This window comes from Esox lucius, chromosome 1 (assembly GCF_011004845.1).
Source record: "Esox lucius isolate fEsoLuc1 chromosome 1, fEsoLuc1.pri, whole genome shotgun sequence".
NCBI classification, from domain to species: Eukaryota; Metazoa; Chordata; class Actinopteri; order Esociformes; family Esocidae; genus Esox; species Esox lucius.
The window spans coordinates 36,004,664-36,063,108 of NC_047569.1; the positions used below are offsets into that span (position 1 = coordinate 36,004,664).

The following is a 58,445-nucleotide window of genomic DNA, read 5'->3' on the forward strand; positions in this document are numbered from 1 at the left end:
CAATCATGTTACTGACCTGTTGCCAATTAACCTAATTAGTTGTGATGTTCCACCAGGTTTTTTTTTTAGCTTTTTTGAAACGTGTTGCTGGCATCAAATCAAAAGTGGGCATATATTTTTCCAGAAACAATAACATATCTCAGTTTTAACATTTGACATGTTGTCTTTAAACTATTTTCTAAATGAAAATAGTTCAAATGATTTGCACATCATTGGTTTAAATGATGTACAAATGTGGTTTAAGTTCCAGGGCAATAAACAGGCCTTTGGTTCCATACATTTTTATGTGTACGGGTGTCATATGTGTACGGGTGTCAATTTCTGCCAGGGTATGCAAACTTAAAAGCACAAGTGTACTAGTCTTATGCCATATTTACTATAGATAGTATGCGATCTGAGATTCAGCCACGATCTTGTCAGTGGCGGCCTGATAATGATGGGAAGTTCGGCTCACCTGGCTTAGTAGCTAGCTAACGTTACTACAGGCTGGAGATTTTTTTCAGATCGGTTTTTCTTTGCTTTTTAGTCCAAAATCTTAGTTCCCCCTTTTCATTAATACTAATTAAAAAGTACAACTAATACATTTAGCGGCTGAAAATTATTACCCCACTACTTTTGGTTTGGACTCTGGTCTAAGCCCTGGCTGAATGTATGTATTCCTACTCTGGACTGTTTTAAAAGCATTTCTCTGCTTCTGGTTTTTAGCTATTTGAAATGTAGCGCGTTAGGCTAGCTAAGCTAGAACTACATAGAGTAGCAGTACATAAATAGCATGTGCTCAGGCAGTGGGCAAAGGGTGGAAGTAGGCCTGTTCAGATTAGAGACAAAATGTGTTTCGAATGTTGCAGAGAAAATTACAGTGGTGAACTGGTTAGTTACATGCTATCGCAGTTTTGTGTTTATAATAATAATAATAATAAAAAGGTGTTATTTTCCCTGAAGCTGACATTTTTCTTTTGGCGGGGGGCAACATTAGAGATCTCGCGTAGGGCCAGTTAGGCCAGAAACGCCACTGCCTGTGGAACCCAGGTTCGTTACTTGACCGTAAACACTTAATTACAGGTAAGCTACGTCAGTGTATACATTGAATTGGATAGAACTGTGTTGGGATAATCGTTTTTTTCCGGTAACAACACTGTTTCCCGTATTATTTCATTCAACATTAACCAGCAATACCGTACCCTCTTAGCTCGCTGACTGGTACCAGTGCCAGCACCCTAAAGTTGCTCGCTAGTCCAAGCGAAAGGATAAATTGAACTTCACCATACGTTACCGTAGTTAACTCAAGTCTGACGTTGTAATCGGTTATAAACAATAGTTTGGGGTGAAACAGTTAACCTGCGTTATTTTTCTGAAACATACAGTACAGCTAATGTCACAAACGTTGGCTGGCTAATGTGTTTAGTTAGTACTGTACAGCCACACTAGATCGCTGATTAGAAGCTGGCAATTAATCTAAAAACGTGTTTTCTATAAATTAACAATGAATACACTAAATTAACTGGAGATTCAGATGGTGGAGTTTTTCAATTGGGGGCGTGGGCAACACGTCGATTCCTCTATAAACGGTGTCGTCATAATAGCCTATTGACAGAACCGTATGATCGTGGTCACATTTCATTATGCATTCATTTTTGGTATGAGACACGGACAGCTTGGACACATAAGTAACTTGTAATGTTTTCTGTGTGGGTTTTCAGCCAATATTCACTCCCAAGACCAATGGGATTATGAGTATGGACTCCCAAGACCAATAGGATGATGAGTATGGACTCCCAAGACCAATGGGATGGTGAGTATGGACTCCAGGGTCAATTGGCCTAAGCTTGATCCTGCCGGGATACATTTCCCCTGGAGTCCCGCAGAGGTAGGTTAAATGTGTTCTTCCAACCGATCTGTACAGTATTGGGGGAGGACATTGTGTAAAATGTTATGTTACTACGTGCCATTGTTCCCTCCAAGTTTTACAGCTTTCCCAGACAGGTGTTTGGCCTAGTAAGTGGTACCTAGGGAAATTCTAGGGTCACCTCCGTGCCCATGGGATGACCTTGAACTAGGTCAGTTTAGAGGTTGGAGAGCCACACTGGTCTGGACCACCACCCTGGATCTAGTTTCAGACGTTGTCAAACCATCCGTTGACAGTCGCTGAATCATCAGACTTGCAGATGAGTGGTGTCAGGAACAGAGGGCAAAGGAGAAGCAGTAGGGATGAGTCGATGTAATGAGTAATCCGAGGCCTGTCAACACCATTGTATGGTAAGAGGTCCCCAAAACTTTCTCTTACACACACACACACACACACACACAAACACCTGCAAACAAGTGAAGTGGCACGGTAAGCACTTCAGCACACAGCATTCATATTTCTATCTTTGTGTGTGCAAACTGGAGGAAACAGATTTTTTAAGGGTCAGTTTGTCCTGTCTAAGTCCCTGTATTATTATTATATATCTTTTTTTTTTAAACTTTGTCAGTCAGATTATATGCTTAGGTATCCTTGGATCTCAGAGATGCTCCCTCTAATTTCTCTGGTGTCTTGTTGCATCATAGGTGGGGACATCAGCCCTTGAACTGCATCTCAGGACTACCTGGCTGAACTACTCCTAGTTGTCCAAAGTCCACCTGACAACTGCTGCTGTCACTGCCCACAGCCCACCTGATCGTCTCTCATCTGGATTCTGCATAGATTCTGCCAGAAGAGGACTGGCCACCCCTCAGAGCCTGGCTCCTCTCTAGGTTTCTTCCTAAGATACAAGACTACCAGGGAGTTTTTCCTAGCCACTGTTACTTGCTCTTTGGGGTTTTAGGATGGATACCTGCATAAGCACTTTGTGACATATACTAATGTCTGGGGCTTCATAAAATCGATTTGAGTAAATAAATGCAAACAAACGGCTCCATCCTTGTCCTCTGTTCTTTATTTACAATATGATTACATATATAATAATATACATTATTTACTTAATAAATTATGTGTATTTTTGGTTGAAATGATGTGCAAATGTGGTTTAAATTATTTCAATATCCTTGCGTTCTGTTTTTCACATTTTACACAGTCCCAACATTTCTGTAAACAAGGTTGTACCAGAGCACCATAATAGCAGATGTTGTTCAGTGAGCTGACCCTGAACAACATCTGCTACAGATGTTGTTCAGTGAGAGGGCAATTCACTCAGAGGCACTGGTAAATAAGGTGGTACAGTATATATTACATCAAGGTATTGAGGAATATTTTATTGGTAACCCTGTTACCTACAATGCCACATAAACCTGGATTATCAGGATGGTCATTTTACAATAGTATATGCATACTTCCTTACTGTGGAACAGAAAAACAATTCCTTATTCTAAATTTCAGACTGAAGGTGGGTGATCTCTGTACCACTAACTAATGCAACCGGCCCTTGAAGCCTGACTGCACCAAAGAGAGAACCCTGTGGGACTTCGTATATCTTACTACATGGATCCCTTGGCGAGAATGTGTTTAATCTGTTGTTGGTCATGCTTTCTGGCTGGTAGCCTTTAGTACCTGGGGAGTCCTGGGCAGTCTGAGGACCGCTTAGGTCAGGGCTGGCCAACCCTGTTCCTGGAGATCCACTGTCCTGTAGGTTTTCTCTCCAACTCTTATTCAGCACACCTGATTCTAATTAGTAGTTGGATGAAAAGCAGACTCAGGTTAGTCACAAATGAGGCTGAAGAGAGAACCTGGTTGGCCAGCCCTGGCTTAGGTGAATCACAAAACAAATCTTCAACTTTCCTGACTCCAGAATTTGCTGCGACAAGACAGGATTGTAGGTGCCTTTGTTGTTGTGGGTTGTGTCTGTGAACATTAACAGTGGTCAAAATCTTACTTCCTACTTACTCTTTGAGAGGAATTGAAATAAAAAAATGATTAACGAAGTAGGGATTTGAAAGCTTGTAATGTTTTCAGACAGCTGTGATGTCAGAAAAAAATAATGTAAACAGATTTGTGGGGGTTTACTCCATTGTAGTAGCGTCATGCTGTGTTGACCAAATAGCAGAGGTATGGAGCGATGACCCAGACAATGCAGGGGGCAGCTTGGCGGCACAAATTTACAAATGGCACTCCATGAATGCCTTTAACCTTTCCCATTCCAGAATACACTGTGTTTTATTCAGGCCATGTGGAACAGTAGCCGAGTTATGTTAATTCTTTCTACAGGCCCCCTCGCCAGACATGGGTTCAAATAAAACAAAAGTATTTCAAATGCTTTGAGTGTTTATTTTGGTCTGTCTGAAAGTAATGCCAAGTAGGAGGGGTTTGCCATAATAGGACATTTCCATTGGTACCATTGTAAGAGGCAAGCTCAGTCAAGCACAGCTACAGTATGTGAAATTCTTTCAAACAGTAATTGAACCCAGTCTGACCAGACAATTTTTTTACCCCAAGTACAAGCAAGAATACTTGGAAACCAACTGTATGAACTGGAAAACTGTTTTATTGTATTAACCAATAATCAGACAAATGTTTTGCTTCACAAATATTAGAGTTCACACGGATAAAGCTTAAAACACTAACCTATGAACAACAACCTAGAAATATATTTCAATATGCATAGTGCTGCCAGACAGAATCTAGGCCAATGAATTGTTATTGTCCCAGAACTCCACAATGGTGTGACAACCATAAAAAGTGGAGCTGCTGTGACTTCTGTAATCCAATTAAAGCCAACATTTGTTAGAGACATATTACATGTTCATAGGAAATGTATGCTTTCCTCCACAGGCACTTCTCCCTTGTTAGCAAGTACTAACAATCTTTTAAGGTACGCTATGGTAGTCATAGTGCTTTCTGATAGAAACTTGTTCTCATATCAGGTAGAAGATTCAGACTTCAGGGATTAGGTCTCCTGTAGTCATGTCAGGTTAGAATCGCAAAGCACAGCATCTGCACAGGGAAGACAAGTGGTTAGAGTATCAGGATAAAATAGACTGGTTAGAGTTGCATGACATTCATATTTTTTAGAGTAACAGGATAAAATAAACAAGTTAGATTTGCATGACATATTCATATTTTTTAGAGTAGCAGGATAAAATAGACTGGTTAGAGTTGCATGACATTCATATTTTTTTGACTAGCGGGATAAAGGAGACTGGTTGAAGGAGTTGAAGGATACAGCACGTCGCATCATCACAGACCGATAGTACCTTAGTCTGCGTGGGCAGCCGTGGTAACCAACAATGTACTCCTGGGCATAGCAGTACTTGCGGCAAGCCCCTCTGTTGCCACAGGTCCAGCCCTGAACCTCCGTGTCATCAGCTGTGAGCAAAAGAGTACAGCGGTGCATGCAAACAAAACCCTCTCTGAATGAAAGGGCCTCCAACTGAGACACATTGGTCCTTGGTATTTAGCAGTGCCATTCTGTTAAATTAAATATACAGTACCTTGGACCGCTGTCAGCAGCATCAGAAAGAGCACGGCCACGCCCAGTCTCCTCATACTGTTTCCTCAATAAACCTCTGACTCTTCAGGCACTGTCACTGCCTCAGCTCAGGATGCATTTTTATACAGTACATTTCTCCCACCCAGGGGGAGGAGTTGTGGGCGTTAACCAACTATTCAGTAATCACCAAAAACGCACAGCTGGGGGGTCAGGGGTGCCTGATCCAGCTTAACCCATGTCTACTGTTTCAGGTACTCAGAGCAGTGGAACCAGGACAAATTATGCCAGCAATTAACCCATCTCTACTGTTTCAGGTACTCAGAGCAGTGGAACCAGGACAAATTATGCCAGCAATTAACCCATGTCTACTGTTTCAGGTACTCAGAGCAGTGGAACCAGGACAAATTATGCCAGCAATTAACCCATCTCTACTGTTTCAGGTACTCAGAGCAGTGGAACCAGGACAAATTATGCCAGCAATTAACCCATCTCTACTGTTTCAGGTACTCAGAGCAGTGGAAATAGGACAAATTATGCCAGCAATTAACCCATGTCTACTGTTTCAGGTACTCAGAGCAGTGGAACCAGGACAAATTATGCCAGCAATTAACCCATCTCTACTGTTTCAGGTACTCAGAGCAGTGGAACCAGGACAAATTATGCCAGCAATTAACCCATCTCTACTGTTTCAGGTACTCAGAGCAGTGGAACCAGGACAAATTATGCCAGCAATTAACCCATCTCTACTGTTTCAGGTACTCAGAGCAGTGGAAATAGGACAAATTATGCCAGCAATTAACCCATGTCTACTGTTTCAGGTACTCAGAGCAGTGGAACCAGGACAAATTATGCCAGCAATTAACCCATCTCTACTGTTTCAGGTACTCAGAGCAGTGGAACCAGGACAAATTATGCCAGCAATTAACCCATCTCTACTGCTTCATGTTTTCTGAGCAGTGGAACCAGGGCAAATTATGTCTGCAATTAACCCATCTCTACTGCTTCATGTTTTCTGAGCAGTGGAATCAGGGCAAATTATGTCAGCAATTAAGGCATCCATTACGTTAATTGTCTGATTGCTGGTGCTGGGAATCCTTTTGTGCATAAATTAAATGAAAGCAGTACACCAAATTATTTATCTCTAGAGCTCTTTACTTGGTCAATTGTACAGTCATACAGTATTCCCTCAGTAAATAATGGAGAGCTCAATGTGGGCGCGGACTTGCTGTCCCGGGGAGGTCCCTAGTGGCGTCTTCATCCCGACATTGTGGCCGAGGTCTGGAGACGCTTCGGGAAGGCACAGGTGGATCTGATCGCATACCGGGAGGACGCGCACTGCCCCCTGTGGTATTTTCTTCGAGCACAGGACACGACCCAATTGGGCATGGACGTGTTGGCTCCCCGGCCGTGGCCGAGAGTACTGTTGTACGCGTTTCCCCCTCTACAGTGCATTCTCCCTGTCATGTCTCGGGTGCGATCGGAAGGGGCTGTCACTCATACTGATTGCCCCTTTTCCCCCGTTGGTGTATCTTTGCCCGCTGGTGTGAGGACGCGGGGGTTGACCCCCTCTGTTGTGACGTGGGCAGTGTCCTGTCGTTACTGCAGAGTCTATTTGAGCAGCAAAGGTCCCCTGGCTCGCTCAAGGTGTACGCATGTGTGATCTCAGCGTGTCATGAGGGGTTCAATGGAGTGTCAGTGTTTAGTTGGAGAGGTTCAATGGAGTGTCAGTGTTTAGTTGGAGAGGTTCAATGGAGTGTCAGTGTTTAGTTGGAGAGGTTCAATGGAGTGTCAGTGTTTAGTTGGAGAGGTTCAATGGAGTGTCAGTGTTTAGTTGGAGGGGTTCAATGGAGTGTCAGTGTTTAGTTGGAGAGGTTCAATGGAGTGTCAGGTTTCTGGCTGGGTCCCTCCATTTCTGGTCGGTGTCCCGGCGGACGTTGCTGCAGTGGGATTTGGCTTTGGTTCTGGAGGCGCTGTGTGACGCGCTGTTCAAACCGGTTGATCAGATACCGTCGAAGATGCTGTCCCTTAAAACTGCGGGTCAGTGACCTTTGTGCGCTGTCGACGCAGCCTGGCTGTCTCGCCATCAACGGCGATGCCAGCAAGGCTGTGTTGCTGCCTAACCCGGCCTTTCTGCCCAAGGTGATCTAGGCGTTGTTTCGTTCCATGAAGATGGTGTTGTGGGCGTTTTTTCCCCCTCCCCATGCAGGAGAGAGGGAGGAGAGGTTGCATCGTTTGTGTCCGGTGCGTGCTTTTGGCACGGCCGCGGTGCTGACCGTGCCCCAGCTCTTTGTGTGTCACGGTGGCCCCAAGGCGGGGTCAGCCGTTGTCTCGTGGGGGTGGAGGACATTTGTGCTGGCGCGTCTTGGGGGACGCCGTCGCCTTTTGTCCGGTTTTATTTGCGTGACATGGCTGCAGGCACGTTGGCTCACTCTATGCTCAGTGTGGCTTAGTCTGGGGTGTGAGTAGGGTCCGTTGAGCTACTGGGACGGCGCATTTGACAAGGCTGATTGAGGAGGTACCGGTTGGGTAAACCAATAGGAGCGAAGCCCCTATGGGCGATGCTCCATTCATAGAACTGGAGTTATGAAATTAACCATCGGAATGTTAGCTGCTGCTGAGGCCCATGCATTGCTTTGTGATTGGCTGCCATTGGCCCATGCAGTGCCTTGTGATTGGCTGCCATTGGCCCATGCAGTGCCTTGTGATTGGCTGCCATTACCCCATGCAAAGTTAAGGGTTGAGCACTACTAGAATAGGCTACCACATGTCTTTTTACTGAGTTGTTATAACTGCCAATCATTTATATTCCCTGACATTGTGGTCATTCAGAATAGTTGTTGCTGAATCTTTATGTTGTATATTAAAATCTACATTTAACTGTCTTCATTAAATACAAAGACCTCTTTGTAAACAAATTCTAGTCACTAAGTTACGGCTATTTTTATTCTTTTTCAGCTCCATACTATCAGCATCAAGTATTTTGAGCTAAAGTGGTTACAATCACGGATACAAATTACAACTGAGATGGTTATTTGCAAAAACATCCTCTAGAGGGAGTGTTAACATCACTGCATTGTCTGTTATCAGAAACCTGTGGACTGACCTGGGAACCTTGATCAATTATTTCCTTGATTAAAACGTTCGTCTTCATTAAAGGGGTATTTAACCATAGCACAACTAATTAATATACTAATTACTACTACCAGCAATGTTACATGTGTGTCATAAAAACACTCAACACAATTTTAAATTTTCAAATTTGAATTTCACGGTAGAATCTACTTCTATATTGGTCAGTTTATAAAATACCACTGAGTTCCAGAATAAAGAAATAACATAGATACGACCTTAGTACCAAAATGGTGACTGGAGAATATTATAAGTAGCCTCAACAGATCTGTCACAGCTTGGTGGGTGTGGGAGTAAGTGCAGGCCGGACGGCAGCTCCAACAGGTGAGTTTAACAGAACCAACCAGAAAACAAACAAAAGGCCAGCAGACCATAAAACCAAACCACATCTCCTCAGGACAAACAATGACCAACAACACAAGGAAAGAAAACAGCAACCTAAATAGGATCCCTAATCAGAGGCAACAGAGGCCAGCTACCTCTAATTGGGGACACCTGAAACTCAACACACAGAGATGCCTAGTGACATCTGTCTCTGGCAGGTCTTGACTATGGTCCCTAGACCAGTGCAAAAATTGCTAGGGGCATCCTCATAGCAAGGATCTGACAATATTTCACTAATAAACACCACGTTTGCTTTTACTCTGATTATATAACGACAACAAACAATCATTTTAACACACATTTACCAGTGGAAAGAAATCATTTCATTTTGACATGTAAATTCTACACCTCTGCAGTTTTTTGGCAAAAACTATGTCATTATTGCACAGTCAGTGACTGTAATTATACATGCCCCATTAAATGTGTGCATTCTGGGCATGTGACCAACACATGAATATAGAAGGAAATGACTTATCTTAATATAATAATTGGTTATTATGTCGCAATTTAATAATTGATCAAAAATCCCTAGGAGAAACAGTTCAACATCTTAAAGCTTTTACATGTTGTCTTGGCACACTGCCATCAGACTTTTTAATAACAATTCTTAACTCTATAACAATGGATCTACAGCAAATAGTTCATAGTTCTCTGCAATCAGGCATTTTACCAGTGTCTCTGAAAACGCTGCCAACACTGGATGCATCTATATTGAACAACTATAGACCTGTATCAAATCTCCCTTTTATAGCCAAGATCATTGAGAAGGTTGTCTTCAATCAACTCAGCAATTTTGTGAACTCAAATGGTCTCTTAGACAAATTTCAGTCAGGCTTCCGATCTCACCACAGTACTGAAACGGCGCTGATAAAAGTTTTAAATGATATACGGCTGAATACTGATTCAGATAAAATAACAGTTCTGGTTCTATTGGATCTCAGTGCAGAATTTGACACTGTGGATCATAGAACACTTCTAGATAGGCTGGAAAATTGGGTAGGACTCTCCGGGACAGTCCTTGATTGGTTCAGATCTTATCTAGATGGCTTGAGTTACTTTGTCACCATTGGTAATCATGAATCTGATAGGGTGGCTTTTACATGCAGAGTTCCACAGGGATCTGTTCTCTGACCGCTTCTGTTCAATATCTATATGCTACCTCTGGGCCAAATTCTACAGAAAAACAACATTAACTACAATTGCTATGCAGATAATACTCAAATATATATGGCTCTCAAACCGTATTTCAGCAGCTCAATAGACTCACTGTGTCACTGTATATAGCACATAAATACATGGAAGAACCAAAATTGTATACAATTAAACCAAGATAAAACAGAGATTATTGTGTTTAGCAACAAAAATAAAAGAACTAGTATTAGTAAAGAGCTGGATTATCTTGCCTTAAAAACCAGGGACCAAGTGCGTAATCTCAGACCTCACATTTAACAGTCATATCAAAGCAGTCACCAAAAGAGCATTTTATCATCTTAAAACTACACTCAGAAACAAGAGCTTGATGTCCCAAAAAGACGAAGAGAAGCTCATCCATGCTTTTATCTCTAGTAGGGTTGACTACTGTAATGGCCTTTTAACTGGGCTCCCCCAAAAGACTGTAAAACAGCTGCAGCTCATTCAGAAGGCTGCTGCTAAAATGTTAACCAGGACCAAGAGAACAGAGCACATCCCTCCGATTCTTAAATCTTTGCACTGGCTTCCAGTCAGTTACAGAATAGATTTTGAAGTGGTGCTTTTAGTTTATAGATCACTGAATGGTTTAGGCCCTGAATACATTCACTGGATACACAACTGGAATACACAACTGGAATAAACTACCAGAAGATCTTAGATGTGCCCCAAATGTATACATTTTTAAATCCAGGTTAAAAACACTTCTCTTTTCACGTGCCTATGACGGAGCACTTAACCACACCTTTTAGCCTTATAGCTTCCTATGTTTTTATCCCGTTTTTAATGTTTTTATATTTTCTTATTCTATTTTTCATTATCATGATGTTGTTTCGATGTTTTCATTAGAGTTTTTGTTTTTATGTTATTGTATTTTTATATTTTACATTTTTCTTGGTAAAGCACATTGAATTGCTTCGATGTATGAATTGTGCTATATAAATAAACTTGCTTGCTTAAAGTTACAGCAAGTAACTAAGTAATGTAATCAGTTACTTTATGGGAACTCTAACTACTTATTATAATGAATTACTTGTAAAATTAACGTTCCCCAACACTGTTGGCAATATACCAAAAACCCAGAGATGCCCTATTGCATAAACTTGTTAACAACACAATTAGAGCAGTAAAAAGTGGTGTGATGTAATACCTGTGATATATGGTCTCTTATAAACAGGATGATTTTAATATTGAACACTGACTGGTTGATAGCCATGATATTTGTAAGTAATAATGTAAGATGGGATGTGGTATATGGCCTATACAACATGGCTAAGAGCAGTTCTTTGACACAACCCATCGATAAGTTCCTGGACACGGTGCTTAGCTGTGGTATATTGGCAATATATTACAAATTCACAAGATGCAGGTTACCAGCACAATTATAGCCCTAAGTGTGATGTGATGTTATACCCATAGTATATGATCTCATATACCAAGGCTTGATCAGCCAATCAGCATTCAGGACTGAAACAAGCGCACGTGTTCACCGGGTCCTCTAACCAGCTCTATGTTCCACCAGCATAAACCTTAAGTAATGATGGACATTCCGAGTCTTTTTGGTGAGCCGGCTCTTCTGTGTCCGTCCCCCTTTAATTGATCTATTCGTCTAATTAATCTCTCGAACGGATGCTCGTTTAAAATGCATAAATTAATGCCAAAACAATAAAGATAAGTTCAAAACTCCAAAAAAAACTAGAATTATATGTTAAAGTTACTGGATAAATACACGTGGAACCCAAATACGTTTTCTCCCGAATATTTATACATTCTTCATTGTGGGTAGGCCTATACAATCCAGTGAATACGTTAACAATTATAGAATACGTTTTTGCCTAACCTGGGACAAATCGTTGACTTCAAAAAAATTTCAAATTAAGGAGCCTAATGAACGACTCATTTCACTCGGTTCCCAACGTTGACCGAAAAGAGCCGGTCATTCGCGAACGACCCGATCATTAGGCTACTTCAGACGCGGTGTGTTCTGGCAGGAATGTCACGTTCTAAACATCATTGCCAGTTGTGGTCTTTTAAAAAATAATACAATTTTGACCTGGGTGCGGGGCAGGTACGACACGCGGGAGAGGACAGACCTAGGAAGAGTAAACACATTTCCTAGCAAGCGCGCACAGAAAGCTGAGCGGAGCAGATGTGTGAAGGTTGTTAGATTGGACATTTTTGATTTTTTTAAAACATTTTTTGGAAAGGGAATGGCATGTCTTATGGCAGCATTTTCTGTTAATAACGCAATTGTCACCAACTCCATCATAATGGTAAGCTCTTACATTTATTCAAAATGTGAATTTGACATTAGCCTATATAGATGGTATTTTCCACGACTTTTTATACATTAATTTAACCTTTATTCAACCAATTCTGTTAGATACACATCTTCTTCAATGTATGTATATAACTAAGCCTGCCTGATCATCATCTTTCTAAATTGTTAATTTCGGAATTGGCGGCAAATTCATATTATTTACAATAACGTTATAACCATCCGCTTATAATTTGGTTTTTTTCAGGCTGTTTTGTGTAACCTAAAGCTCATGAGATACACAATTCATTGACTGCCCTTATTTATAGTAATCGATATTGGATTACTCAAGTTTCATATTTAATTAACAAATACCATTGTTCATTGGTAGGATATCCACATAATTACTGCATGTATATTGTTATTCTTTATGCTCAGAGTAAACTAAGCTTTGTCCGATAGTAACCCCTGCACTCCGCGTATAGATAGAAACAGATTAAGCGACTCCAACAGTAGCCTATTTCCAATTTGCCCGTTGCCTTAATCGTATTGAACTGTTCAGAAATGTTATTTTCAAAAGTGCTTCATTTCAATTAATTGTGAAAAGGCATCCTCATTATATTTAATTATGGAACAATATGACTTCTTCTAGTGTAACTGTTCCACATCAAAAAAGAAAATGTTTCTTGTTTTACACCAGCTTTTGGAAACGTGAGAGGTTTCATTTCTCTAGTAACATTTATCAGCCTTTTACCCCCCCCCCCCCCCCCCCCCACACACACACTCCTAAAATACACTATTCTAGGGCTCACTGTGTGCTGCTGTAATGAAAATGTAAGTCAGTCACTTCATACCCAAACCACCTGTTTGTTTCAACTTTATCTCCATCCTCACCAGAACACCAATGGTCCTCCTGATCTGATGCTGGACCCCAGGGTAGTGTGTGTATCTATCAATGAGGTGGGATCCAGTAATGTAAGCAGTCAACAGACTCCTTTGTTACATGGGCATCTCAAGAAAGTGGAGAACAGTCTCACTGAAGCTCAGCGCTTTTCCTACCTGCCACGTCGACCAGCAGTTAACATTGAATTCAAAGATGTCTGCTATTCAGTTCCAGAGGGACCATGGTGGAGAAAGAAAGGTGAGTGCTTTATAGGAATTTCAGAAGAAACGTCACTAGCCTTGTTCCAGCGTTATGGACTTACAGATGTTTCACAGGCTATCTACAGACTATCAGAAAATATAACGATGACATAAAACTGATAAATACTGGGTGCAAAGGACCGGAGGACAACTATCAATATCAATAGGGTTTAACAACAACAGATTCATACAGAACGCATACAGGAGACTGATATGACAGGTGACAAAAGCAGCAAGTCAGAACGATCTGCTCTACTCTGGTTAGCCTATAGTAACCTCCCTATCTCCCAGTCCTCCTCGAGCCCTGTGGCCCTGAGTCGATCATAAACATGGGCATTTACTAAGCAGGTGTTTGACCGAGCCACGGATGACGCCAGACCTTACAGCTGGTGACCAAAAAAGACCAGATAATTTAAGAACGTAGTTCTTAGTTCTCACAGCTGTATGCCAGTATTAGTTACAAAGAATACAGAACAATGAACTACTGTATGTTGTTATAAAGTTACAGGAGGCTGTGAAACTGTTGAACTATTGAAACATAACTGACTGAAATAGTTTATGGTAGATGTGGCTATTTAGGTCGACTCAGTGGCATACATGTATGCGCTTTCAAAGGTCAGCACTGGAAAATATAGATTATAAGGATAATATGGAAGACGTTTTCATTTGTAAATGATGTATATTGTTTTAGGACGCTCAGGTGTTCTGCGTGGAAAATCACCTATTTCTATGCATTGTTATATTTCCATACTAACAGTCCCACCTGAAAGAGTAATTCATTATCATATCATATTACAGTCTAATATTCAGAATCTTCTACAATCAAATATTCAAATAGTGTCACAATTTACTGCAAAATGTAAAAAGGATCATTTTAGTCATTAAGTCAGACTTGTTAGGTTCTGTTTTTGTTCTGTTTGAGTTTGCCTTACCTTTTGAGCATACTGTAGCCTGTTCTGTTTGGTTTTTGTCCTTTGATTTCGAACATAGATTGGCCTCTTTAGTATTGTTTTCACCTGTGTCTTGTTTGCCCCCTCTTTATGTCCCTATTTATGTTTCTCCTGCCCTCGTGTTTCTTGTTGGTCATTGTCGCTGTCCTTGTAGAGGATATTTTGCATTTGGGAAGAAATGGCATATTTGGCCCATAGTGATTTTGAAATATATGGTTTTAACTCTTAGCTCCAGTTCCAATGTCATCTTTTAATACATGGAACCAGAATTTAATCAAGCATCTGACCACTTATGTAATATTTTATTTTAGGTTAACCAAGATTATAAAACTCCTTTCATAGTAAAATGTTCTAAGCGTGACCATCATCCACATACTAAATGTGGACCAAATGCCAGCAAGTTAGACCTTGTTCTTAGGAGGCTAGGTACTCAACCTTGCTCTAGTAGTTTTGAACGTTTATTGAAATCTGATTTCATGGTGAAAAGGAAGGCTTTTGTGTCAAGAACCTGTTATCAATCAAAGCTCTGAAAAGAAAGTAAGCTATTATGTGTTAGCCTTTTGAATAGACATGTCTCTACTCTCCTGGGTGATTGCACCTACACATGATTCCAGAGGCAGGGTTGTTCGTGAGTTTGCTTCATGCCTTTCATTGGGTTCTTGTGGTAGTCTTTCTCTGAATCTATGTTGGCGTAACTGCTTAGCTGGTTAGTTACTCCGTTATGTCTTTACTAAAAGGGCATTCCTACCATCACAGCAAAGCACTGTGTTCTTCATTAGTCCTCGCCTTCTGGATGTTCACTCGCAGTCAGTCCTGCAACTCCTTCCCTCCTGTCTGTCTTTCTGTCCATCAGACTATGCTTGGTCAGTCAGCCTACAGTAACACACAACAGTTCAGCCTTCAGTGAAATTAAGTGATGTAGTGACTCATGTTGTTTCTAATGTGAATTTAATGTCAATCTATTGTGAATTCTAATGTGACATTTGTCTTAAATGTTTAACCTCATGGACTTGACTGGATGTTTTTCCCTAGCTGTAGAGCTTGGCAACCTTACAGCCTATATTGTATCTGACTGACTGGGTGGTTAAGCTTTCTGGCAATTTATTTTAGTAAATATTTAAAAAATTGTTTCAATCTCGATGATTACGGCTTACAGCTCTTGGAAATCAAAAATCCAGTATCTCAAAATATTAGAATACAATTATAATACAGAAATATCGACCTGAGAAGAGCTCTAATCAGCTAATTAACTCAAAACACCTGCCAAGGTTTCCTAAGTATGTTAATTTATGCACTCAATACTTGGTCGGGGCTCCGTTTGCACAGATTACTGCAACAATGCGGCGTGGCATGGAGGCAATCAGCCTGTGGCACTGCTGAGGTGTTATGGAAGCCCAGGTTGCTTTGATAGCAGCCTTTAGCTCGTCTGTGTTGTTGGGTCTGGTGTATCTCATTTTCCTCTTTGACAATAGCCCATAAATTCTCTTTGGGGTTCAGAACAGGCGAGTTGGCTGGCCAATTAAGCACAGTAATACCATGGGCAGCAACCCAGTTACCAGTTGTTTTGGCACTGTGGGCAGGTGCCAAGACCTGCTGGAAAAGGAAATCAGCATCTCCATAAAGCTTGTCAGCAGATGGATGCATGAATTGCTATAAAAAAAAACCCTGGTAGATGGCTGCATTGACTCTGGACTTGATAAAACACAGTGGACCAACACCAGCAGATGACATGGCACCCCATTTATCACTGACTGTGGAAACGTCATACTGGACTTCAAGCAACTTGGATTTTGTGCCCCTCCACTCCTTAAATTTAGAAATTAAATGCAAAATGTACTTTCATCTGAAGAGAGGACAATGGTCCAGTTATTTTTCTCCTTTGTCCAGGTAAGACGCTTCTGACGTGATCTCTGGTTCAGGAGTGGCTTGACACTAGGTATGTGATACTTGTAGCCCATTTCCTGGACACGTCTGTGCATGGTGGCTCTTGATGCACTGACTCCAGCCTCAGTCCACTCTTTGTGAAGCTCCCCCAAGTTCTTGAATCGGCTTTGCTTGACAATCCTCTCAAGGATGCGGTCATCCCTGTTGCTTGTGCACCTTTTCCTACCACACTTATCCCTTCCAGTCAACTTTCCATTCCAATTCCAATATGCTTTGATACAGCACTGCGAACAGCCAGCCCTTTCAGCAATGACCTGCTTATGAATGTGTCAATGAATGTCTTATGGACAACTGTCATGTCAGCAGTCTTCCCCATGATTGTGGGTGTGTATACTGAAAGCTCAGGGAGTTAATTAGCTGAATAGAGCTCTTCTCAGGTCGACATTTATGTATAATACATTTGATTTCCATGAAATTAAACAAAAAAAGGCTTGAAATGTTTCACTTTATGTGCAATTAATCTAGAATATATGAAAGTGTCACTTTTTTGTTTGTATTACGAGATAAAAAAAAAACTTTTCCGCAGTATTCAAATTTTGAGATGCAGATGGGTATATTCAAAAAAACCTAAAACAACTAAAGTGTACACTGGCCAAATCAGAACAACTAGTAAGAGACAATTTCTCTGATATTTTGTAATTTTTCTGTCTTACAAGTTTTGTGCAAGTCAAGCATTAATTAATCCACCAAATTGAGTGGATAAATTCAATTATGTCCCTCCCTGTTTTGTTCTCTGGGATAAAACATTGTCACAACGTGACTAAAACGTTTTGTTTGGCAGAATGAAGACACCCTTAGGGTAAGCAAAGCTGTTTGCTGGACTGCTGCAAGTACTGAACCAGACTAGGACTACGTTCATACGCTAGTCATACGCTAGTCATACGCTAGTCATACGCTAGTCATACGCTAGTCATACGCTAGTCATACGCTAGTCATACGCTAGTCATACGCTAGTCATACGCTAGTCATACGCTAGTCATACGCTAGTCATACGCTAGTCATACGCTAGTCATACGCTAGTCATACGCTAGTCATACGCTAGTCATACGCTAGTCATACGCTAGTCATACTTCATTTCGTTATTTTATTAATGTGTAAAAACGTTATTGTGCATTGATACTGTAGGCAGTCAACCACGTCAAAGATGGCATCAGCGATAGGTTAGACAACTTTTGCCTGTTTCACACCATAGTCAGATGAATCTGCAGAATTATCTCACAATGATTTAAAAAACAAAAGAGACGTGTCACTCCCTCGACCATTAATTGATAGTTCGGCGTTAGATAACTGAATAGTTCAACATTTGATTAGCCACGTATGGCATGCAAGCTTCAGACATCCTTATCATGTTATAGTGCAGATAATGCATAATGTCAAATTCATTACCAACAGTAACATGCAGTGATTGAAATTAGCTAATATTTTTCCCTAAGTGCATCAGAAATAATGTACAAAACATGACAGGGGCACATGTTGACACATAACTGTCAAATCAACGAGCTTGAAGGAAATGTAGTAACTCTTAACTGAATGGATGTTTGACTTGATGATTATGTTGCCTGACCTCATGGACTGAAGCAGGCTTAGTTATCCCTGCATGCTTTAGGCCTGGGCAGTCAGACAGCCTGTGTTGTTCCTGTTTGACTGAAATGGAAACTGGGCCGTCAAGCTGTCCAGCAAATCTTTGTAATCCACACGAAAAGGAAACTGAGAACTCTCTGGACCAAGTTGACTGCAGCCGCAGCTAAGAGAGCCTGAGCGGATCTCAGCCTGTTACTGTTGGTCAACAAACTACAGTAACCTCAAGAGGGTGGGGCTGATAATGCAGGGAAATGTCATGGTGATTTGTACTTGTGAAGATCAAAATGAAAAGGATGCAGGGTGAGCTGTTTTTCATCTCTCTTGAGCAATACATAGCTAGTGGCTTTTACAAAGTACCATGCCATCTCTTCTTCACTGGCCCAATACATAGCTAGTGGCTTTTACACAGTACCATGCCATCTCTTCTTCACTGGCCCAATACATAGCTAGTGGCTTTTACACAGTACCATGCCATCTCTTCTTCACTGGCCCAATACATAGCTAGTGGCTTTTACACAGTACCATGCCATCTCTTCTTCACTGGCCCAATACATAGCTAGTAGCTTTTACACAGTACCATGCCATCTCTTCTTCAGTGCCCCTGGTGTCTGTCCTCATCATATCACTTATAATACACTGATAACATTCATTTTTGACATGACGTCGTCCTCAAACACATTTCAATTAACCGTGACACTTTATTCAGAGTACAACGTGCATTTAGTGACATGGCAGTCTGTGAATTTTTAACTAGATGGCTTAACCAATCAGACATACAGACTGGCTGTGACCTCACTGTGTCCTTGCTGACTAGCCATCTGTCTGACTGAGAAGATGACAAGCGTGGCTGTTTCTCTGGAAACCCATTAGATTAAATTAGGCCTAGGGATTATATGTTTTTTATTTTATTTAAACTGTATTCATATGTAGATGTTTTGTTTTTTTCTTTTGGAATAACAGATGTCATTATGCAACTTGGATCCACGTTAATTTGTTCCAGGAGTGGGGGGCAGCAGCACCCCAGTCTAGTGGTCGCCTAAACACCTTTGCAAGGTGCCTCCCAAAATATTTTAGCATATAAATATGCGTGAATAATAGCATTACAAATGGGCTAGTGAGAGTTTCGTTTTTGGGTAGCCCCTCTGTGGGACGCGGGCAATGAGCTGACTGGAGTGGCCCTGTCTGGATTGAAAAATTATGGGGGCAGGTCTCTGAGATGGTTATCTTGATTCCTATACAGTCTCAAAAATTCACAGGCATTAGCTGTAAAAATAAGCTATACTGTATATTTTTTTCAAACTGTCAAAATGAAGACCAGAGTGTATGTTTTACTATATCTAAGTCTAAAACATCTGGCTATGTGTGAAAAACAAGATTTGTTGTGATCGTTTTTATAATATTTGTAATATTTTGCTTTTAAACAGTCAGGAGAGGAGAAGGGAAGGTGGGAAGGTTTGAACCCTGGTTTCTAGATTTATATGTGCAATGGGTCATTCATCTGATAATTACTCTTCATGGGCTTTCACTCTAAAAAGTTTTTTACCTAACTCAGTTACTATCATACAATTTACAGTACATGCCTTTATTTTGGAAAAAGGTCACTTTACGATACCGTTCATCAAAATACATACTCTCTGTAAACAAGTACATTCTTTCTAATAGAATCCTTGCTTGTGGTGGTTGATCGATTTCATTTCACCTAGATTGAACCCACCAGATAAGCAGACATGTTGTTCTGTTGTTTACAGTAACAGTATTCGTGATGTAAATGTGTGTGTTCAGCAGGTGGTGGTGGTGTGTGTGTGTAAGTGAGCTCCTGAGTGAGGATGCCTATAGGTTTTGCTTCCCCATTTTTTTAAGCACATCAGAGGATTAATATTCAAGGACTTAGGCCACCGTAAGCTTATAATCATTGCCACGGCTTTTTTTTCCCAGAAGTATGTAAGTAAGGGGTCTGTTTTCTGTTTTATAATGGAAATCACACAACTGAAAAACACACAGCCTCATTTTATTTCATCTTTGGCATAGGATTCTGGTATGGCAGTTTTAACCATAGATAGTAGAACATGCTTTGTGCCTGGTTTTAACTCTCCTCATGCATTCTTAGAATTTGAACAGGGTGTCACAAAGGGATGTCAGCATCAATGTAACTATGCGCATCTCAGTTTGTCCAATCATGAGTAGCCTTCTTCTGCTGTGGCCCCTGGGAGGGATTTGGTTGGTGGGCTGAGCTGGTCACTTCAGATGAAAGACCCAAAAGACACATCACTTTGAATATGATGTCCTATGACTTAATTGGCCATATTCTCAAAGCCACTCGGAGTCGGGGGACATCAGGGTTTAAAATTTGCATGGGACAAGTAATCCTAGATCAGTGCTCTTACTCCGTTTTCTTTATCTGGGTAGGGCCAGTGGAGCAAGACGTCTCACTGGTAAATATTTTTGGTTTGGGCATCTCACAAAGCGGGGGGTGTTTTTATGTTCTAAAAATGGCGCTGTGCTGCATGGCTGGTTGAAAAACGAGGAGTTTGTGGGTGAGGAACACTGGCAAGGTGTCCACTTCCCTTTGAACGTGTCACTCATTGCTTCAAGCCACACCCTGCCACACCCACAAAATGAAAGTGAGAGTTCTGTTCTGTTTGTGTGAAGATTGTCACGTCACACAAATGTGATGGTTTAGTAGCTTAAAGTTTGATCAACGGTGAATTTGTCTTTCATAATAATCACTTGGGCCTAATGCTTAATCAGTATTTTGCCAAAACCAAGCCTACAATATCAATGCAGTTTCCGTGTTCAAACGTGAAAACAACTTTTTCAGTGATGACGGTCCATTTTGAATTTCTATCTTGTCAAACGCTGATTAGAGAGATATAATCATTACGTTAGATTGACTCTTGCCCCCCCCATTGCCTGCCATACCCCTGCTCAGCATCAACATGTAATCTATTTAGGGACACCCATGCAAAGCAAGGACTGAGCTCATGGGCCATGTTGTTTTGGAATCCACTGTGACCTGCTTCTGCTGTATATCCTACAGTGCATTAAATGTGGACTAGAAATGAACTGTGGATGGTATGTTATGAGTCGGCATTGATGTGACATCAATTCAAATGTCATGGCTTTATTGCACACGGTTTATGGAAGGACTGCTTGGACTGGTCCTCTTCTTGGGCTAATTAAGCCTCAGGGAGCGCAGAGTAAATGCTGGGTGTTCGTGCATCATAAGCTGAGGGAGACCCCCAGCGCTCATCCTCCTTGCCAGCTCTGTCTGCCCCTGTATTAGTGTGTCTCAGGAGAAGGGGAGGGGAAGCCTGTCTCTCATATCCATACCCTGCATCTCTTACACAAACAGAAAAACATGAAGTCCAACACAGCAGCTGTCCAAATGCATGCCACAAGCTTCCCCTTTTAATGCCTGGTACTGTTCTCTCCATCTTCCCTCTTGTACCCGCTCACCTCTGTTCTTCCATGTCTGTCTCCCTCTCCTCTCATCTCTATTCTTCCATGTCTGTCTCTCTGTCTCTCATCTCTAGTCTTCCATGTCTGTCTCCCTCTCCTCTCATCTCTATTCTTCCATGTCTGTCTCTCTGTTTTTCATCTCTATTCTTCCATGTCTGTCTCTCTGTCTCTCATCTCTATTCTTCCATGTCTGTCTCCCTCTCCTCTCATCTCTATTCTTCCATGTCTGTCTCCCTCTCCTCTCATCTCTATTCTTCCATGTCTGTCTCTCTCCTTTCATATCTGTTCTTCCATGTCTGTCTCTCTCCTCTCATCTCTGTTCTTCCATGTCTGTCTCCCTCTCCTCTCATCTCTATTCTTCCATGTCTGTCTCCCTCTCCTCTCATCTCTGTTCTTCCATGTCTGTCTCCCTCTCCTCTCATCTCTGTTCTTCCATGTCTATCCCTTTTGTTCTCTAGCAGTTGCATGCTAATTGCAGATCAACATGAATTGAATATAAACGATTTAACTGATTTAACTTAAACAGTTGCAGGCATCAAATTAAAATGGGCATGTATTTTTCCAAAAAACATACAATTTCTCCGTTTCAACATTTGATATGTTGCACACCTTTTTCATGAGGCCAGGTTGACAAAATCCAAAGTTGTTAAATACGTTTTCTTCGCAGTCATTAAATCATATTGGTTTTGACTTTAGTTATGAGAAATTACTCTCATTTTATTGTAAATTTCACCAAAGTTCTTTATACACAGCAAATTGACTACAACTCCTGATGACTTTTTTTTTTTATTGAGACTGTGTGCAGAATTTGTCTCAGGGTTATTTATCTGTATCCCTCATACTCAATTAGGGGCCTCAAACCCAGTTCAACCCTCATGTCAGAGACTTTCGATCTGGCACACCAGGGGAGTATCATTGATAAAGAGGTTGAACAGAAAACCAGCAGGCTTCGGACCTCTTATGGAAAGATTTTAGCACTGCTGATTTAAGTCTTATGCACCTGAAAGTCGAACTAAAGTAATTTCTTTTGATAGTGTTTATTTGTAAAAAAGAAAAAGTACATATTTATATTAATATATATAGTAATAAGAACACTTACTACCCAAATAAATGGCCTTTGGCCTATGGCTCCACAGTACTGTATATTTTCACAATCCAATTCCAAGTACACACACCTGGACAGCATTATTGCACGATGGAAAAATAACTCTAAAGTAAATCCAACTCACTTCTACAGCTGCCAACCAATTCCCACTCTATAACTTTGAACCCAAATTGTTCGGTTAATAAATACTAGTTATCCAATTACAAAGCTCAGATGTAATGCAGTGTGTGATTTAAACATTATGTACGCTCGGTCCAATGAACTGTAATACATCCTATTATGTGCTCATAGGGTGTAATACAAATCTATTCAGAGTTGGTAGCATGTCTTGTCTTTACCAGACACTATAAAAAGAAAACGTTCCTGACTGATCTTTTAGCTTTTGTTAAAATTTTAATTGTGGGGAACCCAAAAAACACACTAAATGTTTCCTTCAATCACTTTTTGAAGAACCATTTGGAAAATATATTTGATAGGGTTTGTTGTTCTGTGGCATCTGAGAGCCACATATAATTGTTCTTGGCCTCCGAGTTTGTTAAATAACAAAACATTTCTCAGTAGTTATTTTTGTTAAAAGATTTGGTTATATATATTTTTGCCAGTAAAATCCACAAGAGTTCAGAAAAGGCCTTCAGTTTCATATGAAATAATATTAGAGGGTGTATAGTGGGCTGAAACATAGACTGGTGGTCTAAAACACAAACTGGAGCTCAACACCTGGGTTTGGTATTTTATTAGTTTTTACATCATACTAAATGTTTCAGGTAACAAAGCAAACCGAGCTGTATGCACATGGGTGTTAAGTATTAACTAAACATGGTATGATGAACTGACCTCCTGAACCAGTCATTTACCAATGCATGGCCTACACACACTGTCCTTACAGGAGAGGGGCTAGTAAAGTGCATCCTCTCCTCCTTGTAGTGTAGCACCAAGTTCTTCCGTTTGGGTTCTCCATTAATAAAAGGGGACAAGAAAGGTCGGAGGTATTTGTGTTTCGCTCTGACGGATTATAACAGACAATCCAATTAAACTGGCAGCTACTGCAATCAACTGGATTAGCATTCTGCTAGCTACAGCCATTATATAAACAGCAGGTTACTACAGGCCATTCTGCTCCCTTATGCTTACAGCTGGGTGATGATTTAATTAACACGAATTCAGTGTGTTATCAGATACGATTTGAGACTGTGTTTCTGAACTCCAGTCGGCCTACTGAGGCTCTAGCCAAGGTTGACATTTTTCATTTTAGCACAGCTTTTGGGGCAGCAGGTACCCTAGCGGTTAGAGCATCTGGTCAATAACCGGCAGGCTGCTAGATCAAATCCCCAAGCCGGCAAGGTGAAATGATTGTCATTCCTGTCCCTGAGCAAGGCAGTAAACCCTAACTGGTTTGTTGCTGAAAAATAAAACTCAGTCAATAAACCTGGTAAAATAAGGATACCTTATTTATTATTTTTGCTTCAGATCCAGTGGAGGATGAGGAGATTGCAATGTAATAGGCACCCAACCAGGTGGGCTCATTCACTTGGAAAACAAAACCAAATTCATATAACCCCTTTTTTCAAAAACACAAAGAATGTTTTATCCATGACGAAGGGAATGTTGTGGTTGGAGACAGGTACTGTGTGAAGCTGAAAGCCTGAAGTGCCATTGTAAGGTTGATAGAGGGTTTTAAATGGTTCTGCTTTCTTTTGTGCATGGCTCTCAGGTTACAAGACCCTTCTGAAAGGAATCTCTGGGAACTTCACCAGCGGGGGCTTGGTGGCTATCATGGGTCCCTCAGGAGCTGGGAAGTCTACGCTGATGAATATTCTGGCTGGCTACAGGTGACCCACAGTGTTGACATCTAACACTCACTGATAGACAATTTACTGTACATAAAGAAACAGGCCACATTTACAGTTCTGGATATTTAAAGGTTGCCATTACAAAATGCCTTGCTGCTGCCTGCTATTAGCACAGGACAACACCAAGCGACAACTTCATTTGCTATCATCTAACATTAGCCCTCGTCAAGAAATGCAGGTTCATTAATGTAGTATATGTTTGTAAGACCTTTTTCAGTCAATTTCTACATCGGAGATACAATGGGCCTCTTTACGCCTATGTAGATATTCCATTGAAAATCAGACGGCTCCAACCACAATAGTCATTTGCAACATTAACAGTGTCTACACTGTATTTCTAATCAATTTGATGTTATTTCAATGGGCAAAAAATTAGCTTTTCTTTCAAAAACAAGGACATTTCTAAGTGACCCCAAACTTTTGAACAATAGTGTATGTTTTGTTGATGTTTTTTACAGCCATTTCTTATCATTTAGGCTCGTCTATTGTATTCCGATGATTAAAATAAAAAAATTACCCAATATTTAAATCAATTATTTTCTCTTTTCTTCACCCAAAATAATCCTAATCTGGACTGTGTGGGTTGTGATGACACTTACTCGTGGTCTCAGTTTCGGCTGCACCCACCCAGATATATGTGTGTGCATGCGTGACTGTGATTGGCTTTGGACAAACGTCTCAAGGTTGAAAGCACGTTAGTATTTCTGCCCTGTATCTGCAGGGAGACGGGAATGAAGGGGAAGATCCTAATCAACGGCCAACCTCGTGACCTGCGGTCCTTCAGGAAGGTGTCGTGCTACATCATGCAGGACGACATGCTCCTGCCCCACTTCACAGTTCAGGAGGCCATGATGGTAGTTTTTTAAACCGACATCTAACATGAGAAGCACCATCTGAAGAGCTACTTTATATGAATATGTCTGTGTTAACCAAAATATCAGATAGCATCTTCTAATCCCCATGTCTTTATTTGCAAGATTTCAGCAAATAAAACTAAACCATTAAAACTACAGACCTGCTTAGGGTAGACACTCTGGGACACTTTTGTGGTATGACCGAAATACTTCTGGATGTTTCCTAGGTGTCTGCAAATCTGAAACTACAGGAAAAGGATGAAGGCAAGAGAGAGATGGTAAGAGAGTTTCATCGGTACTGCTTCAGAATCCTCCTCAGCTTAATTTCCTTTGTGTTCCACGACCCCTGAACTGGAAACTAGGACCAGTTACCAGTTCGGCACTGGAGTGTTATGGAGTGATTCATTGCAATAATGAAAGGCTGGTAGGGAGTTTGTACAGTTTGTGGTCTCTGTAGAGAAGCCTTTGCTAAATGAAATGAAATAATAAATGATAAATGGTCACGTATTATTTGGTCCCTCATACACAGATGGTTTGCACTAAGGGTTACCCTAGATCTCTGATTAATTAGACACACGGTGTGTCAAGGGATTGAGAGGGAGTGGAGGGATTACTGGTGTAAACTGTCCAATGTTGTTCTTAGGTTAGGGAGATCCTGATGGCCCTTGGACTACTTGAGTGTGCAAAAACCCAGACGTCACGTCTTTCAGGGGGGCAGAGGAAAAGGCTTGCCATTGCCCTGGAGCTTGTCAACAACCCTCCGGTGATGTTCTTCGATGAGCCAACCAGGTCAGGAGCTCCTTTTGCACATACCACAGAACACATGCCAGTGTGTCAGTGGCAGGTCAAATCCTTACGTGACAAAGGATTATGATGTGCCACGGTCTAAGCCTACTGTACTCTCCATGTTTAGAATCTTGGTTAAAGGGGGCAATTTGTCTTTTTAGACTTCCAATTTATTCATGTAATTATCCATACATTAAGAATTAGGAATTTCATTTATAAATGCATCATGAGGCTTTTTAAAATGCCTTAACCCAAAATAGAACTTTGTTTTGTATGGAAATATATATATTTTTTTTTATACCTACATTCAGTTTCTGGGAGTTATTTTTCTTTAAATATCCACAGAACATGGTTAAACCCTTTATAAATTATGTTTTGAATATATACATTGTAGCATTTATTTACAACTCAGTTTTCAAAAAAAGTTGGGACGCTGTGTAAAATGCTAATATATACAGAATGCAAAGATGTGCAAGTAATTTACCCTTATATTTAATAGAAAATAGTACAAAGAAAACATATCAAATGTTGAAACTGAGAAATTTTATTCATTTTGAATGTAATGCCACCAACACGTTTCAAAAAGATTTCATAAAGAAAAATCCCTTCACAACATCCAGCCAGGTGAAGAACACTCTCCAGGAGGTAGGCCTATCATTATCCAAGGATACCACGAAGAGAAGACTTCAAGAGAGCGAATACAGAAGGTTCACCACAAGGTGCAAACCATTCATAAGCCTCAAGAATAGAAAGGCCAGATTAGTCTTAACCAAAAAAAACATCTTAAAAAGCCAGCCCAGTTCTGGAACAGCATTCTTTGGACAGATGAATCTAAGATCAACCTGTACCAGAATAATGGGAAGAAAAAAGTATTGAGAAGGCTTGGAACTGCTCATGATCCAAAGCTCTGGCTGGGCCATTCCAAAACGTTAATCTTCTTCTGGTGAAGCCATGCTTTTGTGGATTTGGATGTGTGCTTTGGGTTGTTGTCGTGTTGAAAGGTGAACTTCCTCTTCATTTTCAGCTTTCTAACGGACACCTGAAGGTTTTGTGCCAAAATTGCCTGATATTTGGAAATGGTTCATAATTCCCTCCACCCTGACTAAGGCCCCGGGTTCCAGCTGAAGAAAAACAGCCCCAAAGCATGATGCTGCCACCACCATGCTTCACTGTGGATATGGTGTTCTTTGGGTGATGTGCAGTGTTGTTTTTGCACCAAACATACCTTTTGGAATTAAGGCCAAAAAGTTCAACCTTGGTTTCATCAGACCATAACAGATTTTCCCATGTGCATTTGGGGGACTTGATGTTTGTTTTTGCAAACTTCAGCCGGGTTTGGATGTTTTTATTTGTAAGATAAGGCTTCCGTCTTGCCACCCTACCCCATAGCCCATTCATATGAAGAATACAGGAGATTGTTGTCACATGTAGCACACAGCCAGTACTTGCCAGACATTCCTGCAGTTCCTTTAATGTTGCTGTAGGCCTCTTGGAAGCCTCCATGACAGGTTTTCTTCTCATCTTTTCATCAATTTTGGAGGGACGTCCAGTTCTTGGTAATGTCTCTTTTGTGCCATATTTTCTCCACTTGATGACGACTGTCTTCACTGTGTTCCATGGTATATCTAATGCTTTGGAAATTATTTTGTACCCTTCTCCTGACTGATATCTTTCAACAGTGAGATTCCTCTGATGCTTTGGAAGCTCTCTGCGGACCATGGATTTTGCTCTGAGATGCAACTAAGAAAATGTCAGGAAAATCCTACTAGAACAGCTGAACTTTATTTGTGATTAATCAGAGTCACTTTAAATGATGGCAGGTGTGTAATGACTTCTATTTAACATGAGTTTGAATGTGATTGGTTAATTCTGAACACAGCCACATCCCCAGTTATAAGAGGGTGTGCACACTTATGCAATCTGGTTATTAAGGTTTAAATTTCAGTTTGTTTTTCAGTTTGTTTTTCAATGGAATTGTTCACATTATAGGTCACATTAAAAGTGGGAAAAGTTCTGACATGATTTATCTTTGTCTCATTCTTGTCTCATTCTTCACAAAAACCTGGCATTTTCACATGGGTGTGTAGACTTTTTATATCCACTGTATCTCTGTGTCTGTTGGAACAATGTGATATTCTCCTTCCTCCCATTTGGATTCTGATTAGGAAAGACTACATCTCATCAGCAGTCCCTAAGGATTTAATACGGCAATCAACATGCAGCCGTTGGTTTCCCTTGGGTTTAGATGTGCCCCATCTGCAGGGATTAGCCTACTGCTTGAAGCTCACACTAACTTGTCTCTTGGCACTATGACAGAAGGAGGGCGGAAATTAACTGACAGTACAGTACATTTGTTGTTGTTGATAATATAATGAAAATTATTTTGTTTTTGATGAGGTAACTTTAAATGTCAAACTGACAGTGTTTTTCTTATTTAATGTGTTTTTATCAGGGAGTCTGAGACAAGGTTCTCTTTTCCTAATGAGCCGTGCCATCTACACATATGAATAATGTACCGTAAATAAAACGTGGTGTGGTTTAGTTAACACGTTTTGGCAGCCATAAACATTCTGAAGTGGTCTTGTCACTTAAGGGGCACAAAACACTGGTTTGTAATGACACCAACTAGTCTTTGTTGCTTTGTGCCCAACGGTGTTTGAAAGGAGGACAAGTCATGTGATCGCGGTCAGCTGTCACTTTAGCTGTGCAGAAGTCGCTACATTCCTTGCTTTGTCATTGTGCCCTACAAACAAACTCTGTCCCCTAAACCCTGTTTTGCAGTGGCCTGGACAGTTCCTCGTGCTTCCAGGTGGTGTCTCTGCTGAAGGCTCTGGCCCAGGGGGGACGCACTGTCATCTGTACCATCCACCAGCCCAGCGCCAAACTCTTTGAGCTCTTCAACAAGGTCAGTCACCCACCTGGCCTGCTGCTAGACCTGAGTCCCAGATCTGCCGAGAGTTGTCTTTGAAACCCCGGCGGAGCTGTCGTCAAAACACAAGCAGCCCTGGGATTCTTTTTAGAATCTACTGCATGGGAATCTACAGTGTTAAAGAATCACTGACAATACAGACTCACAGATGGAACTACCCAGCTATGTGGTGCAATTAATGTGAATGGTACCAATAAAACACACGCTTATCTACTTGTTTAACAATGTCAGAAACGGTGTGTGTTTATCTATGGGTGGAAAGGATTCTGTAAACAGAAATTACATCATAGAGCTGTCATAATACAACAGGATGAGACTAGCAGCGTTAGTTCTACTGATTTGAACAAATCCCGATTTTGTTGATTTTAGCGTATTCCAAATTGGAAAGGGGAAAGGGATATTTTGGGCTTAGACTTGCCCGAAACTTGCGAAGAGAGTGGAGTGGTCTTTGTTACCGGAGCCGATACTTATTCTATCTCTTCCCTTAACATCCACAAAAAAATGTACTCGATCAGTGACACAAGACTTTAGTTCTGATTTAACCAACAGTGCGGGAGTAGGCAGATCCAGCTGTCTTGGAGGGCCGAAGCACTTCTCCTTTTCAACCTCTCTCAAGCAGTGGACCAATTTACACCTAGGACACCATGCGCCCTCAAAGAACTCATTGCAAACCCCTGACAAAGGGTGACTTAACAAAAACATTATTTTAGTCCTTTTGATTGGAGCATAGCGCTGAATTACAACAAGAGTTGCTTTGTGTCTGTCGTGCACTGCAGTCAGGTCTTAACTGTGAGTTACTTTGAAAGGCCACAAGCTTGGCCAGTGAACTGCGTACTGATTGCGATGCGTCTGTCTGTGTCCTCCCCAGCTGTATGTCCTTAGTCAGGGCCAGTGTATCTACAGAGGTGAAGTGCCTAACCTGGTCCCTTACCTCAGAGAGCTGGGCCTCAACTGCCCAACGTACCACAATCCTGCCGACTTTGGTGAGAAAACTTCACCAGTTCAATGAAGAACAAGTCGTGTGTTGTCATCTGTTTTAATGAACTTGTGTAGATGCACATATCAGTATATTCTGGAATTGATATACACCCCATCTTGTTCAGGAATCATTTTCCAGATTATGTAAGGAGTTCTAAACACTGTTAGTTAAACAGAAGCAGATGATCATTTTCTAAATGGTTTCCTATGTTGTACTCACCTGGGTTTCTCCATTCTCTCTTTGATCCCAGTGATGGAGGTGGCATCTGGAGAGTACGGAGATCAGACAGCTCTTCTTGTGAAGGCAGTGGAGGAGAGGAAATGTGAGAAGGACTACAAGACAGACTTGGATGGACCACTTAACCCCTTCCTGTGGCACAAATCTTCAGACGAGGTAAAAGGGAGATTTGTGCATTAATACAACTCTCACTGGATTCCAATTGTTTCAAGTTAAGTTTAAGAGTCCTTTACATGGGTAGTAAATTTAGTTTGTTTATCTCTGTCTTCTAAGGACTCCTCCTCTGGTGAGGGCTGCCACAGTTTTTCGGCCAGTTGTCTCACTCAATTCTGCATCTTGTTCAAAAGGACGTTTCAAAGCATCCTTAGAGATACGGTAAGACAGACTGTCTGCCATCTACTGGTTTTGTTTGGGTACTGCAGCAGCTTCCAGTCTCTGAATTCTGATAATCGATGTTGATTATCAGACAGGATGGTGTCAATCCCCAACACTTCAATAAGATTCAAAAGATAACAGGAGCATGACATGAACAAAAAAACCCTACCCTTAAATAAATGCAACATGCAACAATTTCAAAGGTTTTACTGAGTTACAGTTCTTGAAAGGAAATCAGTCCATTGACATACATTTTATTTGTCCCAATTCATATATGCTTCTGTTAGTCAAAAATACCTTTGATTCAGAGCATCCCAACATGCTCAATAGACGACATGCTTTTTCCTGGGGAGTATGCAGGCCATGGAAGTAGTGGGACATTTGCACTTCCAGATCATTTTGACATGGGGTAGTGCATTATCATACGGGAACATGAGACGATGACAGTGGAAAAGCTTTATGTGGAGGTCCTGGGCTTGCATGGTTACACCTGGTCTGCGGTTGTCAACACGAAAAAGAAACAAATAGACAGACAAAGCAAATATACAAAACAAATTGTTCTGATGTGTTTATCCTCCTCTGCCCTTCCTGCGCTGGTTCTGCAGGTGTTGACTCATTTAAGAATCACCTCTCATATCGGCATTGGGATTCTGATTGGCCTGCTCTACCTGGGCATCGGCAACGACGCCAAGAAAGTCCTCAGCAACTCTGGCTTCCTCTTCTTTTCTATGTTGTTCCTGATGTTTGCTGCTCTCATGCCCACTGTGCTAACCTGTGAGTATTCTCAGCTGTTATTTCACAATTTGATGTATGACGAACGAACTCTATAAATAGGGATGCACCGATACCGATACAGGGTATCAGGCCGATACTGGGCTCATATACTTGTACTCGCACTCACAGAAATATGCCTATACCATGAACCGATACACCGCCATGGAAACATTAAGTGAAACTCGATGGTTGCCTCTGGCATCAACATAGAATATAGAACTTGGTACAGCGGGAAGACGGAGATGTCAGCAATTACACAAGTAAAGTACAAGTCCTGCTCCCCTAAATTGTCCAGTAGCAAAATAAAAACACTAATGTAACACAAGGAATTTGATAAAATATCGGTGGACACAACACAGCGCAGAGTTCTAGGAGTATGCTAACGCTAGCCGTGCAGAACCACAACAACAGCAAACTCCAACACTGGAGAAGCGAAATAAAATGTCCAGGGACAGCCCACGGTCAGAAATAAATGAAAGAGCAGAGTATGAAAAGATTCAATGAATCGCGCAGTTTAGTATCGCACGAGCTCCAGAGCAGAGCAACGACGTCCAGTCCTGCACGTTCAGAGTATCAAACTAGCTTGTGAGTTCAGAAAATGTACTGGCTGTGTCTGTGCATGCACACGTTTGCGTTGAACGGTCAGTAAGTGGCTGTCACATTGATATAAAGGTAGCCATTGTCTGAGCGACAACCAAAGGGAAGAAGCTAACTGGCACAACTCGATAGCTACAATGGATTAGCGTCATGCAGGCACTCTATTAATGCGGCAGCGCAATAAGACCATCGGTTTTGGTATTTTGCCCTCAAAATAAAATTCTGCGATGGTTTGTGTTAATTGTTTATATATTGTAAGAAAAAACTATTTCGGATAAAATATAAATTACTATTTAATTAATACATTGTATAAGGTAAATAATATTATAAGGTGGAGCACACTGAGAAATGGTTAGAGCTTAAAGTAAGTTAACGTAGAGAACCACACCATGTTTATAGGGGACTAAACTTAGTTTTTTTTACTGAAAGAAATCCTAACTAGTGCATCTTTGAGTACTCGGTATCGACAAGTACCCAAATATAAGTACTCCTACTTGTACTCGGTCTGAAAAAAAGTGGTATCGGTGCATCCCTAGTTATAAGCCACTGCATACAGTATGTTAGATTTTGACCGTGTTGAGCTTTACCTTATTTCTGTTTACCTAAATGAAATGACTGTTTTCGATCTAATGCAGTCCCCTTGGAGATGGGAGTGTTCCTAAGGGAGCACTTGAACTACTGGTACAGTCTGAAGGCTTACTATCTGGCCAAGACCATGGCGGACCTCCCCTTCCAGGTAGTTAAAATGCCCAATAAAACTCTGGAGAGTTAGGGTTATTTATAGTAGTGTGTGCTGTCCTTTTAAATCTGCAAATTGAAATATAAAACATATATGATTTCAAACATAATGATTCTATCATTCACTGAGAAGAGCAGAGGTATGGTAATAAAATAAAACTGTTACAGGAGATCAAAGGGGCTTTAGCGTAGGGATCAAAAAGCCATTCTGTCAGATTTTTTTGACAAATCCCACAATGACATTATATAACGGGGGCTTTACACTCCAACAGACATACCCCTGTGTTCTGAAATAAGAGACAAAAAGGTTTACTACGTGTTCTCATTTATTGTGTTTCACTGCTGTGGCTCTTTTCACTAATTCAATATGATTATTTCAGAGCACAAACAGTAATAATTTGATTATATGTCAATTGTGGTCCATATGTTTTCCACTTAGGAACTGTTCAGTTTGAGGAATATGTGGTGCACTCATTCCTTGAAAACCAACAGCATCTTCCCTCCTGCTGTGCTCTTCACCAAGGCATTTAATTAACCCCCCAAAACTGCATTTTGGGTCACTGCCCTGTCACTGTTTTTCCAACATCCTAGCGCATTGCTAATTGTACAAGCAACAGCATTGCTAATTGTACAAGCAACAACGCGTGCAGCTGCGGTGTGTGTATTGAAGGTGAACGTTTCCTGACAGAGGAATCACTACATCCACAAATGCACAGTCAGGGATTATTCTATTCTTGCTTCTCAGATAGTGTTTCCAGTTGTCTACTGCAGCATCGTCTACTGGATGACATCCCAGCCACCTGACGCCGTACGTTTCATCCTGTTCCTTGCGCTGGGAGTCCTCACCTCTCTCGTGGCCCAGTCTCTAGGACTGCTAATAGGAGCCGCCTCCACCTCACTACAGGTACGGTCCTCACCCACCTGACAACTGACAGACTGTCACTGCTGTGCTTGTCACCTTTGCGATGTACGTATTAACGGCGGCGGTGACCATTTACATTGTGTCCTAAGCAAACCCCATTGACCCCAGTAGCTTCCGTTGTCTCAGTGAGTCAAATCCAGTCTCTGACGCTGGTGCTTGGTCCTTGTCCCAGGTTGCTACATTCGTCGGTCCGGTGACGGCCATCCCTGTTCTGCTTTTCTCTGGCTTCTTCGTCAGTTTTGACACAATTCCATGGTATCTTCAGTGGATGTCGTACATCTCATATGTCAGGTAAGTGCATTAAGCCCTATGGTATAAACCAACAGATTGACAGATTATTTTCAGACAATGTCCATTTTACTGAGATAAAACCATGTATTCGACATTTGAACAGTAATGTTCATGATCATTAGCAGCGCTATTAAGCCGTTTCCTTTCATTTTGTAGGTATGGCTTTGAAGGTGTTATCCTCTCCATCTACGGGCTGGACCGGGAGGACCTCCACTGTGACAAGGATGAAACATGCCACTTCCAGAAATCTGTGGCCATCTTGAAAGAGCTAGACGTGGAAGACGCTAAACTGTACCTTGACTTCATTGTGCTTGGCGTCTTCTTTGTGACCTTTCGAATCCTTGCGTACTTTGTGCTGCGCTACAAGATCAGTGCAGAAAGGTAGGCTGGGGAGAGGGGGTAGGATGAAGAAGGCCCAGATCCCAGGAAAGGCTCCTTCAAGCTGGGATGCAGCTTCTTGAGACACCCCGTTTCTCCTCTGGACAGTTGCCCTGAACCACGCCATGTAAAACAGACCGTCCGGGGAAGGTACTGAATACACATGCCAGTTGTGTGAAGGTGTGCATGCTGTATGCATCTACTGTGCCTACACAAAGATGGCAAAGCAGGGTTCAGTGTCTCAGACCATTGCAGATTCCAAGATTACAGAAACTTTCTAGTTTAAAAACCCAAGTCTATTGGGTTGTTGAAGGCAAGAAGCAAGAATGTAGATGTAATTGCCTTGTGCAGTATTGCAGTACATGCAAGAGTTTGGTGTTGATAGTCTCTTGACTAGTCTGTAGTATTCAAACTGGTGGAATAGCTTACTAGAAGGACAAAGGAAAAGTCACACTTAAACAGGAGCTGGTCTCCAGTGAGTGTATATTATATAGAACTGCCAGATCAAACATAGCTAATCCAGGATCATCTTTAAACAAAAGGAGATCTACAGTATAGCTTGTTGCTATGTTATATCAAATAAATCGCATATTTTAATCATATGACAGACTTTACAGTACTGGGATATAGTTAATCATATTTGAGACTGGCATTGCTTACTCTGGGAGGGGTTTCCAGAAAGAATTGATTCACTTTACAAGCCAGCCGGTCTTTCGGCAAGGCCATGAAATCTTCTGTGTTGTAACCAACAAATTCATCAAACCAAGCACGGTCGTGGCATGGGCGAGGAAAATCTTCTGTGCTTGAAGAATCAAATGAATCAGCACTGTCCCACTACTGATACGTGTATGCATATGGGTTTTTGAGAAAAATGAAGCATCCCGGATCAGGGGCCTGTGCTTGGGATTACAGGGCTTGGATAGTTCCAGGAAAACGGGGCATATTACCTCTGATGTGGCCGTAGCAGGCTTAGTATTTAAGTATCTCAAGTCTGAGGCATCAAGCAAAACTATGTGGTTTTAATGGAAAATATAATGCAGTTTTATATATTAGTCACATTCAGTCATGTAAAAGGAATTGAGAAATATTGAGAAATACCTAGAATTGAGACATGGCTTACACTGGTTAACCCTCTGTCACACGGTCAAATCATTACAACAAACATATGACATTCTGAGCTTGGGTTTGTATATTCTGTCAACCATACCAAAGGGATATAATACTGCCAGCTTTCTATAAGCTATGACGTGACCTCCTGGGAGCTTGTCCATACGCAGGTTTTTATTTGTTAGCCAAAGCGGGAGGAGCATGCCATGTTACACACTGCCCACATTACAGTATGTAAACCTCAAGTGTATTGGAATATAAAGCAGTGTGAATGCATTAAAGGGATAGTTCACCCAAATTGCAAAAAGTACACATTGGTTTTTTTACCCAGTAATCTATGTATGGACAAGACCCCAATCCATGCTTTGGTTTTGTTTATCCGGTATCGGTCTCCAAATGCTGACTTCTGACTATTCATGGCTTAAATCCAATGTGCTATATAGGTGAACTATGCCTTTAAGATATGAATTAAGCATAAAAATGGATGTACAAATTGCATAATGACAGCAGGACTGCTTGAAAGTAATTAATCAGCTCCATTTATCCTGTGGTTTACTTATATGGCTGTAATAATTATTGTGTATATATTTTTTTTATTAAACATGAGACTGTTTTACTTTGCTTTTGAGTACCTACTTGTCACATATATTCTCATCATCTGTCTTCTGGTTATGGGTTAGGGTTAAAGTATGGAGAGGATGATAAGTAAACCAGAGCCAGCTGTTCTTTTCCCATTGAAAATAAATATTTCTGTGTAAATTGCAATTTCAGTTTCATCTGAGCTTGCTCAAAGTTATGGATTATTTGTCAAGCAAATAAAAAAACAAAAAAAAAAACATCTTAGTTTTCAAATAATTGCAAAGTTATTAAGTCACAGATGCTCTTGCTTAATTATTATTTAGTTGAAATTTCAATTCAATTTCATTGCCCTGAACCCTGACCTACAGACATTCAGCTGGACATAATTATGGTTAGAACACACAATCTACATGCATGAATGTATGTCTTGCTGCACATTAAAACGTCTGACATTGATTTACTAGTTATTGAACTGTCATTGATCGATTGCGCTTACACTTTATTAGTAACTTTCTTTTTCAGTTCTAGATTTGAGTCACATCAATAATCATCTCTATTTTATCAAAGTGGAGCACTTCAGTTGAACGATGACGTTAAAAATACCCGGGACTATGGATACAAGTATTGTCTTGCTATATGTTGTAATGCTCTAGTGACTCCTTGTGTCAGGTCAATGGCCGGCAACCTAATTAGGGCTCTTGCCAGAGGATTGATCTGTAAGTGCATTGGACAAGGATGACTTAATTCATGACAGAGCTGTGTGATAAGAAGTAGAACGATCCAGTTGAATATTCATCTGTAAACACGTGTCCCTGTCTTTGACCCTCACAGTTTAACCGGTAGATGCTGTGACAGTGCAAAGGCTATAATCATTGAACACCACAACATTGGGAAGGGGAGGTAATGAATAGGCACTCAGAGTGAAAGTGACAACTGTTAAATAACCTACTGACATAGTTGTCTCCAGTGGTTTGATGTGAATTAGTCCATAGTAGACTAATTGACATTTTTTTTTAATTTTAAAATGTTGCTTGAGTCTAGAAATCTAGTACGGAGACAACATTAGGCTCTTGGGATTCTAAGCCAGTGGAAATGACACCATCTGATCCCACACCCACTGTTGAATTCATTTTACTGAACTGATAAGTGAGCATGCCAGGAGCCCGCTCCCCAGGGTACAGTGTTCCTGGCTCTCACAGCGGGGCGAGGGAAGTAGTCGAGCTGTGTTAGCCATGTGCTGCAAAGCCGATGGATGCGATAAGTGAGGTATGAGAAGATCCCGAGCATAGTGAGGTAGTGGGATGAAGAAATCAGTTCCATGCAGACCTGTAAGAGTACATCTGCTGGAAACAATGAAAGGATTTATTAACATGCCTACGATTTACACTCTTGCTTCAATCCAGGTAGTTGCTCCACTTAAACTTGGAAAATAAATGATCAAAAGTTACACAGACCAGGATGCTACACTTGGTGGCTTGTTTTTTATTTGGTTCGGCTACAAGCTGTAATTAAAAAGTAAAGTACAACATGACCTCTTGCAGATTGAGTACATTCTGCCTAGAAACACCAATAGGCTACATAAGGTAAGATATTTAGGCAGGGAATGGGTCATTTTTGAATAGTCCTATGAATTAGTCCTTTTTATGACTATATACACTATAACCTACTGACTATTATTGATTCCACAACATTCAATGATCAAGTACAGTAGTTTTGTGTAGGACTAACATGCATCTACCACAACATACCACCAGATGACAGCATTTCCAAATGAATCAGATTTCCCGTAACATGGACCCCAAACTGCCCGCCTGCAATAATGTGTTTGTTTTGTGAATCTACACCAGATGTAACCATTTCCTATTGACTTGGTAGAGTGGAGATAGCAAATTAATCCAAAGAGCCAAGTATCTCAAATGGAAAGCAGGTTCTTCAGGGTCAAGCATATTTTGGTGGGAATGAACATTTGTTACTAAATCTTTTGTTTTTGAATCATCTTGATAATAACATGGTTAAGACTTTGTACTTTGTAGGTAACAATAAAATCATTGCACAGTTTCAAAAAGTTGAATGCATTATTTTACTGACCGCTTCTTAGTTGGTTTGACAGTTTTGAAAGATTTGCAATCTCACTATATATACAGTCACAGCTAGATCGAATCATTTCAAATGGCCTGTAGTGGTTCATGTCTAAAAATGTGAATGTGTTTATCTTCTTACTAATTACAATGGTTACAATCTATATCAAAAGCATAAAACACATTATTTTGAATGCTTGCACACCCAGTTTGGGACCTAAGATATGTTAGATATTATAAATTACGTATAGTGGAAACACAAGAGCAGCCGATGGAGTCAAGGGAGAGATGCATTCAGTTGTTTATAGGTTTTGCGTCATAGTTGTCTTCTAGAATGTTCCATACAGAAAGGTAATCACAAAAGTGTTGTTCACACAATGTATAGACTTTAAAGAGGCATATCTACCTACAACGATGCACTTAAATTCTCTGGCCCAGAGGCCACTCTTCCATGTCTTACCCCCAAGTCATATGGTCAGCGTAAACATCACACAATCCTGAGGTTGGCAAAGTCTGACTCCCTGAGGGAGACTCCATAAATACAGATGGCCTCTTGTCACTTAACATCTAGGTAAAGTTTATGTGTTAAAAAAACATACATTTATACTGCCATAATAAAATCTGATTACTACAGATATTAGGCGAGGTAACAGTGGCTCAAATTAGCGTTCCTCAATCTAATTTGAATGCATAATATGCACATTTAAATATGTAGATAAAGTGACTTATATGAGTTTTAGGATTAACTGTCTTACTCAAAGAAAGTATGTCTATCTTCACATTCAGCAAGCAACAGGTAGACAGACATTTCAGTAGATTTAAAGGAGCGAGTTACATGTATTTCAGGTTTTAAGTTCTGGATGCACCCACGTTGACCAAAGAAAGTACAATTTGCGTAGCACATTTTGCAGAGGAGTGCTTCAGGAACCTGCTGAGAGAACAAAATGGTGATTTTCTTGTACTGTAGCACCAATTGCCAACACTTCAGTTGCCACTGATAGTCCCAGCAGCTAATAAGGATCCCCACGTTAAGTAACCAACTATTTGCTACTATTCATGCTAACATACCTAGCTATTACAGTAGAGATGATCTTATACCAGCTAATTAGTCTGTTATTGTTAGCTCCAAAATGAACCTTTAGATGCTTGCTTTCAATGAGCTAACATTATCTGTGTGGGTACCGCTGGCTCTAGTCTTTTGGGTGCTGACTTAGGAGTCTTTTCACAATCCAACTGTAAAGCATCTTTTGTGGTAAGTTGGTGTCCTTTTGGTTTGGTGCTTAGCAAAGTGGGTGGAGTTATTTCCTGCCTGGTTGGCCCAGTGCGTGGTTACCTTCGGATGGGAACGCAGTGTCACTGGACCCCCTTGTTTCAGTCCCTAGTCATCAACACATGCAAAAAGATTTATGTGTCACAAAAAGGTAACATACTCTTATAATCTTCACCCAGTACAGCCAGAAGCCCGGGACTGGTCACCACTCTGAGTCCAGAACTTTGCATTATGACTTGTTGCTGCCTCCTCTTTGGGCTTTTGGCTGGGTTTCTGTATAAGCACTCGGTTACCACTGCTGGGCTTTATAGAATAAATGTGATTGACTGTATCCTCCCAGTCACAGCTGCAGAGAAGCATCCCATTGGCATGATGCTTCCACCGCCATACCATGCTTCTTCGAAGGGATGCTTTGAGCCGGGTTAGAAGCTGTACCTTGCTTACACCAGATACTGCGCTTGCATTCAGGCCTAATAGCTCTCCTATTACCCCTGGCCACCACCAAGGTTGTCATGCACTGTGATAGTCTTTGTGCTCTCCGCCCTATGAGTCTCTCTGCTATTTTCCTATCCTGTCATCTTTCCTGTCTGTTATGTCCTTCTCCCAATTGTCACCTAGATCTGCTTCTTCGATCCTACTCGACTTTGACTCTGCCCTCCCCTGCTGATCCGTGACTCACTGCGAGCACACAGAACAGTGTGGCTGGCAGCTGAACGAAAATGAAAGGATGATCCCGAATGACCTATCGCTCCTTTTACGTCCTCTTTGCTGCCTACCCTTCCCTGGTGCTAAAACCAGATTACATTTTGCAGAACGTCCGTGACTTCCACCTATGTAAGCATTTGCATAATTTCCAATCCCCCTTTTTAAAACGATGTGTATTTTTTAAAATTAATATATATATATACACTTATACAAATCTTTTTCTTACATTTATTTTCCTTCTTTATTATTCTTTAAAAAAATAAAAAATCCTTAACCCTGCCTTTACTTCCCAAATTGGATTTAACGAAAGGACAAGAACTCTCATGCTTCTACTTCCAATTTGTACATAGCACATCATATTCACACAGTATATTTCACATAATTTGAACATTTTATTCAGTTTTATTTAGTTTGTTTATTTATTTCTGTCAAGTCTCCCCCTTCCACTACTCTCAACTCCTCCCATCTATCTCTAAAGACCATCACACCTTCATTTGTAATTGCTACAAGTGATTTCTTTTGCACCGTGATGTTTCATAAACATTTTGAAATTCCCTCTTCTGAAAGTTTCCCCAGATTTTATTTTGAAGTAAAGCTTTCTTTTAAAGTTATTGTTTTACTGACAGATTTATTTATTTATCTTTCAGATCACCCAGCAGTGCTGTTTGCAAGGAACATTCCAGGAAATGTTACAATTCTTCAACCATTCTTGAACCCATGATCAAAAATAGCTAATTGCTAAAACCACTTCCGGTTCATCCAATCTTGGCCATACTACTCCGACTTTCACCTCCATCTTCCCTCAGCGCTGAGTACTTTGTCAACCATTTTGAAAACCAAGTTGATGACCTTTTGCGTGACGTGACTGACTTCTATCTCCTGTCATTTATCTGGTGCCTTTGAAATTGCGAACCATCCGTTCAAGAAACTCTGCAACACAAGATTCTTGAGAGTCTTTATAATGGGAAGTTCATGAAAACCTCGATGACATGAAACAAGTTCAGTTGCAGTATTGCCACAGTTTCTTCTAATGTGTCCAATATACCTTGTGATTGTTTAACTGTTGTACTGCAAAATATCTAAATGGCCGCTCTAACTGTATGAAATGACAAATAACTGTCTGCTCATTGGGCTCTCATTACTTTACTCTCCCACCTATTATTGCTATGCAACAATTGTTCTTATTCCTCCCTTGGCTACCCAGCTGTACATTCATGCCAGTATTGACAACCGTACGCACAGACGATGCCAAAAGATATATTTAAAGTGTGAAAGGCATTGTGAAAACAGCTCATTATCAAAGTGGTTTGGAGCACAATGATCAACCTGACGACCAGAAACTGCGCCTCTGCTATAAGTGGTTAGTCTTCCAGCAGGAAAACACATTAAAAGCAATAGAAATGCTGGGCTGTTGTGAAGTGTCCAGAAATGAGTCCTGAACCCCATAGAAAACCTTAATCCCTATTTTACTTATTTGCCAAATCATGTAGATTTGTGACATGTTGTTCAACAGTAGAGTGCTTAGACACATCTCTGTTCTGGTGATTTTGATGATAAAGATTGGTTCATAGACTGTAACAAATAAAAGGGATACATTTGATTAATTTTTATATATTTGTCAAGCCACAGTGTCATTTATACAGAGTAGCTAATCATAAATAACAATCCATTATGCTATTGCATAAATGTGACAACTGGTTTATTTAACAATTCTATAACCTATGTTTTTTGAGAAGAAAATATACTGTGAATTGTACCATTCTATATTCTGCTTATTTAAAGAGTTACAGTACATGTTACGTGTTATTAGTGGCTTAGGATGGTCACATGGTCTAATCCAGTGCGTAATTAATAAAAAATTACATATACTTAATAATGTACAGTATTTCTATATCTCCCCCCATTTGAGATGTATAACTTTAAGAGGTTGGACACCTCCCTGTTTTCCATTAGGGATAATGTAGAAATGAAATGGCAGTGGTCATAGCTCACATGGCCCCAGCAACGCAGTGGGAGGCCTGGATAACTTACTTCTCCTCCCACACACAAGACACTCTGCACACACACTAAAAAGATATATGACTATGAGTGTTTATGGAGTGGGAGGCGATGCATAGTTACCATCTCTTCATTATGCCTTGCGGAAAACCAGCACACAGGGAGATGAAGCAACAATAAAAAAAAAACACCCGTTTACATCATGGAATTTTTGTTTTCTTGCATCTGTTGCCTGATTCTGAATTCAGATTGGATCAATCATGTCTGGTTATGTTTTTAGGATTTGTGGTTCCCAAACATATTCCCTTCCCCTATCACAGTCAAAGTCTCTTTATTTATCAAATGCACCGAATAACAGAACAATGTCATACAGAACAATGTCATACTGAACAATGTCATAATGAACAATTTCATACTGAACAATGTCATACAGAACAATGTCATACTGAACAATGTCATACTGAACAATGGAATTCTTGTGACATGGCACATGGAATCCATGCAGTAAGAGTTAAGAAATATGTAAAGCAAAAAATATAGCAAAAATAAACACCAGGTAAACTAGCAGCAATTTTAAAGAGTGTAGAATGGGGAATATGAAAAATATGGGGAGGAGATTTGAATATTATAAATATAATAATTGTAAAATGCCTATGAATGGAACGTAAAAATATTCAGAGCATCTAGAAAACACATCAGAGCATCTGGAATGTTCAAGGGTACTCAGTATGATCCTGGATCAGTGTTGCTGGTTGAGGAGATTTATTGCCTGGGGTATTTTGTCTGGAAGTGCGTGCTCCGATGCTCTGGTAGCGTCTGCCAGACGGTAGCAGTGTGAACAGACCATAGCCTAGGTGGTTGAAGTCTTTGATGATGTTCCATGCTTTTCCAAGGCATCGTGTATGGTAGATGCCTTGCACGGAGGGGAGATGGCAGCCTATAATGCGCTCCGCAGATTTCACCGCCTTCTGGAGGGACTGCCTGGTACGAGCAGCTGCCGTACCAGGCAGTAATGCAGCCTGAGAGAATGCTTCCTACTTAGTTTTACACAATATTGTAGTTAAAAGAAAATGTATCCTTTCTTGGAATTCATAAATACATAACTGTCAAAGGGTCTGTGATTACATTGACAAAACATTTCCATTTGGGGAAAGTTTGTTTAGGCATTAGAATTCAAACTGTTTATCTTCTCGCTCACTACAGTTAGAAATCCTTCAAGCTTCTTTAGAAATCCACAAAAATTGTTATGAGTTCTGTAAATTACTGTTTAGTCTAAAACAAGGAACCCAGGGAAAGATAAAAAATCACAAGGGTATAACAGATCTGAGTTCTTCCCAGAGTGAGGCAGAATTACATCCATAGACAGCCAATAGCAACATTATTTTATAATTATAATGTACAAAACCGTGCTGTGGTGGAAATTCAACAGACAATACTGTATAATTTGTGAAATCTCCTATATTGTTCTTTTGTTCATTGAAACATAATTGGAAACCCAGGAGACTCACCATGCTTGCATGCTTCTAGCCTAAATGTTAAAAACCTTAATATTTTATTTTCACCCAATTTTTCCCTCTATTTTGGATATTTTCTTTGATTCAAAGACCAAAACATTCCCTCTTAAGCACATCTTGCCAAGCCATTCTGTCTATTATCAAACGGCTCACTCAAACGGAAGGTTTTCACTAGTATACACAAGCTGGAGGTGGACACCCCACTCCAACCCAGTCACAGCTGAGCCAATTCACTGCAGCTGTACTGTGAAGCAGATAGTAAGACCATTGCGCCACTCCGTGATCCTACTTTGAAATGTTTCTGATAGATTTGGAAATATGCTATACATGTGCTTAGATAAAATCCTCTTGAAAATATAGTCACCCTTTGCAATGACATTAAATATTTGGTCTGAAATTATTTCATATTTTTATCATGTCCCACTTAACAGAGGCGGTCAAATGAGAAAGCCACGATTACAGAATTTATTACAGAAACTAAACCCAAAAGATTTCTACATCTGATCCCGTTTTCCCCGATAGCTCAGCAACTTAATTTATTATTTACTAATGTTAGCAATTATAAATGTATGTAATAAAAATACATCTCATCACAATCTAGAGCGAGCAAATTTGAATTTCAGCATAGAATCTAGAAGTATCTTCATCTTTATTTGCCTGTTCCTAAAATACCAAAACATTCCATCATAGATTTAAATTCTGCTTCCCAAACAAAATGGCTGTCAGTAAATATGATTTAATTACTAGAAGACCAAAATACATATTAACATCTTAAAATAATAACTATTTCTGAAACACCTGTGTTGATCATGACTGAAAGTGCATCATCCCAAATGAACAGATCTCACGGGTCAACACAAACGCATGTACAGATCTCACGGGTCAACACAAACGCATTTACAGATCTCACAGGTCAACACAAACGCATGTACAGATCTCACGGGTCAACACAAACGCATGAACAGATCTCACGGGTCAACACAAACACGTTGGATATTACAGATTCATTTATCCAGCTCATAGCATGCCAACAAACAATAACATGAATACAAATTTACCAGTGGAACTACATTTTCCCAGTGATAATTTCCAGTTTACAAGCATATTTCACTGTGTATGAGGATATTTCCTTCGCAATGATCAAGTTGCCGAAACCATCCACAGTAACCCGTTTATCAGTTTTCATTTCCATAGCAAAATTCATGCTTTTCCAACTTTTTAATAACCTGGCTGTTACTTCTAGGAAGGACACCACCTTCAATTAAATATAATTACAATCCAGCAGCTGCGTTTCAGCTGTTTTAAGACCAATAAAAGTATTAGATAGTAGACAGACAGAAATATCCAATTCAATTCCAATTCAATCAATCATGTTTAGCAAGCAAATGTATTGGTCAACCTGCCATTTTGACAGTTGCCACATCTAAAGAGCATAGCTGGGCACAGTTAATCAAAAAGTTAACTTTGTTAACAGTTAATCCATTCACCAAAAAGTTTACTTCGATAACCGTTAATCAGTTAAATCATAAAAAATGTAACAGAAGTGAGCAACAAACGTTAATGTTTTAATTATTTAAAAAAATATAGCATTTTTAAGGGCTTGCATTAGTTATTTTTTTTACTGAAAGTGCTAGAACATTGTGTTTTTTTCCATTGGATTCCTGACTTCCTAAGTTAAATGACATTATATTTGTCCTTTTCTGTCAAGGTGAAGCAAGGTAAAGTGACGTTGAAGTTACTCCATTTTTGGAAGGTCTCATCCATGCATAACAATAAATAGCCAATCCATTTCACAGATACTAGAAAGTCATTCTTTGTTGGCCAATAACGGATGATGTGGACAACAAACATATCTACTCGAAAGTAATACATGCGTCCCTGAGCATTTTTTTCACTCGTGACCGTCATACTGAAGCCTTGAGACTACTGCAGTCTTACTGACTTTGAAAATAGCATCTAGATATTCAGCATACATTGGATTTGGTCTCTGACGCAAAAATTGGTTTAGACTCTAGAGGGTTTTGAATGTATAATATATGAAGTTCCTGGGTTAGCGGACTTGAGTAAACGGAAGTTAATTAGTCTGATAATCATTTTTACAGTTACTTAAACGTTAAATTGATAATGAAAATGTTAACTTTGTAAATTGACGATTAAGGAATTAACATTTTGGGGCCTACCTCTACTAAAGACTAATGTATATATTTAAGATAGCTATAGCCACAGGTCTCAACAGACAAATCCCACAGGCATTGTTTTCAATAAGTAAGGCTCAAATCAACTGCCATTCTGCCATCAGTTAGTACGTAAAGATTTAAAGATTATAAAGATTGTTAGCCACAAATGACATGAATTGGCTTCTTAGCTGAAAGAAGCGTGAGATTGTTCCCACTGTTAATTTAGCTAGAAGCAAGACACAAATCAATAAAACATCCTTATCTGCCGTTGTAACCCTGATGATTTTTTTGTGGCCCAAATGTGATTATTGAATACGTTCCTCAATCCATATGTGAATGTGTTTCACCAGGATTTTGTCCGGAGAAAGGTCCGGTTCAAGCATGCATGCTTCAGCATCACCATACGTTTTTCAGATCTTGCTAGACCAATACATTTTCCAATGCAAAAAAATAGTTTATCATTGTGAGAAACAAATCTCACTGACCTAGAAACTTCTCAGACATGATACACACCACCTAAATGTCCCTCAGAATGAAATGCCCCTTTAAAGGTTACTGGTTTGTTAAAAGGTTATCATTACCACCCACGGTCTGGTGATCCATGCATGCTGGTTACATAACATCCTCAGTCTAGTGCCTTTAATGCAGCATAACTGTCTTCTGTCACACAGGTTCAAACCAATAAGGTTCAACCAGCTTCAAACCTCATGAATCCTGAGTTTCAAGGCCAAACCATAATTGTGACATGAAGTTCAGTCCCTCTGTTGCTAGTAAAAAAATAAATAACTGCCCCGTGGCTCATTCTGCAGTCCATTTCTACAGGGATATTCTTTTATTTGAATCTTTTGTCTCCATAATGAACAGTGGGATCATTAGCACAGGTAGTGACAGCCTCCTCTGGGTTTTTCCCCCACTGATATCTGGATTTAGTAGGAAAGGTTTGTAGCATTATTACTGTGGCTTTTCTTGTTAAATATGTGTGGAATTACCTCCTGCACATTATGGGGGTGCACAGAGGTGATTTACAGTGCAGCAGTGTCATGTCCCAAATATTTATTGGATGTGTAATTGGCTGTATCTTGGTGTTGGGTTTGTTTATGCTCTCCAATGGAGGGCAGGGATTTCTTTTTGAATAGCTGCTTTGAGGCTGCCTCTGACCTTAAGGAAGATTCAAGCACTTATATAATAATAATGTGGAAAAGACAATGTATAGAAATAACAGATCTTCATACTTGCTTTATACTTGTTGTGTCCTTGAGCAAGGTCCCTAAACCCATTTGCTCATGTAAGATCCTCTCAGTGGACTGAAATAGTATGAGTGATACGATACTGCATCCCGTCATAACTTATTGCAGTTCTCAGCCAACGACTCTGTTCTCAGCCACTCCATTAACACTCCTGTGACTTGCCCACGACTTGAATTTGTTCTACAGCCGTCTTTACAACATACCTTCTGCCTGTGTCTCCGACTGTCAACACAAGCCTCCAACCAGCGGGGCCCATACACAATCACCCATCTCGATCGTCCCCATCTCTGCCACTACAATGCCACTTTTAATCACCCACCTCAATCGTCAAGTCCTCCACCATCATCCCAGTTCCCAAGAAGCCAAGGATCACAGGACTTAATGACTACAGACCCGTCGCCCTGACCTCTGTGGTCATGAAGTCATTTGAGCGCCCGGTACTGTCCCACCTCCAGACCATCACCGACCCTCTACCAGACCTACTGCAGTTTGCCTACAGAGACATCATGTCTGTGGACTATGTGGTCAACATGGCTCTTTACTTCATTCCACAGCATCTGGACTCCCCAGGAACCTACACTAGCCTCAACTGGACTAATCTATAACCCCTCCCCACATACACGCAACCCTCAACGGGACTCATCTATAACCCCTCCCCACATACACACAACCCTCAACGGGACTAATCTATAACCCCTCCCTACATACACACAACCCTCAACTGGACTAATCTATAACCCCTCCCCACATACACACACAACCCTCAACGGGACTCATCTATAACCCCTCCCCACATACACACAACCCTCAACTGGACTAATCTATAACCCCTCCCCACATACACACACAACCCTCAACGGGACTCATCTATAACCCCTCCCCACATACACACAACCCTCAACTGGACTCATCTATAACCCCTCCCCACATACACACAACCCTCAACGGGACTCATCTATAACCCCTCCCCACAGACACGCAACCCTCAACGGGACTCATCTATAACCCCTCCCCACATACACACAACCCTCAACGGGACTCATCTATAACCCCTCCCCACATATACACACAACCATGAACTCGACTAATCCTGCACTTCACATATTTTTTTATTATTTATGAACATAAAGCTCACAGTCTACTGTTTTTGTTATATATTCCTGTGGTATAAAGTGTTTGCACCAAAGTTTCTTGTGAAACCTACTTGGCAATGAAGCTCTTTGTGATCCTGATTAAAGATGACATTCACATAAGAATCTCTGGTCAGAGGCTGCAAATGCTGTTCTGTTTGGTGGAAATGTTTTACTGGGCAGTTTATCACGTCAACCCTAACCGTTCATACGTTTACTCCATAGGATGATAAACACATGTTGCTAAAATCTCAGGAACTCTCTTCACGGCCCCGCGCTTCTTCCACCCCCAGGAGTGATGAGCACAGATTCACTGGTTAATGTGTAAACAGCAAGAAGAGGGCTAAATGAACAGCATAATTACACGGTTCTTTTTTCCCCTCACTGTTTTCTTTGTCTAAGCGATTAAGTAATATGAAAATTGGATGAGGTTGTTGTCCACAGATCTATTGAAGCAACATGCGGCTGTTTTTCCACCTTGATGAACCAGGTTAATGTACAGTTAGGTCCGGAAATAATTGGACACTGACACAAGTTTTGTTATTTTGTCTGTTTACCAAAGATACAGTTAAATAATGAATAATGGATTGAAGTGAGGTCTCTCAGCTTTAATTTGAGGGTATTCACATCCAAATTGGAGGAAGGGTTTAGGAATTACAGCTCTTTAATATGTGGCCCCCTCTTTCTCACAGGACCAAAAGAAATTGGACAATTGACTCAAAAGCTGTTTCATATACAGGTGTGGGCTATTCATTTGTTATTTCTTTATCAATTATGCAGGTAAAAGGACTGGAGTTGATTCCAGGTGTGGCATTTGCATTTGGAAGCTGTTGCTGTGAACCCACCACATGCGTTCAAAAGTGCTCTCAATGCAAGTAAAAAAGACCATCCTTAGGCTGCAAAGAACAAAAAACATCAGAGAGAGCAGGACCATAAGGAGTGGCCAAATCAACAGTTTGGTACATTTTGAAAAAAAAAGAACACAACAGTGAACTCTGCAACACAAAAAGGCCCTGGATGTCCATGGAAGACAACAGTGGTGGATGATCGTAGGATCCTTTCCATGGCAAAGAAAAACCACTTCACAACATCCAGCCAAGTGAAGAACACTCTCCAGGAGGTAGGCATATTATTATCCAAATCTTACATAAATAGAAGACTTCACAAGAGCAAATATAGTTGGTTCACCATAAGGTGCAAACCATTAATAAGCCTCAAGAATAGAAAGGCCAGATTAGACAAAAAATATAATCTAAACATCTAAAAATGACAGCCCAGTTCTGGAACAGCATTCTTTGGACAGATGAAATTAAGATCAACCTGTACCAGAATGATGGGAAGAAAAAAGTATGGAGAAGGCTGGGAACGGCTCATGATCCAAAGCATACCACTTCATCTGTAAAACATGGTGGAGGCAGTGTGATGGCATGGGCATGCATGGTTTCCAATGCCACTGGGTCACTAGTGTTTATTGATGATGTGAAAGGAGACATAAGCAATCGGATGAATTCTGAAATGTATAGGGATATATTGTCTGCTCAGATTCAGCCAAATTCAAGTTGATTGGATGGCACTTCACTTTACAGATGGACAATGACCCAAAACATACTGTTGTGGAATCTGAGCATTAAAAATTACAATATGAATGTACATTTCATTGGAAGTGAATGTGCCTAGATAATGAGAACAACAGAAACCTCTCGGTTTAGATTATCTCTGTAGGTTTCGCTCTGATAACCACATTAATGTTTACATTGACCATTTGGCATGGGGGTTACTGTCTTGGAAACCTGATCTTTGCTAGGTAAACATACCCTTCAATGTATATATCAGTTTGTAACCAACATTACAGTGAGAAGAGATTGAGTGAGATGAGATTGAAGTTGTGTAAGGAAGACCAGGTCCGTAATGCTGCAATAAATAACTGAATTACTCTCTACCTTGACACCCGGGTATGATTATACGAAACGGCTGATTTCTAACACTATGAAGGCAACCCATGAGTTTTTTAAGGCAAAGAAGTGAAATATTCTGCAATGGTAGAGTCAATCACCTGATCTCAACCCAATCGAGCATGCATTTCAATTGCTGAAGACAAACAACAACTGAAGACAGCTGCAGTAAAGGCCTGGCCAAAGCATCACAAATGAGGAAACCCAGCGTTTGGTGATGTCCATGCATTCCACACTTAAAGCAATCATTGCTTGCAAAGGTTTCTCGACAAAGTATTAAAAATGAACATAATTTGACCAATTACATTTGAGCCCCTGAAGTAAGGGGACAGTGTATGAAAATGGTTGCAATTCCTAAACGTTTCATACAATATTTTATTTCAACCCCTTGGAATTAAAGCTGAAAGTCTGCACTTTAAATTGTGTCAGTGTCCAAATATTTATATTAAAATGAATAAAGCATGCACACTGTACTAAGATTGAAGAGGCTCTCAGAGTGTGATAATACATCAATGCTCTATAAACGTCATGTAATTTCTTTGTCTGAACGTATTTTGTTTAACACTGAAAAAATTGATGGGCTACAATGTCATGCTTTATTTGCAAACTGTCAAATACTGTGTAAGTAATGGTTGTAGATCCAACAACATACTATTTTTGTGATGACATCCTTGTTATGAAACAAAAGATAATGGTTTTATGAAGTGTACTCCTGGTTTTTGTTATCAAGAGGATTTATTTTATACATATACACACACAATGACCATGAGACTGAAAAGCAAATAATTTGCTATTGTCTGTAATAAAATATTGGGTAGGTCTCAAATATTCCCCATGACTCACTGTAAAACTCAAACAGTTTCTGCTACCGTGTTAATTTGTTGCTTTCTCTACACAGCAATCTATGACACGCATTACACACACATATGGATGACCATCCCCTGGCCGATTGTGGAGTGAGTGTTCCATGTGGCAGGCAGCTGGCACCATGTGGACCTTTCAGCACACCTCCAGAAGAGCTCAACCCGATATGAACTCAATCAGAACACATCCCAACCTTGTGCATTTACACAGTAAAAAATAAATTAAAAAAAAGCAGTTATCATATGCTGATAGTGGGAGTGCAGACACGGCCCTTGTGTTTGGATGACATTCTCATTGTGGTACTTTTCTTTCGTTTTACCTCAGGCAGGTGGCATGTTGAATGAGTTCAAAGTATTCTCTCATTTTTCATCTGAATTCCAACTCAATCCTCCGTCAAGCAGTGTTGCCAAGGGGTGTCGAATAGTTTTATTTTCCCAGAACTTCAATTACTTGCCATCATGCATTTTAGGAGAGAAGAGATCATTTGTATGTGCTAATCAAAGGCTTTGTTGCAATTATTTTATAAAGTGCATGGCCAAAACGGTTTGATAACAAACTGTATGCATTTTCACTGTTAACCACAAAGTGGCAATTACAGGCCTGGGAATAAACACATTTAGATTACGGATAGATTACAGGTAAACAATTGGGAGAGAATACACATGTGTATTTCAACATTTTGGTGTTGAGTGGAAAATGTCAAGTCTGAGCAGAAAACTGGTTTGGTTAGTCTAGCTGCAAAGGTCTACAGAGTTTCCAAAATGCACAGGCACATTTTTTTTTAAGGAATTTCCTTTTCAAATGTGCATATCATAAAACTAGCAATATTCTGTGTCAACGTTTGTGGTCACAGGGTTATATGTACCGTTACAAGATGAAATGGCATCATACCCCGGGATAAACAGAACGTAGATGTCCATGTACGATGTCCTTACTGTGCTCACAGAACTCTAATCTGTTTTCCTTCCATTGCTGTGCAAAAGCCTAACACTGTAAGATCATATTTTATAACACAGAATGTACTGTTGGCCACAGATCAAGCATTCTATTCATGCCCACCAGACCCAGATTGGGATTTATAGTGGGCAGTTTTTGGATTGCAAAAACAGTAATTGTGTGATGTCTAAGATGCAGACGTGCTTCCAAACCCTGGCCCTTACTTTACTCGTTCTGCTAACAAACTACTGGAATTACTTTAAGATGGTCATGCCATGGACCATTTAACAATTATATTTGGAGTTTTAGCACCAAAGTAGGTACACAAAAAAACAGAATAAATACCGAAAGCATTGTTTTGCTGAAACCAGTGTACCACAGCTAAATATATCTAAAACATTTATTTAGCATTTTCTAAAACTGAGACATAGACCGATCAGCCATAATATAATGACCACCTGCCTATTATTTTGTAGGTCCCACTTTTGCCACCAAAACAGCCCTGACCCATCGACCCATCGTGTGCTGTGGTATCTGGCACCAAGACGTTAGCAGCAGATCCTTTAAGTCCTGTATGTTGCAAGGTGGGGCCACCAGGGATCGGACCGGTTTGGCCAGCACATCCCACAGACGCTCGATTGGATTGACATCTGGGGAATTTGGAGGCCATGCCAACACCTTGAACTCGTTGTGTTCCTCAAACCAGTCCTGAACAATTATTGCTTTGTGTCAGGGCGCATTATCCTGCTGAAAGAGGCCAATGCCATCAGGGAATACCGTTCCTATGAAAGGGTGCACATGGTCTGCAACAATGCTTAGGTAGGTGGTACGTGTAAAAGTAACATCCACATAAATGGCAGGACCCAAGGTTTCCCAGCAGAACATTGCCCAAAGCATCACACTGCCTCCATCGGCTTGCCTCCTTCCCATAGTGCATCCTGGTGCCATGAAAGTCTGAAAACTACACATTTTGCTAATCTCTGAGTGGTCTAATTTAAGCGACACACATGCACCCGGCCATTCACGTGATGTAAAAGAAAACGTGATTCATCAGACCAGGCCACCTTCTTCCATTGCTCCGTGGTCCAGTTCTGATGCTCACGTGCCCATTGTAGGCAAACAGGGGTCAGCATGGGCACCCTGACTGGTCTGCAGCTACGCAGCCCCATACGCAACAAACTGCAATGCACTGAGTGTTCTGACATCTTTCGATCAGTACCAGTATAAACATTTTCAGAACTTTAAGCTACAGTAGCTCGTCTGTTGGATTGGACCACACGGGACAGCCTTCGCTCCCCAAGTGCATCAATAAGCCTTGGCCGCCCATGACCCTGTCACTAGTTCACCACTTTTGATAAGTAGACCGGGGACACCCCACAAGATCTGCAGTTTTGGAGATGCTCTGACCCAGTCATCTAGCCATCATAATTTGGCCCTTGTCAATGTTGCTCTGATCCTTACGCTTGCCCCTTTTTCCTGCTTCTAACATCCACTTTGAGGACAGAATGTTCACTTGCTGCCCAATATATCCCACCCACTGACAGGGGCCATGATAATGAGATTATCAGTGTTATTCACTTAACCTGTCAGTGGTCATAATGTTATGGCTGATTGCTGTATATGAGAGCACAGAAAAATACATTTGAGTGGTATTCAGTACACACAGTCAGATTTTTTTTACATAGTCAGAGAATAATGTATTTATTCATTTGTACCTCCAATGTTTAGGTCCCGGCAAATTTGGGAAAAATACACATGAATGACTGCAGCGCTGGATGTGAAAGTCTGAAAACTACACATTTTGTTAATCTCTGAGTGGTCTAATGTAAGTGACATGATGACATCAATATCAACCTCTGGGAGTAAATGTTCACTTAATGTATCCATGAATAACTCTTTTGTTTACATTGAAGTGTCTCATACAAGCCTCATTCTGGATAAGAGCATCTGATAAAAGACATTAAATGTAAGGAATAAAAAATATTCTCATCCAAAGGATTTTGAGATTTTGCTACTCCTCCATGAACTGCCACCTTAACGTGGTGGAGGGGTTTGAGTACCCGAGTGACCCTAGGAGCTATGTTGTCTGGGGCTATATGCCCCTGGTAGGGTCTCCCAAGGCAAACAGGTCCTAGGCGACGGGTCAGACTAAGAGCGGTTCAAAACACCCCTTAATGATGAATAATTATTTGAGTTCCGTGACGTCGCCCGGTATGGCGCAGCCGGGGCCCCACCCTGGAGCCAGGCCCGGGGTTGGGGCTCGCACGCGAGCGCCTGGTGGCCGGGCCTTTCCCCATGGGGCCCGGCCGGGCATAGCCCGAAGGAGCGACGTGGGGCCGCCTTCCCGTGGGCTCACCACCCACAGGAGGGACCATAAGGGGTCGGTGCGTAGAGGATCGGGCGGCAGTCGAAGGCAGGGGCCTAGGCAACCCGATCCCTGGACACGGAAACTAGCTCTAGGGACGTGGAACGTCACCTCGCTGGCGGGGAAGGAGCCTGAGATAGTGCGTGAGGTTGAGAGGTTCCGACTGGAGGTAGTCGGAATCACCTCTACGCACGGCTTGGGCTCTGGAACCACACTCCTTGAGAGAGGATGGACTCTTCACCACTCTGGAGTTGCCCATGGTGAGAGGCGGCGGGCTGGTGTGGGTTTGCTTATAGCTCCCCAGCTCTGCCGCCATGTGTTGGAGTTTACCCCGGTGAACGAGAGGGTCGTTTCCCTGCGCCTTCGGGTCGGGGATAGGTCTCTCACTGTTGTTTGTGCCTATGGGCCGAACGGCAGTGCAGAGTACCCGACCTTCTTGGAGTCTCTGGGAGGGGTGCTGGAAAGTGCTCCAACTGGGGACTCTATCGTTCTACTGGGGGACTTCAACGCCCACGTGGGCAACGACAGTGACACCTGGAGGGGTGTGATTGGGAGGAACGGCCCCCCTGATCTGAACCCGAGTGGTGTTCAGTTATTGGACTTCTGTGCTAGTCACAGTTTGTCCATAACGAACACCATGTTCAAGCATAAGGGTGTCCATCAGTGCACATGGCACCAGGACACCCTAGGCCGCAGGTCGATGATCGACTTTGTTGTCGTTTCATCTGACCTGCGGCCGTATGTCTTGGACACTCGGGTGAAGAGAGGGGCGGAGCTGTCAACTGATCACCACCTGGTGGTGAGCTGGATCCGATGGCGGGGGAGGAAGCTGGACAGACTCGGCAGGCCCAAGCGCACTGTAAGGGTCTGCTGGGAACGTCTGGCCGAGTCTCCTGTCAGAGAGATCTTTAACTCCCACCTCCGACAGAGCTTCGACTGGATCCCGAGGGAGGCTGGAGATATTGAGTCCGAGTGGACCATGTTCTCCACCGCCATTGTCGAAGCGGCCGTTCGGAGCTGTGGACGTAAGGTCTCCGGTGCCTGTCGAGGCGGCAATCCCCGAACCCGGTGGTGGACACCGGAAGTAAGGGATGCCGTCAAGCTGAAGAAGGAGTCCTATCAGGCCTGGTTGGCTTGTGGGACTCCTGAGGCAGCTGACGGGTACCGACAGGCCAAGCGGACTGCAGCCCGGGTGGTTGTGGAGGCAAAAACTCGGGCCTGGGAGGAGTTCGGTGAGGCCATGGAGAAGGACTATCGGCTGGCCTCGAAGAGATTCTGGCAAACCGTCCGGCGCCTCAGGAGAGGGAAACAGTGCCCTACCAACGCTGTTTACAGTAGAGGTGGCCAGCTGTTGACCTCAACTGGGGATGTCGTCGGGCGGTGGAAGGAGTACTTCGAGGATCTCCTCAATCCCGCCGTCACATCTTCCATTGAGGAAGCAGAGGATGAGGGCTCAGAGGTGGACTCGTCCATCACCCGGGCTGAAGTCACTGAGGTGGTCAAGAAACTCCTCGGTGGCAAGGCACCGGGGGTGGATGAGATCCGCCCTGAGTACCTCAAGTCTCTGGATGTTGTGGGGCTGTCTTGGTTGACACGCCTGTGCAACATCGCGTGGCGGTCGGGGACAGTGCCTTTGGGATGGCAGACCGGGGTGGTGGTCCCTCTTTTTAAGAAGGGGGACCGGAGGGTGTGTTCCAACTACAGGGGGATCACACTTCTCAGCCTCCCCGGGAAAGTCTATGCCAGGGTTCTGGAGAGGAGAATACGGCCGATAGTAGAACCTCGGATTCAGGAGGAACAGTGTGGTTTTCGTCCGGGCCGTGGAACACTGGACCAGCTCTATACCCTCTACGGGGTGTTGGAGGGTTCATGGGAGTTTGCCCAACCAATCCACATGTGTTTTGTGGATTTGGAGAAGGCATTCGACTGTGTCCCTCGCGGCATCCTGTGGAGAGTGCTTCGGGAATATGGGGTCCTGGGTCCTTTGCTAAGGGCTGTCAGGTCCCTGTACGACCGAAGCAGGAGCTTGGTCCGCATTGCCGGCAGTAAGTCAGACTTGTTCCCAGTGCATGTTGGACTCCGGCAGGGCTGCCCTTTGTCACCGGTTCTGTTCATAATTTTTATGGACAGAATTTCTAGGCGCAGCCAGGGGCCGGAGGGTGTCAGGTTTGGGGACCACATGATTTCGTCTCTGCTCTTTGCGGATGATGTTGTCGTGTTGGCCTCTTCAAACCAGGACCTTCAGCATGCGCTGGGACGGTTTGCAGCCGAGTGTGAAGCGGTGGGGATGAGAATCAGTACCTCCAAATCTGAGGCCATGGTCCTCAGTCGGAAAAGGGTGGCTTGCTCACTTCAGGTTGGTGGAGAGTGCCTGCCTCAAGTGGAGGAGTTTAAGTATCTAGGGGTCTTGTTCACGAGTGAGGGAAGGATGGAACGGGAGATTGACAGACGGATCGGTGCAGCTTCTGCAGTAATGCGGTCGATGTATCGGTCTGTCGTGGTGAAGAAAGAGCTGAGCCGCAAGGCGAAGCTCTCGATTTACCGGTCAATCTACGTTCCTACTCTCACCTATGGTCATGAGCTTTGGGTCATGACCGAAAGGACAAGATCCCGGATACAGGCGGCCGAAATGAGCTTTCTCCGCAGGGTGGCTGGGCGTTCCCTTAGAGATAGGGTGAGAAGCTCGGTCACCCGGGAGGAGCTCGGAGTAGAGCCGCTGCTCCTCCACATCGAGAGGGGTCAGCTGAGGTGGCTTGGGCATCTGTTTCGGATGCCTCCGGAACGCCTTCCAGGGAAGGTGTTCCGGTCCCGTCCCACCGGGAGGAGACCCCGGGGAAGACCTAGGACACGCTGGAGGGACTATGTCTCCCGGCTGGCCTGGGAACGCCTCGGTGTCCCCCTGGAAGAGCTGGAGGAAGTGTCTGGGGAGAGGGAAGTCTGGGCATCCCTGCTTAGACTGCTGCCCCCGCGACCGGGCCCCGGATGAAGCGGAAGAAGATGATGATGATGGACAGTTTGTCAGCATGTAGGATTTTCAAACATGGACCAAGTCTTCAAGCGCTTTTTTTGTCTTCACTCTCTCTTGTTCGGCCTCTCTCTCCATTTACCAATGCATCTGCCTGACTGCATTCATGCCTAGTCAACTGCTGCCCGACAATCTTGTGTGACCACAGAAGCGTAATCACCATATAGACTTCTATTTCAATCAAATGTATTTATAAAGCCCTTTTTACAACAGCAGTTGTCACAAAGTGCTTTACAGAAACACCCGGCCTTTAAACCCCAAGGAGCAAACAACAGTAGTGAATTTCAGTGGCTAGGAAAAACTCTCTAAGAAGGCCGAATTTTAGGAAGAAACCGAGAGGACCCAGGCTCAGAGGGGTGACTGGTCCTCTTCTGGCTGTGCCGGGTGAGATATTAAGAGTCCAATTGGAATAATTAATAAATGCATGCGGGCTAAATCCAGAGTCTATTTAAATTTAGACTAGGTCAGAAGTATGACCAGGTGGACAAGGACAGGGACAGCAACGGGCCCCCCAAACCAGGTACTCCGCATATGTGGACCAGGAACTGATGTCCTCCTAAAGTTTAAAACGGGAGGAGACTGGGAAAATTCAGAAAATGCATTCCTCATATCAACAACGATTTATAGTGGGGAAGGAGAACTGACCCAATCCCCCAGGACAATGAATCTCTGTATTGTTAAAACATAATGTAAGGGCTTTTGTTAATATGAAAGTAGACTTTTTGCCCTGTCCCATTGTCTACCATGAACACAGATGACATGTCAACTGTCCTTTTGATTTGCATGCTAACCTGTCAATATTGAAATGCATTTGTCACATCACGCTGAACCATATGGCAGCCCTTAAATGAATGCCACTGAAACAGTCATCTTCTGTAACAACCCAATTATTTCCTCAGGGCAAACGGTTTTCAAACTGAGCACAACATCATAAGACTTGAGAGAACTTTGACAGTTTTGACAGGGGTTCAGGCTACCAAAAGTTAACGGGAGAAGTGAAAAATGTAAGTTTGGTTAAAATCTAAAAATTAAAAAATGTCTTAGTAGCCATCAGTCTTACAACCATGCAAATGTGGCAAGCGACTTACCACAAATCTACAAAGGATTTTCCTTTATATTTCTCATGCATATCACATAGGCATGTTTAAAGAGAGAAGAAAATTGAGAGAAGGAGAAAGAAATAAGGCTTATTGGTTCACTTCCCGTTCACTGATTTCAGTAAACAGAAGTTAATAAGGGCACA

The 58,445-nt window shown here is 41.6% G+C and overlaps 1 protein-coding gene and 1 long non-coding RNA gene across 2 annotated transcripts; both read left to right on the forward strand.

The window, feature by feature from the left end:
• Positions 1 to 855: 855 nt before the first annotated feature.
• Positions 856 to 2,898, forward strand: LOC117594774. The gene is made up of 3 exons (XR_004576011.1): positions 856 to 870; positions 977 to 2,256; positions 2,551 to 2,898. It is a non-coding gene; the product is annotated as an uncharacterized LOC117594774 (long non-coding RNA).
• Positions 2,899 to 11,977: 9,079 nt separating this feature from the next.
• On the forward strand, positions 11,978 to 35,978 carry abcg1 (ATP-binding cassette, sub-family G (WHITE), member 1). Its single transcript, XM_010898501.5, has 15 exons — positions 11,978 to 12,379; positions 13,261 to 13,504; positions 24,257 to 24,374; positions 25,117 to 25,249; positions 25,477 to 25,527; positions 25,893 to 26,038; positions 28,817 to 28,940; positions 29,833 to 29,947; positions 30,194 to 30,336; positions 30,454 to 30,555; positions 31,161 to 31,329; positions 32,562 to 32,662; positions 33,410 to 33,568; positions 33,759 to 33,877; positions 34,034 to 35,978. Exons 1-15 carry the CDS (start codon positions 12,317 to 12,319, stop codon positions 34,260 to 34,262), a joined length of 2,016 nt encoding a protein of 671 aa, XP_010896803.1. The 5' UTR covers positions 11,978 to 12,316; the 3' UTR covers positions 34,263 to 35,978.
• Positions 35,979 to 58,445: the final 22,467 nt, after the last annotated feature.

What these genes read in the sequence shown, in the direction of transcription:
- abcg1 (XM_010898501.5), top strand. Translation starts at nt 12,317, where the DNA reads ATGGCATGTCTTATGGCAGCATTTTCTGTTAATAACGCAATTGTCACC. An exon ending in TCTTTGAGCTCTTCAACAAG is followed by an intron (nt 28,941 to 29,832) that starts GTCAGTCACCCA and finishes TGTCCTCCCCAG; the next exon opens with CTGTATGTCCTTAGTCAGGG. An exon ending in TGGCGGACCTCCCCTTCCAG is followed by an intron (nt 32,663 to 33,409) that starts GTAGTTAAAATG and finishes CTTGCTTCTCAG; the next exon opens with ATAGTGTTTCCAGTTGTCTA.